The sequence below is a fragment of the Coenobita brevimanus genome, chromosome 60, assembly GCF_032717465.1.
Source record: "Coenobita brevimanus isolate Jiangsu-jjx chromosome 60, ASM3271746v2, whole genome shotgun sequence".
NCBI lineage: Eukaryota > Metazoa > Arthropoda > Malacostraca > Decapoda > Coenobitidae > Coenobita > Coenobita brevimanus.
This window is the reverse complement of record NC_137013.1, coordinates 2,891,963-2,960,317: the sequence shown is the minus strand read 5'-3', so window position 1 is coordinate 2,960,317 and position 68,355 is coordinate 2,891,963. Positions and strand designations below refer to the sequence as shown.

Genomic DNA, 68,355 nt, shown 5'->3' with positions numbered 1-68,355 from the left:
ACATTCTTTTCCATCGAGTTAAAACAGGATGCAGCTCTTCCCAACACTCTGACTGCATACTTCCCATTTTCAAATATATTTGCAACGGGAGACTTTTCACAGTCACTGCAAAACTCTTTTTAACACTGTAATACTAGAGTTAACCAATATATTCACTCCCTGAACAGAACATCTCAGCACTAGAACATTTTGGTCAGAACTATATGATTTCCTCTTCATTTGACCTCAAGCCAAATAAACGAAGTATGGATCATCACTTACCTTTTCGTGATGGGCTGTAATATCACTCATCATTTTACACACACACACACACACACACACACACACACACACACACACACACACGCACACACACACACACACACACACACACACACACACACACGCGCACACACACACACACACACACACACACACACACACACACACACACACGAGTGGTTGCACAAAAAACAGGAAAAAAAAAGTTGCACTTACATAAACAGGCGGTATATGTATCTAACAACACTGCAGGTAACACTGGCTATGCTGTTGTTGGTTGGGGTGGTGATGGTGACCGCAGACCGGAAGCCATCCTTCAGCTACCGCCTTCCAAGGGTGAGCTGTTAATTCATGTTGGTTTAGTTTGGCATCTACATGATGCAAACTTGTTGTTCGTGATTTTTTTAAAGAATCCATCTAGACAGTGTATCAACTTTTCAGGAGACAAATAATAAATTAACTGGCTTGATTTAAAAATAAAATTTTCAAAAGCAACACTTAAATTTGCAATAGACACTTTTCTGACCTAAAACTCACAATACTTCAGGGAACGTCAGGGGGCGAATAAGGAGAAAAAAATGAGGGAGATGAAAATGAAGGAGGTGATGAGGGTGGTGAGGGCTATGGCTCGTATGGATCAAGCGAGGTCAAGTACAGCTTCGAGTGGTCGGTGGAGGACGACTCTTCCGAGAACTACTTTGGCCACCAGGAGTCCAGCGACGGCGACCAAACTGAGGGGTTGTACTACGTGCAGCTGCCCGACGGTCGCCTCATGACCGTAACCTACCACGTGGACGGATATTCCGGCTTCGTTCCCGAGGTCACGTTCGAGGGCGAGGCCGAGTACCCGTCACAGGAATCCTACGAGCCTGAGGAAGAAGCAGACGAGTCTGGGGAGGGGTCGTAGGGGTATTACTCATGATAACTGGTTACGATATTTGACATTAGTCAGTTATTTTTCCCCAAACTGTGTTTCATGTGTTGATATGATCCATTCACATTAATTATTCATCTATTCATAAATTATCTGATTTTCATAGGTTCCACTGCCTTATTTATACGTCGGTTTATTCATCAACATTTTTATCACATGCCGCATCTGCTACATATCAATTTCACCTTAAATGAAGAAGAATGTGTTCTCATTCAGTCTTCTTATATCCTATTTCTATGTTCCTCACATATTTCGCCACATTCAGCAGATGTTGTACCAATGTGAGGCAAAATAACAAGTTGCTTCTCTCAGCAGCTACCTAAGCTCTCTGCAATTCCTAATCACAGCCAATTCATTGTCTAGAACTTGGTGATGTTCAAAATAACGATGGATGAAGAAACAATGTACACAATCACTTTGTTTACTAAACTGTGCAGTTAAATGTGTCATATAATGTTGGCCAGTTCGGAAAGTGTTGTGGGACTTGAACCCCACAAAAGAACTTGTAAAATATATCATCATATCATACTAAGTTTACCTGATATGCTTATAAAAGTTTTAGTTGGTTGTATCGCGATTTTCTTTCCCGAAGTTGAAGTTGATAGCCTTGGGCGGCTAAGTCCAAATGAGAATTTCGTCTGTGCGTTCGTTGATTTGCACTCAACAAGACACAGTTATAGACGGATTTGATCACTGAGGTGTCATTTTAATCCTCGCACGCTGATGGTGTGCCCTCGTATTAGTGACTAACACGCTCAGGTCCTCCTCAAGGACACACTGACCAAAGAGGCCAAGGCCGCAGAGCAAACCCTTTTATTTACAGGAGGTTTGTCATGAAACTGGTATCGTGGGAGAGGGCATTCAAATGTCGTAATTTAAATCCTTATAATTCTGATACGGTCATCCAGGTATTAGCAACTCATAAAGACCGTTAAATATGCGCCTATGTGGTTAGCTCAAAAAGTTGATGCAGGTAGGCAGGAAGTAGACAGGCAGGGAGGTAGATAGACAGGTAGGTTGATAGGTAGAAAGGAAAGGAGGTAGGGATGTAGGCTGGCAGGTAGATATGTAGGTAGGGAGTACGATAGGTAAGAAAATAAGTAGGTAGGAAGGTTGGTTGGAAGGGAAAAGTGGCAAGAAGAGATGCAAATTAATTTTTTATTGGCCAAAAGATTATCTAGCAAAACCAGAGATTAGCACATAATAAAGAATCCGCTGCACATGGCCATGGATCATAACAGACTTCGTTTTCGGAACCCCACCGTGGTAACACATCTAGTATATTTGTTTATTGTTGTTGTGACCGCAGGCTCTTCTGGATAAGAGGAGTTTAAGCAAAAAGAATCACTTTAAAGGTCGTTCAGTTCTTCCTCTTTTTCATTATGATTTTGCCTGGCTCAGAAGAGGTTTTTATGACCGAAACTACTACATAATCAATCATTTCCTGTGGCACCCTCGGGGATGCATAGGGCCTCGATGAACTCACACCACCACATCCTATCTTGTGCTAACTCCTCAAGATCTCCCCAACACTCATCTCCAGCTTCCCGTCTCATTGTCCTCACCCACGTCTCTTTTGGCCTTCCTCTACCTATCCTACCAGGTGCCACCCACCCTGGTGTACCTCGTACTATTCCCTGTCTCCTATACACATGTCCTAGCCACTTCCATCGTGAGAATCTAACATATTCATCGATCGGCTGCACTCCCGTTATTTCTCTAATTCTACTATTTGGTATCCTTTCCCACCACTTAACTCCTAATATTCTTCTAAGTGCTTTATTTTCAAACACCAAGAATTTATTTTCCATAGTCACTGTGCTGTACCAAGACTCGTGTCCATAAATTAAGATACTCCTAACCATTACCTTATAATGTTTGATTTTTGTATGCACAGAGAAATTGTTATTATTCCAAATATTTTTAAGCATTCCCATTGCCTGATTAGCCTTCTTTAACCTTTCCTCGAATTCAAAGTTCAAAGAACCATCCTTGGCTAAATAAGTACCTAAATATTTAAACCTATCAACTTGCTTTACAACCATACCTCCAATTACACATTCCTGCGCATTTTCCATATTCATATTGATTATTTCAGTTTTTCCACAATTAATAACCAAACCCACCTTGCGACCTTCACTCACCAAACAGTCCAACACTCTCTGCATCTCTTCTGGCCCATCACAAATCAAAACTATATCATCTGCATAATCTAAATCCAAAAGTTTCCTGTTCTCTCCCCAAAGTATACCTGCACCGGTTTCTGTTCCAACACGTTTCATAATGTAATCAATGACCAATATAAATAGTAAAGGCGATAGAACACCACCTTGAATTACTCCGGACTTGACTTCAAACGAATCACTCAGACAACCATCAACCATCACTTTACAAAATGTGTCCTCATGCATGTTCATAATGACCCTCACAAACTCCTCTGGTATTCCATAATGTCTCATGATCTTCCCCATAGACTCTCTCGAAACACTATCAAAAGCCTTTTCAAAATCAACAAAACAAAGACTTAACGGTACTCTCATTTCATTAACTTGCTGCATCAAATGCCTAACTATAAAGATCTGATCATTGCAACCACGTCCCTTTCTAAAACCAGCCTGTTCATCCCTCAGAATACCCTCAACCACCGGCTCCAACCTATTTAACAACACTCTACTGAAAACTTTCAAAGCTATCGGTGACAAAGAGATTCCCCTCCAATTACCACATTCACTCAGGTCTCCTTTCTTCGGAACTTTAACAATTACACCATTCTTCCAAACTGATGGTAGTAACCCCGTCACCCATATCTTATTGAATAGCTTGGTCAAGATCATTATTAATCTATCCCCCTCCACTTTAAACATTTCCGGAAATAAACATAAATAAAACTATAATTAAGCATAAATAAAACTATAATTTTGCTGTGCACTGTGCAGAGCTGTTCAGTTGCCTAAGTCTCGAGAGCCCCACCAGTAAGCATGCTCATTCAAGACAATAAATAAACGTGTTTATTAACTTCAGTCGGTTTGAGAATAAATGGCCAATTGCTCAAGGAGGCAATTGGCTTTTGATGTATGGGAGCTGCGTTGTCCAAGCGTGGTAAAATTGAAAGTAAGAAAAAATGGGAAATCAGTTAAAGGTAGAAAAGTAGTTTTGAATTTGGCAATACTTTGAAGAGGAAGATGGTTATTCAGGACAAAAGTTCTTTGCATGAGTATGTGATCATTCCGACACTTTCATGCAGATGTGAAACCTAAGCCATGTGAATTTTGAAGTGATTTTGCTGGTTCTAAAAACACTGGAGAAACATATAGATAGGTGTATTCATACAATAAATACAGGGGCATGGAGACAATAGATGTAAAGGAATATAGTTCTGTAAGTGGGAGTTTCTCTGAAGAAGAGTTCCCAGGGTATCAGATGATTAAGTAACTGGGTGAATATACCGTATATGTATGCAGTTATGATGTGGGTAGTATACCAGTGTGAGTGCTGCAAGTATTCAGTGTACTGGGGATTTTTGGAAGGCCTGAGAGTGATAGCAGGCCAAGGGGAGGGCTAGTACTGGTGTGCGTGTGAAAATCAAGTGTCCAGCGTGATGGCTTCTACATGGACATCTTCTTCGGACAGCACGAGACTCTCCAGAGGATTCTTCAGCAACATGCCTTAGAGACGACGGAGGCAGCTGGCGTCGATGAACGATCTCAGACGCCGTGCTCTTTCAGTATCTGGCTGGTGGTGTGGTGGTGTCTGGAGCAGGCGAGAAACTATGAGGTTTTGAATTCTGTGGTGAAACAAAAACAAGCTTTATGTCTTTACCAGTATGCTTAGATAGACTGACGCTATGATTTGCCAGCCTTTGAGATGTGACTGATCAGACAGTAGAATTGTTGCCCTGGAAGTGTGATGGTTCCCTGGTCAGTCCAAGTATAAGTTATACTGACTGATACCTTAAAGTGGGGATTCAGGTTAGATGACAGCTAGAATACCCGCGAGCGAGAATGGCTGCCCTTTACCCTTCAACTTTTTGTCATCATAATCTGTTCCGCTACTAGAACTGTCAGCTACATTGTTGTCCTGGAATTCAAAGGAATCCAAGTGAGGGCTGCAGTAACTGTAGAGAGACATAAGGCCACGTCGAATAACGTAGTCTGGTTTATTCCCGTTGAGCATAATGAAAACGGTTTCTGCCGTACTGCACTACGGAAAAAAAGTTTGTCAGCAGTGATGAGTCCAGTATGTTTCATATTCATCCGTTGATTCTTGAATAATTTGTGGACCACTTGGAGAGGTAGTAGGTTTCTGAATAATCACACTATGTACTGTACATAGAAAACATCTTGGATTCAGGTTGTTCATCATCAAGGTAGGTATCACTCCGCCTGGGACGTTATAACTACTACACTCCCGGATAAATTTTCAACAGTTGTCGACAAAAGCATGATTTAAACAGCATGTAAATTTACGAGAAATTCCTAACGGACGAAGGGGCTACGGGAATAAACGTGGTCATTGCTAGATGGAAAAAAATACACTGAAATAGTATGTAGTGTGTTCTAAAAATACAGAAAGGATTTCTTTGTAAATGAGACTGACGGTAATGCTGGAAGATAAAAAAAAAAAAAAAAAAAAAAAAAAAATATCGTTTGGAACAAGAGAGTGAGCAGTTAAATACAGATATGAAAAGGGGAATGCATAATTGTAAGAGTGAGTGAAGAATGCCAGGGTCATGTAGCCTAAAGACACTTCTGTCAATGCCATCCACTGTCAGGCTGGATACCAAAGAGGGAGCAAGTGGTTGGAGATGATGCTGATAATACTCGTATTGATAATAAATGGACATGAACTGGCATTAATGAACTCGATTGTACGTATTTTGACCTACTTTTTTTTATATGTAAATCTGGGTTACCTAAATTAAGGTAACTTGTCCACAGTGGATATGAAGTGCCATATTTAAAGGATCTACAGTGGCCGATTGGGATGTATTGGGACTGAACTGAGTTAAAATTCCCTGAATGGACTAAACTACAGTGAACAGGGTCGGTACAATGTTTAAACCTCCGGAAAAAAAAAAAAAAAAAAAACAGGTAACTACTCGTACACAAAGTGACAATCATGGACCTGAATATACCTGATCGGGTCAGAATGGGTGTGAAGGTCCTAAATGTACAGGACATTGTGAAGGAGGAAGAGGTTTGAATTAAAGGTACGGGAAGTGAGGGTCAAGGTTGGAGGGTTGGTACAACTCTGGAGAGGTTGAGAAGTTTCCATAGTGGTGGCAATATTGCAAGACCAGATTCTCAGTGAGAGGGAGAGAGTGATGATGGCTCTGCCCAAAATTTAGAAAGTTTTACTTCCAGAGACCCAATAAAAGGGGGTTCAGTGTAAGTGTAAGCGACTAGTTAAGGGAAGTGATACCGTCAGCTCTGACTGGACGGAAAACACACAACACCTGCGCCACTTTTCCCTACCAGGCCACAGCACTTGGCTAGTGACGACTTGAACATTTCCACAGGAAAATAAATACATCAGTTTTGCTGTGTGGGACACGATTGGGCTCCACTACTTGCTCGTGTAATTGTTAAGATTAAGGCTGCTGCACGACTATGCATAGTGCCAAACAGCAAGGTAACATTATACTTATTTAACACACTGATCCAGACCCCTATACCTTACATTCAAAGCAGTCTGTCATGAGCCAAATATAATTAGCTGTAAAGGGGCTATCACACGGCACCTCATACGAGGTTTGCCGAGGATACGATGGTAAATCGGAACGGTAACGTGGTAAAATTGCCGACGATACCACGGGCATTTGGAACCCGTCTGTATGGATTCCTGCCGACGATACGACGGGCAAAACAGTGTGACCAAAACCCAGGCTACTCGACAGAGAATATATCATACTACATTATTAAACATTTAGCCTAACACTGAATACTTATTAATATTTTATAATAAATATCAACCGTTTTGAAGGCCTTATAAAGAGTTAATATTTCCTACACCGAGGAAACTGTGATGTCGATAAAATATCACGTGTTTACAACTGAGGACTCCACTGCAGGTAGAGTAGACGAACCAGTCGCCACCTGAAAACACCACCACAACAACAACGTACTGATGGCTTTATCATCGATTTCCTGGACAAGGGCAGCTGAATTCGCCCTTATAGAGAAATTGAGGCAGTTCCGCGTGTGTACCAGTTTGTAAACAAAAGTTGCTTCTCCTTATTCTTTATCAAGTCAGCGACAGCGATCACTGTCCACAGTCGCGAGACGGGGCTCTGGCAAAAGTGTGAGAAGCATGTCCTTTGCCGAGGATACGAGGAACATGTGTGATAGCGTCCAAGTTTTGTTCCACTTAAATCTTCCTCGGCCGTTCCTGGTACGAGGTACCGTGTGATAGGGCCTTAAGAAGCCATAAAAATAAATACTCGTACCGAGGGTTTCAAAATTTGTTCTCTTTGCTTAAATTTTGTTCCTGTAGAGTAGCCTACGGTCATAGCAATAACATGCAAAATGAAAAAAAAAATAATGGTAAAACATGTCCTTTATTTATTAGCCTATCAAGTAAACACGTCCGTATGAGATACTATCTTTACAGGAGTCCCAAAACATTTGTACAATGGCCCAAACTATTATAATTTTACAATCAAGCAAACAGAGCATCCGATGTGAACATTCGTTTGTGTTTTATCATATACATCACCATGTACTAGACAATTAGTTAGGTAAGATTAAGTATATACTGAAAGCACTCAAGTGTTTGTGTAACTACCACATTCTTATAAGCTCCAACGTTATATATATATATATATATATATATATATATATATATATATATATATATATATATATATATATATATATATATAGGCTGCAGCATATGAGGACTCTTCAGAACAGGATATGTGCTCTCTGAATAAAACATCCTTATCCTTTTGCATTAAGATAAGTGAGAGATGCGGTTGTGATGAAGAATTTGATAAGTAACCTGATGTATGGATGAGTTAATAGAATCTAAGATAATTATGTACATAATGAAGAGATGAGGATGAATAGGGGTGGATTGTACATCATTAATGATGAAAACACTGGTGATCAGTGTCACACATTTACCAAGCTATCGTGACTCATCTGAGTCTTCCTCAGACTCATAAGATTCCTGTGACGGGTACTCGGCCTCGCCCTCGAACGTGACCTCGGGAACGAAGCCGGAGTATCCGTCCACATAGTAGGTTACGGTCATGAGGCGACCGTCGGGCAGCTGCACGTAGTACGACCCCTCAGTTTGGTCGCCGTCGCGGGACTCCTGGTGGCCAAAGTAGTTCTCGGAAGAGTCGTCCTCCACCGACCACTCGAAGCTGTACTTGGCCTCGCTTGATCCATACGAGCCATAGCCCTCACCACCCTCATCACCTCCTTCATCTTCATCTCGCTCATTTTCTTCGCCCTCCTCACCCTCATCAGCCCCGCCTTCTTCGTCCTCAGCATTGTTCCTAGAAGTACCCTGAAATTTTGCTTGGGTTAGAAAATGAACATGAAAACGTTCCTCCGATATCTATATTTACCTCACTTAGAAGCCCATTTTTATGTTGTTTGAAGATGCAGATCTGCTCGTGAAAACATATATTTGTCTTTCTCTACGACCTGCTTGTATTTTGAGTAAGTAATATAGGTGCATGAGACCTTCAAAGGAAAGTCTAAAGTTAGATTAAAATACCATCATTGTCTTATAAAATACTAATGGCTCACCCTTGGCAAGCGGTAACCGAAGGATGGCCTCCGGTCTGCCGACACCATCACCACCCCAGCCAACAACAGCAGAGCCAGTGTTACCTGCAATATTGATTCATGTTATTTCACTTATAGGAAAGCTGAAGATGCAGCAAATATGACATAAGAAAATGTAAGTTGATCAGACGTACCAATCTAATCTTTTAAAATGAGCGCCACTGTGCACTAATTCGTCTCAGAAGTCATCCAGACCCGGTAAGCAAATTAAACCTGTGCCAATGTGTGTGTGTGTGTGTGTGTGTGTGTGTGTGTGTGTGTGTGTGTGTGTGAAACTTGACTAAACAAATGTGGTGCTACAACACGAAACTATGATTAAGGAACTGTGTTGAGATGCTGCACATGAACTGTGTAAGGGAGAGTTGGTAACCTCATGATTAACATGGAATCACAATGAAAAAGAGTAAAATAAATACATCAGTAACTATCATGAAAGTTATTTACTCATTGTTTTTATCTTTCGTGCCCCAACAACAAAAGAGAAACTGGAGCCTAGTAGTGTGTTAAATGTGCACACTTTAGAGTCCGAGAAGGTATGGAAAAATAATGTTAGTTAAAACTGTGATATGCAGTCAAGGTGCTGCAATGTTCAGTGTGCTTTTGACAACGCATTTTAAGCAACTCATTTGGTTTGGTGAATGCGAGAATTCACTGGATGAATCATGAACATGTGACATTTGTTTTTTCCATTAGATTTTACAGTACTTCCTTTTGTTGTTAAGAAGCTGTTTCAAGGATAAATGTTACGTCATTAATAAAGTGTAATACTGCAGATCTAATATTACGAAAGGAAAAATTTTGCTTCTGTATACGATCTTCTTTATCAGTCTGGTTGATACCTTAATAAGCATGTCCGCTGTGGTGGCAGCTGCTATAATGTGTGACCCCCACAACCCGGCTATGCCTGCATTATATACCTTGACCAGGCCGGCACGCCCAACCTGCCCCGCAACCAGACAACCGGTTTTTGCTACTCCCTTCACGCAATCCTTCCCTAGTTACTTCAATGTCAGGGGCACAACTTTCTACCCAGCAATTTATGTTGACGTTCAAAGTACACAGTCATCACCTTTTTTTTATATTAATTTACGAGTTGTTTTTACTTTTTTAAGAATATAATATACTTACGTGCTTCATTTTGCAGAGATTTTTGATGAAGTTTATCTCTCGCACACTTACTGTATAGCCAATTTTGTAAAATTGTGACATTTATCAAAACTGATGTCTTCTTGTCCTCACAGAAAATATATAGAGAAAGGTGCTGTTTTGTATCAGTGAAAAAAAAAAAAAAAAAAAAAAAGAACACTAAGGGAGCAAAATACGTCAGTCTTTTGTTAAGACGTCAGTGATCAGTTACATTATTTTTTACTGATGATACAGAAAGATACCAAGGCATGAACACTATGGAGAAGGGAAGAGAAAAAGACCAGGAAATAATGCTGATCGACTGCCAGCCCATTTTGGTAGACAGACTCAGTACCTAAAAGTAGTGCAGTATCATTTGCAAATATCAGAAGTGAAGAACAAATACATCCTCTAAGTAACTTAGTTTCCATTATATTGCTTTCTTCCTCTCTCTTTTATCCCCATCCAAGTAGAAATTTATTAATACTGAGGACACCACATAGCATTCTGAGTTCGGTATTTCCTTCAACATTGCTTTACCAGTTTCCATCTTTTCCATACTTTAGGGTGGTCACAGTGTTTCTTTAAAGACGGGATCCAAAACTTTTTTTTTTCCTTGTTTTTTCTTTTTCTACATTAAAGACGGCCATGTATTCAATGTAAAAAAAAATGTGATAATACTTAAATTAACAGTTCATTATAAGATAGTAACAACTAAGCTTCATCGATAATGACGAATCCATACAATCAGAAACTGGATATAATGTATTGCTATTTTTGTATAATAATTACTCATTTATTTTGCATGAAAAAAAAAAAAAATCAGCATAGGTGAAAGGAAGGGTGGGGTTCAAACTGCCTGCCCTCACCCCACCCCAGTGGATCCGCCACTGCGTTATTGAGGAGATAAATACAGACTCTGGGTTGGCGTTATATGGGAGGGTGCGAGAGTGTGACCGCCATGCTGGCTGGACAGAAGGTGAAGGTTGCCATACAGGTCAGGTAAATTAACCAAATCCTGCTTTGTAACATGAAATAAAGTCAAGACAACACTGAGACGTCTTTTTCTTTTGAATAAGGAGAGCCTTTGTCGATTGTGCCTTTGTCGATTCTGCCAAACTTTTATAGGATCTTTTTGGTGAGACTAATGAAAACTGTACCTAAACCTTCCACTTCGAAGTTTCCCTCAAGGTGAATAAGTTGTCTTGATTTAGCAAGGACGAGATACAAGCGATGTCACCATATAGAATAGTTAGTATCCAATGCTTGACATGCTATTTGTTAGTTATTAAATTTTGAATGGGGTGAATGGACAAGAATTTGATCTGACTACATATATGTGCTGTATGTGTGGGCTACACTCTTTACTTGCATATGACATGCTTGTCATCACCTAACAGTAACTAGTTTATCAATTGCTGAAGAAAAAATTAAGATTTCTTCATTGAAAAATGAATACCGGTACAGAGAAGAATGTAACTCCACTGACCACGAAGTGGCCATGAAATGGTGACGTCTGGTAATACTAAATTTCAAAACAGTAAGATTGTCACGGGGTTTTTAAAATAAATGCAAATATTAAATGATAATGTTCAATAATACTGAACAGCAGAAACAAGAATTGTCTTGCTAAATCAAGCAATGATTACTTTACGCTGGCTTGCTTCGCACGATTCTCTAAGAACGAGAATTTTTAAACTTTCTCAACAGTACACAGCAGAGACTAATTACTCAATTGCTGTTTATTAGTACTGTTAGCCTCTGGAGAAAGTTACTTCACCCCTGACAATAAGTAACTAATACTATTAATAATATCAGGTTCTTGCTGATGAGTAACTCCTAGGAGGCACAGCGGATTTTAAGCTTAATACAACAAGACTGGCCTAAGTACCAGTTATGAATGGCAAAACGTTTATGCAAGCTAAGAGCTATAAGGGAAATAAGCTTAACTGTGGAGAAATGAAACACGAGTTTACATTACATTAAGCTCAAGAAAAAGAACTGTTAAATTTATTGATTACAGAGAAATAAATTTAACGTTACATTTCAAATGAATTCAAATAAAGAGATCGTACTCACTCACTCGAAAGCTAAATTCTTATGCCTAGGAAAAGCACCTTAACTAAACTCTTAAGTCTAGGAAAACGAAAAGAAAATACTGGTCAATGAATGTGGTGTATCACTCAAAGAAGGGTGGGAGCCTAGAGAACCGTAGTCTAGTGGAGTCTGGGTGCTAGCTGACCTCTCACTACTCTCTCACTGCTGGAGCACAGAACCTCACTCCGTCACAACAGACACTTGACTGACTATTCAAATATGATGCGTGTGGTAGAACGCACAGGCCAGCCCAGAAAGCGTGGCCAACGGTTTAGGCAAGCAGGGGCGAGCAATAAAGAAACAATAATATCGCTCAGTAGAGCACTTAATGACGTGCATTAGATCGGTCACTTTTGAAACAGTGACGAATGTTTTGAAAAGTATACCACCGAAATGGAGAGAGAAACGGTTAACTGAGCGATACACAGTGAGTTTTCCACTAATAGTTCGTGGTTTCTCACAAAAGGAAAATGTCGCGAATTGATTCGTGACATTACGCCCCTACAAAATGAATTTTTTCCTTATGGGAAAAAATTTGTGGATATATATATATATATATATATATATATATATATATATATATATATCCTAACTCAGTCACACAAGATTCACACTGTGGTTTGTGTGCTATCCTGCTACAGGAGAAAATCACTATCACCAATGAGCGTAAAAACCTCGTATTTACGTTAATAGGGGCAAGCTTGAGGGAAAAAACTCCGTGATGACAGTGAAAATCCTGTACTCAGGTCAAATTGAGCGAAAGTTCACTACATTTACACTGACAACTAATTGTTGTGTAGCGTGGTGTATGTAATACACGGTGTAGGTGTGACAGTTGTAGTGTAACTGTACCTATGTGTAAAATGACACAGTAATATTAATAATATGGCGACGACGAAGGCAGAGGAAAAGAGGCGGCAGCGTGCGGCAGACGATCAGCTGTCCCACACAGCAAAACTGCTACACCCATTGCTGTACCTGCAAAATTAATTAAGGTGGAGCATCAAAAGTGTCAATGAGACAAAAATTCTTATTACATTACAATTACTCTCTCTGCCTAGCAGTCAGTACATGCTACGAAAGGTACGCTTTAGTTGAAAAATACAAGTGACAGCCTAAGCTTCGTACATTCGAGGTCGCCATTAATTTATTAGGTAGATTATTAACCAGGATACGTAGTCCCTGGACGCCGTTGTCTCGAGGACTCGTGTAGTTTACTGGTTAAACTTAACTCTACACTTACAATTAGTGTCGGCAAGTTGAGAATCCTTATGCAAACTCGGGCTCACGTAGCCTCGAACTGTACACGGGTCCTCAACCTGTGCCTTAACCTAGTGCCTATATTAATATCGGGGAGCTGAGAATCCTCGTGCAAACTCGGGCTCACGTAGCCTCGAGTCGCCTCTGAGGAGTTCTCTCTCGAACTTCCCCCTTAACCTACAGTACTTATATTAATATCGGGGAGCTGAGAATCCTTGTGCAAACTCGGGCTCACGTAGCCTCGAGTCGCCTCTGCGGAGTTCTCAAACTTCCCCTCTTAAACTACGGAACACGTGTATGTACAGGCCCTGGACATACTGTGTCCTGTGGGGCCAACAAGTGAGACGTCAGGTCTACACTTTTGACTGGGAACCAGGCTGGTCCATGGATTACTCAAATCTCTGAGGCCGCCTATTTTACGGAACCCAGCATACAACAGTTGCTAGTTAGTAAGCAGTTAGTAGGTGAGACATCAGGTCTACACCCACATTACCACTGCCCTGTCTCTCAAATGACTCAGAGATTACAGGTGTGGTTAGAAACGACACAGGAAGGACATGTCCCTGATTAGTGGTACTTTGACACATGCTGCAGGAACGCACAAAACTATCTATGTCTCGTCTCATCCCTGGCCAGAAAAAGTCAGCTCGGATACGGCCCTGAGTCTTCCTTTTGCCCATGTGACCTCCTGAGACTGAACAATGACCCCATTGTAACACTGCTAGGCGGTACCTGGCGGGAACGACAAACTGCAGTTGAACCTCACCCTCGGGTGTTCGTGACTCACGGTAGAGCCGTCCTTGTTTACGAAGGAACTTGGCTCGACCTCCCCGTGAATACTTTATCACTCTACCCTTTTGCTTGTTCCGCACGGCAGCAAGTGTCGGGTCAGAATGTTGTTCTTGAACAACAAGTTGGCTACACATCAGATCTTGCGGCGATTCAATGGTCACTGGGGTGACACAGTCTGGAGCCTCAGCCATGGCTCGTGTTACCGCAGCAGCCGAAGTCTGAGTAGCGTCATCTTCGGTGCAACTATCCTTGACACCAGAAATATTGCCTACGATTAGGTCAAATAAAGGTTCTGGCATGACAACTGAGAGTGTCGTACCAGTATAAAATGGAGATGCCACCTGGATACATGCCTCAGGGAACAATCTCACTGATCCATCAATAAGGTTTGCATGGATCTGTCGACCTGTGTACTGCTCAGGCCGAACTAAACTCTGCTTGACAGAGCAACCTGAGGATCCATTATCTCTCAGGACCTTCACAGGGATGGCTCCCACAAACCCTGGCTGAACAAGGAAGGTACTGTCACCTGTGGGAGGGTCTGGAAGGAAGCAGCTAGCCACTCATGAGGCTGCTGAACTGATTCGGCAAACATGGTGCCCTGAGAATTAGGTACTTGAGGAGTCGTACTCACTGCCTGTGGAGATGGAACATTGGCCATCTGTGGAGGGGGGTTCACTGTCACTGTGGAACTAGTGAACTGTGGGGGAGTACCCATACTGGTAGGGACGTGACCACCGTGCTGCTGCTGAGGAATGAAGGCTGCGTTCGCTTCCTGCCTCTTTTGAGCTGGTGGTGAAAAAGTTTGTCCCGACGGTCGGTTGCGTGGCTGATTCTGCTGCTGGTTAGGGTACTTGTTGTACCTCTTCCACTCAGGTTTCATAGTGTTTTGCCCCTGGTCCTTCCACTGCGGTTTAGGACCTTGGCCATTATTCTGAGAATGGCCTTGTTGCTGGGATTCAGTCTGAGACAGCTTCCCAGACTTGGCAGTATTTTTTCTGCTGTTCCAGGTGTTTTGCTTACGAGTTTGATACCCGTATGCAGTGAAGTACGCGTCAGCCTTTTCTGCCATTTGGCTGGCATCTTTCACCTGGCAGATCTTAAGCTGTGCTATGAGCTCAGCAGGCCACGACCTATCTAGCTATGTACGCAGCATAAGGTCAATTATCCCCTCACGCGTGGAAGGAGTTTCATCTTTCTCCATCCACTCATTTAAGTAAGCAGTGAGACGGTCGAGGAACTGAACAGCTGTCTCCTTGTCTTGGAGACGAGCTCGCATGAACTGAACTTTGGCGTCGTCTACTGTGAGACCATACGTCTTAATGAGTGCAGCTTTCATCATCTCATACGTGAGATTGTCTCCACGAATTCTGTGGAGAATATCGAGGGCAGGGCCCTCAAATAAACTAAGAAATTGGAGCCGCTTCGCTGCCTCATCCAGTTGATACATGTCTGCCATGTCCTCAAAACGAGCTATGTACGGCTCGATTCGCTCGCCTTCCTTGTATGAAGGAAGCTTGATGCGTGGGGTCGCCAGGACATGTGTAGGAAGAGCGCTAGTGGAGCTTGGGTTGGCTGCACCAGATGTGCCTGAAGCCAAGGAATCTCGCTTGAGCTTCAAAACCTCAAGCTCATGTTTTTCTCGTGCCTCACGTTCAGCACGTTCATATTCATGTTGTTCCCGCTCGTGTTCATGTTGTTGTCGCTCTTGTTCCAACTCGAGCTCGCGCTGTTTCTGCTCGTGTTCGCGCTCCTTTTCGCGTTCCTCACGCTGTTCTCGCTCGTATTCGCGCTGAATCTTACGCTCTTCACGGGCATCGTTCTCGCGCTGCTGCTCCTGATTATGGCGTGAGAGTATGTACTCTTTAATTTTGGTTGGGTCAGTAAGACCCATTTCTTTGGCTTCCTGTAAAAATACAATGGTAGACATGTCGCTAATTTACTGAGCAAGCCGAAACTGAGTACTGACTGCTGCTTCGCAAACGATTGCTAATAAACACAAGTAAAGAATACAGACACAAGCTAGTGGTGACCAGTCTTATCTAGTTAACTGGAAAAGAATAAAGCAAAAATGCAAATGACTGGGAAGACTCAATAATTAACGCAATGGGTACGGCGGCTACCCAGGAGCGAATAAAATCGTCTGGCGTTACCAAGAATAAAGTACTAGAGTTAAGTACTCTATGGATTAATAAAGCAGAATTCACTTGCTAAACTAACGGTAAACACCAGTAAGCTTGTGCCTATAAACTTTAATGATAAATACCTAAATATGAGCGAGTGAGTATTATCTCGTGAATAGCTTTAGAGCTAGGAGTTAATATCCTGGAATGAGGTTGCCAATTGTCACGGGGTTTTTAAAATAAATGCAAATATTAAATGATAATGTTCAATAATACTGAACAGCAGGAACAAGAATTGTCTTGCAAAATCAAGCAATGATTACTTTACGCTGGCTTGTTTCGCACGATTCTCTAAGAACGAGAATTTATAAACTTTCTCAACAGTACACAGCAGAGACTAATTACTCAATTGCTGTTTATTAGTACTGTTAGCCTCTGGAGAAAGTTACTTCACCCCTGACAATAAATAACTAATACTATTAATAATATCAGGTTTTTGCTGATTCGTAACTCCACATATGTACTGAACAAACATACCTCACGCATTACTGATGCTGAACTATTAATTTTTATGCCGACCTACCCTTATGCCTGCCACACTAATCCTCTCACTTATTATCCATTTCATTCTTTTCAGCTGACCCTTGCACAAGTATTCCATAGTTATATTATCAGATAAACCTTCACATTGTCCTTTCAAACTCCTTGTATCAGTCCCACTCCCAAACACTGTTTGCTCTAGCAGCACGCAGTCAATCAGGCTCCTTTCACCACTGTCTCCATTCCCTCTGTACCATGCATATTCGTGTGCCTGTTTATGTTTACAATATAAATTACAAATACATAATTCCTTTCCCGATTTGTTCCCTTCAGTTCTCCCCAAGTACTCCATAATGACCCACTAATCACTTACAGGACCAGTGTCATTTCTCCCACTCATCCCATTCACGTCACCCATCATAAACGCTTTACATTTCTCTGGCATCTGTCCTCTTACTACATCCAGCTTATCCCACAACCTATCATTTTCCCCCTCACCCCTATCGTCTCAAGCAGCATGCGCAATAATCACTGCTGCTTTCATCTTCTTATACTGAAACTTGACATACTTACACCTCAAGTGGACACATTTGTAATTTTTATTCCTTTCTGCCACTCTTCACTCATCAACCAATGCATTTCCTTCTTCACATCTTTCACGCACATTCGTTCCCGTTCTTACACATTTCACACCCTCGCACTCCACGACCATTCACCCATTCATTTCGTTTCACACAGTACCATCAAGGTGTACCCAGCACTCTTCAATACATTTACCACACCAATTGATTTTTTTTTTTTGTCTGCTTTGTTTACTAGGTGGGAGGTGGGAACACTCACCAACCACTCAATCTATGAAGCGTTACGTTCAGGGGACATTGCACTGATTGCCTAATAAAATGGTTTCCAGTACTGTATACAAAGAAGAATTACCTTTAGTGCCAACCATATAATGAAAGCCGGGTGATCTATTGGATCGCTACTTCTACCAGAAATGGCCCGTATTTTTTAGAGTTTTTACACAAACACACACACACACACACAAACACACACACACACACACACACACACACACACACACACACACACACACACACACACACACACACACACAAACAAACAAACAGTGAAAAAAGGAAAAAGGTGAACAGGGTGCACCTTCACAAACATAAATTGCTCTGTAGAAAGCTGTGTTCGTGACATTGAAGCAACCGGGGAAGGACTGCGTGAAACTAGAAGTAAACACCGGCTGTCAGTTACAGGACAGGTTGGGTGAGCAGAACTGGCCAAGGTATATAAGCCAAGCAGAGCCGGGCAGCAGCAGTCACAAATTATAGCAGCTGCCACCACAGCCACACCTGACATGCTTCTTAAGGTACCAACCATGTGTGTTTTAGCCTGTATCTTAAACAGCTATTTAAATTACTGAACCGACATATCCTGTTAACATTCAGGGTCTTGTGATTCACTCTCAGGCGAAATCTCTGCCTTTAGTTTTAAGAGTTGTAGAGTTATAGACCTGCTCAGACCATAAGAGGGCTGAAAGTGGAAGTATTTACTCAGTAAGGTTTTTGTGACTCGCTCCCGGCTTAAAAAAAACACACAAAAAAAAAATCGTTCCATACTAGCTGGAATAGAACACAATCGTTTTTCCGATAATGAGAGGGTTAATAGTAACAGTACGAGCTCACCCAGACTGCTATGATTCACTTAGCTTAATGAAATCATGTGAGAACAGTTGCAAGAGAATACCAGAGTTGTCCCGACCATAAGACAGTAAGATTACCATAAAATTCCCTCAAATATCCCTAGGCGAAAAGAGAGGAGAAAAACTAAACCAGCCTTATATCCCTGGATGTCCAAGAAAGCGACTAAAATGACTAGGAGCTGTGGTTAGGAACCTGTCCTCCCTTGTATTTGCTTAAGGATGTATTAACCTCACCGACTAACAACTGTATAGCAAATAGCCTTGGACCTACTGGTAACCAAGGAGTATCACAACACAGGAGGGCGGGAAAGTATATTTGTCTTTCATCCACGGGTAGCCCATTTTGATCTAAAACTGCTGCTCTTGGATTGTGTGGGGAAGAGCACAGCGAACTCCTCTTCGTCTAAGGCTTATATTCTCGAGGCTCTTCATTAGTGTCCCCAAAGCTGTCAAAGAACTGTGCTGTGACTTCACCATCCCATATCAACGTAGAATGTTCGGATTTCAATGATGTAAAAAATTCTAGTAGGGAAGAACGTATCAGTACGTTTTATACCAATATTTACGATAAAAAAAACTAAACTTTTTATTTCCTCAGTGTGCTATATACCTGCACAACGTTTTCAGTTTAAAAATACAGTATATTATCTTCAAATCAGGTTATTACTACCAGGTTTTTTCTTAGGCTAAAAATAATCGTCCGGCCAGTATCAAAAATGTAAAACAGGTGCAATATTTTTAGGTGGCTTCAAACTCTCTTGCTGCAGTGCTACATCACTTCCTACATTCTTTTCCATCGAGTTAAAACAGGATGCAGCTCTTCCCAACACTCTGACTGCATGCTTCCCATTTTCAAATATATGTGCAACGGGAGACTTTTCACAGTCACTGCAAAACTCTTTTCAACACTGTAATACTAGAGTTAACCAATATATTCACTCCCTGAACAGAACATCTCAGCACCAGCACATTTTGGTCAGAACTACATGATTTCCTCTTCATTTGACCTCAGGCCAAATAAACGAAGTATGGATCATCACTTACCTTTTCGTGATGGGCTGTAATATCACTCATCATTTTACACACACACACACACACACACACACACACACACACACACACACACACACACGAGTGGTTGCACAAAAAACAGGAAAAAAGGAGTTGCTCTTACATAAACAGGAGGTATATGTATCTAACAACACTGCAGGTAACACTGGCTATGCTGTTGTTGGTTGGGGTGGTGATGGTGACCGCAGACCGGAAGCCATCCTTCAGCTACCGCCTTCCAAGGGTGAGCTGTTAATTCATGTTGGTTTAGTTTGGCATCTACATGATGCAAACTTGTTGTTCGTGATTTTTTTAAAGAATCCATCTAGACAGTGTATCATCTTTTCAGGAGACAAATAATAAATTAACTGGCTTGATTTAAAAAGAAAATTTTCAAAAGCAACAACTGAATTTGCAATAGACACTTTTCTGACCTAAAACTCACAATACTTCAGGGAACGTCAGGGGGCGAAGAAGGAGAAAAAAAATGAGGGATGAAGATGAAGGAGGTGATGAGGGTGGTGAGGGCTATGGCTTGTATGGATCAAGCGAGGCCAAGTACAGCTTCGAGTGGTCGGTGGAGGACGACTCTTCCGAGAACTACTTTGGCCACCAGGAGTCCCGTGACGGCGACCAAACTGAGGGGTCGTACTACGTGCAGCTGCCCGACGGTCGCCTCATGACCGTAACCTACCACGTGGACGGATACTCCGGCTTCATTCCCGAGGTCACGTTCGAGGGCGAGGCCGAGTACCCGTCACAGGAATCCTACGAGCCTGAGGAAGAAGCAGACGAGTCTGGGGAGGGGTCGTAGGGGTATTACTCATGATAACTGGTTACGATATTTGACATTAGTCAGTTATTTTTCCCCAAACTGTGCTTCATGTGTTGATATGATCCATTCACATTAATTATTCATCTATTCATAAATTATCTGATTTTCATAGGTTCCACTGCCTTATTTATACGTCGGTTTATTCATCAACATTTTTATCACATGCCGCATCTGCTACATATCAATTTCACCTTAAATGAAGAAGAATGTGTTCTCATTCAGTCTTCTTATATCCTATTTCTATGTTCCTCACATATTTCGCCACATTCAGCACATGTTGTACCAATGTGAGGCAAAATAACAAGTTGCTTCTCTCAGCAGCTACCTACGCTCTCTGCAATTCCTAATCACAGCCAATTCATTGTCTAGAACTTGGTGATATTCAAAATAACGATGGATGAAGAAACAATGTACACAATCACTTTGTTTGCTGGACTGTGCAGTTAACTGTGTCATATAATGTTGGCCAGTTCGGAAAGTGCTGTGGGACTTGAACCCCACAAAAGAACTTGTAAAATATATTATCATATCATACTAAGTTTACCTGATATGCTTATAAACGTTTCAGTTGGTTATATCGCGATTTTCTTTCCCGAAGTTGAAGTTGATAGCCTTGGGCGGCTAAGTCCAAATGAGAATTTCGTCTGTACGTTCGTTGATTTGCACTCGACAAGACACAGTTATAGACGGATTTGATCACTGAGGTGTCATTTTAATCCTCGCACGCTGATGGTGTGCCCTCGTATTAGTGACTAACACGCTCAGGTCATCCTCAAGGACACACTGACCAAAGAGGCCAAGGCCGCAGAGCAAACCCTTTTATTTACAGGAGGTTTGCCATGAAACTGGTATCGTGGGAGAGGGCATTCAAATGTCGTAATTTAAATCCTTAAAATTCTGATACGGTCATCCAGGTATTAGCAACTCATAAAGACCGTTAAATATGCGCCTATGTGGTTAGCTCAAAAAGTTGATGCAGGTAGGCAGGAAGTAGACAGGCAGGGAGGTAGATAGACAGGTAGGTTGATAGGTAGAAAGGAAAGTAGGTAGGGAAGTAGGCTGGCAGGTAGATATGTAGGTAGGGAGTACGATAGGTAAGAAAATAAGACGGTAGGAAGGTTGGTTGGAAGGGAAAAGTGGCAAGAAGAGATGCAAATTAAATTTTTATTGGCTCAAAGATTATCCGGTAAAACCAGAGATTAGCACATAATAAAGAATCCGCTACACATGCCTATGGACCATAACAGACTTCGTTTTCGGAACCCCACCGTGGTAACACACATCTAGTATATTTGTTTATTGTTGTTGTGACCGCAGGCTCTTCTGGATAAGAGGAGTTTAAGCAAAAAGAATCACTTTAAAGGTCGTTCAGTTCTTCCTCTTTTTCATTATGATTTTGCCTGGCTCAGAAGAGGTTTTTATGACCGAAACTACTACATAAGCATAAATAAAACTATAATTTTGCTGTGCACTGTGCAGAGCTGTTTAGTTACCTAAGTCTCGAGAGCCCCACCAGTAATCATGCTCATTCAAGACAATAAATAAACGTGTTTATTAACTTCAGTCGGTTTGAGAATATATGGCCAATTGCTCAAGGAGGCAATTGGCTTTTGATGTATGGGAGCTGCGTTGTCCAAGCGTGGTAAAATTGAAAGTAAGAAAAATTGGGAAATCAGTTAAAGGTAGAAAAGTAGTTTTGAATTTGGCAATACTTTGAAGAGGAAGATGGTTATTCAGGACAAAAGTTCTTTGCATGAGTATGTGATCATTCCGACACTTTCATGCAGATGTGAAACCTAAGCCATGTGAATTTTGAAATGATTTTGCTGGTTCTATAAACACTGGGGAAACATATAGATAGGTGTATTCATACAATAAATACAGGGGCATGGAGACAATAGATGTAAAGGTATATAGTTCTGTAAGTGGGAGTTTCTCTGAAGAAGAGTTCCCAGGGTATCAGATGATTAAGTAACTGGGTGAATATACCGTATATGTATACAGTTATGATGTGGGTAGTATACCAGTGTGAGTGCTGCAAGTATTCAGTGTACTGGGGATTTTTGGAAGGCCTGAGAGTGATAGCAGGCCAAGGGGAGGGCTAGTACTGGTGTGCGTGTGAAAATCAAATGTTCAGTGTGATGGCTTCTACACGGACTTCTTCATCGGACAGCATAAGACTCTCCAGAGGATTCTTCAGCAACATGCCTTGGAGACGACGGAGGCAGGTGGCGTCGATGAACGATCTCAGACGCCGTGCTCTTTCAGTATCTGGCTGGTGGTGTGGTGGTGTCTGGAGCAGGCGAGAAACTATGAGGTTTTGAATTCTGTGGTGAAACAAAAACAAGCTTTATGTCTTTACCAGTATGCTTAGACAGACTGACGCTATGATTTGCGAGCCTTTGAGATGTGACTGATCAGACAGTAGAATTGTTGCCTTGGAAGTGTGATGGTTCCCTGGTCAGTCCAAGTATAAGTTATACTGACTGATACCTTAAAGTGGGGATTCAGGTTAGAAGACAGCTAGAATACCCGCGAGCGAGATTGGCTGCCGTTTACCCTTCAACTTTTTGCCATCATAATCTGTTGCGCTACTAGAACTGTCAGCTACATTGTTGTCCTGGAATTCAAAGGAATCCAAGTGAGGGCTGCAGTAACTGTAGAGAGACATAAGGCCACGTCGAATAACGTAGTCTGGTTTATTCCCGTTGAGCATAATGAAAACGGTTTCTGCCGTACTGCACTACGGGAAAACAAAAGTTTGTCAGCAGTGATGAGTCCAGTATGTTTCATATTCATCCGTTGATTCTTGAATAATTTGTGGACCACTTGGAGAGGTAGTAGGTTTCTGAATAATCACACTATGTACTGTACATAGAAAACATCTTGGATTCAGGTTGTTCATCATCAAGGTAGGTATCACTCCGCCTGGGACGTTATAACTACTACACCCCCGGATAAATTTTCAACAGTTGTGGACAAAAGCATGATTTAAACAGCATGTAAATTTACGAGAAATTCCTAACGGACGAAGGGGCTACGGGAATAAACGTGGTCATTGCTAGATGGAAAAAAATACACTGAAATAGTATGTAGTGTGTTCTAAAAATACAGAAAGGATTTCTTTGTAAATGAGACTGACGGTAATGCTGGAAGATAAAAAAAAAAAAAAAAAAAAAAAAATCGTTTGGAACAAGAGAGTGAGCAGTTAATACAGATATGAAGAGGGGAATGCATAATTGTAAGAGTGAGTGAAGAATGCCAGGGTCATGTAGCCTAAAGACACTTCTGTCAATGCCATCCACTGTCAGGCTGGATACCAAAGAGGGAGCAAGTGGTTGGAGATGACGCTGATAATACTCGTATTGATAATAAATGGACATGAACTGGCATTAATGAACTCGACTGTACGTATTTTGACCTACTTTTTTTTTTTATAAATCTGGATTACCTAAATTAAGGTAACTTGTCCACAGTGGATGTCACGAATCAAATTCGCGACATTCCCCTTTTGTGAGAAGCCACGAACTATTAGTGGAAAACTCACTGTGTATCGCTCAGTTAACCATTTCTCTCTCCATTTCGGGGTATACTTTTCAAAACATTCGTCACCGTTTTCAAAAGTGACCGATTTAATGCACGTCACTAAATGCTGTACTGAGCGATACTATTGTTTCTTTATTGTTCGCCCCTGCTTGCCTCGACCGTTAGAAAATGCGACCTATTGCTCCCCCCCTTTTCCCACGACTTATTCAGTCTAGCTGTTGCTTTGACGGAGAGAGGTCCTGTGCTCCAGAAGTGTGAGAGGAGAGGTCAGCTAGCACCCAAGCTCCACAAGATCACAGTCTCCAGTACTCCCACCTTGGTGATACAAAGCATTCATCGACTATAGTATTTCCTTCTTGTATTTCCCTAGTCTTAAGAGTTTAATTAAGGTGTTTTTCCTAGGCGTAAGTATTTAGCTATTGCGTGAGTGAGTGAGTGCGGTCTCATTGATTTGATTTGAATTGTAACGTTAAATTTAATTTTTTGTAATCAATAAATTTAACAGTTCTTTTTCTTGAGCTTAATGTAAAGTAAAATCTTGTTTCATTTCTCCATAATTAAGCTTATTTCCCACATAGCTCCTAGCTTGCATAGACGTTTTGCTATTCATAACTGGTACTTAGACCAGTCTTGTATTAAACTTAAAATCCGTTGTGCCTTCTAGGAGTTAAGCATCGGCAAGAACCTGATATTAGTATTAGTTATTTATTGTCAGGGGTGAAGTAACTTTCTCCAGAGGCTAACAGTACTAATTCAGCATTTGTGAGTAATTAGTCTCTGCTGTGTACTGTTGAGAAAGTTTATAAATTCTCGTTCTTAGAGAATCGTTGCTCGATTTAGCAAGACAATCATTGTCCCTGCTCTTTAATATTATTGAATATTAATATCAATTAAAAAATATTTAAGCATTTATTTTAAAAACACCGTGATATTATAAAAACCCCGTGACAGTGGATATGAAGTGCCATATTTTAAGGATCTACAGTGGCCGATTGGGATGTATAGGGACTGAACTGACTTAAAATTGCCTGAATGGACTAAGTTACGGTGAACAGGGTCGGTACAATGTTTAAACCTCCGGAGAAAAAAAAAAAAAAAAAAAAAAACAGAGGTAACTATACAAAGTGACAATGACGGACCTGAATATACCTGATCGGGTCAGAATGGGTGTGAAGGTCCTAAATGTACAGGACATTGTGAAGGAGGAAGAGGTTTGAATTAAAGGTACGGGAGGTGCGGGTCAAGGTTGGAGGGTTGGTACAACGCTGGAGACGTTGAGAAGTTTCCATAGTGGTGGCAATATTGCAAGACCAGACTTCTCGGTGAGAGGGAGAGAGTGATGATGGCTCTGCCCAAAATTTAGAAAGCTGTACTTCCAGAGACCCAATAAAATGGGGTTCAGTGTATGTGTAAGTGACTAGTTATGGGAAGTGTTACCGTCAGCTCTGACTGGACGAAAAACACATAACACCTGCGCCACTTTTCCATACCAGGCCACAGCACTTGATTAGTGACGGCTTGAACATTTCCACAGGAACCCAGGTTTTGCTGTGTGGGACACGATTGGGCTCCACTACTTGCTCGTGCAATTGTTAAGATTAAGGCTACTGCACGACTATGCATAGTGCCAAACAGCAAGGTAACATTATGTTTATTTAACACCCTGATCCAGACCCCTATACCTTACATTCGAAGCAGTCTGTCATGAGCTAAATATAGTTATACGTAAGAAGCCATAAAAATAAGAAATACTCGTACTGAGGGTTTTAAAATATGTTCTCTTTGCTTAAATTTTGTTCCTGTAGAGTAGCCTACGGTCATAGCAATAACATGCAAAATGAAAAAAATAATAATGGTATAAACATCTGTGCTTTATTTATTAGCCTATCAAGTAAACACGTCCGTATGAGATACTATCTTTACAGGAGTCCCAAAACATTTGTACAATGGCCCAAACTATTATAATTTTACGGTCAAGCAAACAGAGCATGCGATGTGAACATTCGTTTTTGTTTTATTATATACATCACCATATACTAGACATTTAGTTAGGTAAGATTAAGTATATACTGAAAGCACTCAAGTGTTTATGCAACTACCACATTCTTATAAGCTCAGAGGTGATATATATATATATATATATATATATATATATATATATATCTATATATATATATAGACTGCAGCATATGAGGACTCTTCAGAACAGGATATGTGCTCTCTGAATAAAATATTCTTATCCTTTTGCATTAAGATAAGTGAGAGATGCGGTAGGTGAAGATGATTTGATAAGTAACCTGATGTATGGATGAGTTAATAGAATCTAAGATAATTATGTACATAAGGAAGAGATGAGGATGAATAGGGATGGATTGTACATCATTAATGATGAAAACACTGGTGATCAGTGTCAATCATTTACCAAGCTATCGTGACTCGTCTGAGTCTTCCTCAGACTCGTCCGAGTCTTCCTGTGACGGGTATTCGGCCTCGCCCTCGAACGTGACCTCGGGAACGAAGCCGGAGTATCCGTCCACGAAGTAGGTTACGGTCATGAAGCGACCGTCGGGCAGCTGCACGTAGTACGACCCCTCAGTTTGGTCGCCGTCGCGGGACTCCTGGTGGCCAAAGTGGTTCTCGGAAGAGTCGTCCTCCACCGACCACTCGAAGCTGTACTTGGCCTCGCTTGATCCATACGAGCCATAGCCCTCACCACCCTCATCACCTCCTTCATCTTCATCTCCCTCATTTTCTTCGCCCTCCTCACCCTCATCAGCCCCGCCTTCTTCGTCCTCAGCATTGTTCCTAGAAGTACCCTGAAATTTTGCTTGGGTTAGAAAATGAACATGAAAACGTTCCTCCGATATCTATATTTTCCTCATTTAGAAGCCCATTTTTATATTGTTTGAAGATGCAGATCTGCCCGTGAAACCATATATTTGTCTTTCGCTGCGACCTATTTGTTTTTTGAGTAAGAAATATATGTACATGAGACCTTCAAAGGAAATTCTAAAGTTAGATTAAAATACCGTCTTTGTCTTAAAAAATACTAATGGCTCACCCTTGGCAAGCGGTAACCGAAGGATGGCCTCCGGTCTGCCGACACCATCACCACCCCAGCCAACAACAGCAGAACCAGTGTTACCTGCAATATTGATTCATGTTATTTCACTTATAGGAAAGCTGAAGTTGCAGAAAATATAAATAAGAAAATGTAAGTTGATCCGACGTACCAATCTAATCTTTTAAAATGAGCGCCACTATGTACTCATTACTCTCAGACCAGACCCATTAAGCAAATTAAATCTGCGCCAATGTGTGTGTATGTGTGTGTGTGTGTGTGTGTGTGTGTGTGTGTGCTTACTAAACTTGTCTAAACAAATGTTGGTACTACAACACGAAACTACTGATTAAGGAACTGTGTTGAGATGCTGCACATGGACTGTGTGAGGAAGATTTAGTAACCTCATAATTAACATGGAATCACAATGAAAAAGAGTAAAATAAATACATCAGTAACTATCATGAAAGTTATTTACTCATTGTTTTATCTTTCGTGCCCCAACAACAAAAGAGAAACTGGAGCCTAATAGTGTGTTAAATGTGTACAGTTTAGAGTCCGAGAAGGTATGGAAATATAATGTTAGTTAAAACTGCGATATGCAATAAGGTGCTGCAATGTTCAGTGTGCTTTTGACAACGCATTTTAAGCAACTCATTTGGTTTGGTGAATGCGAAAATTCACTGGATAAATATGTGACATTTATTTTTTCCATTAGATTTTACAGTACTTCCTCTTGTTGTTAAGAAGCTGTTTCAAGGATAAATGCTACGTCATTAATAAAGTGTAATACAACAGATCTAATATTACAAAAGGAAACATTTTTCTTCTGTATACGATCTTCTTTATCAGTCTGGTTGATACCTTAATAAGCATGTCCGCTGTGGTGGCAGCTGCTATAATGTGTGACCCCCACAGCCCGGCTATGCCTGCATTATATACATTGACCAGGCCGGCACGCCCAACCTGCCCCGCAACCAGACAACCGGTTTTTGCTACTCCCTTCACGCAATCCTTCCCTAGTTACTTCAATGTCAGGGGCACAACTTTCTACTCAGCAATTTATGTTGACGTTCAAAGCACACAGTCTTCACTTTTTTTTTTATTAATTTACGAGTTGTTTTTATTTTAAGAATATAATATACTTACGTGCTTCATTTTGCAGAGATTTTTGATGAAGTTTATCTCTCGCACATTTACTGTATAGCCAATTTTGTAAAATTATGACATTTATCAAAACTGATGTCTTCTTGTCCTCACAGAAAATATATAGAGAAAGGTGCTATTTTGTATCAGTATAAAAAAAATAAAAAAAATAAAAAAAAAAAACACTAAGGGAGCAAAATACGTCAGTCTTTTGTTAAGACGTCAATGATCAGTTACATTATTTGTTACTGATGATACAGAAAGATACCGAGGCATGAACACTATACAGAAGGGAAGAGAAAAAGGCCAGGAAATAATGCTGATCGACTGCCAGCCCATTTTGGTAGACAGACTCAGTACCTAAAAGCAGTGCAGTATCATTTGCAAATATCAGAAGTGAAGAACAAATACATCCTCTAAGTAACTCAGTTTCCATTATTTTGCTTTCTTCCTCTCTCTTATATCCCCATCCAAGTAGAAATTTATTAATACTGAGGACACCACCTAGCATTCTGAGTTCGGTATTTCCTTCAACATTGCTTTATATGTTTCCATTTTTTCCATACTTTAGGGTGGTCACAGTGTTTCTTTAAAGACGGGATCCAAAACTTTTTTTTTCCTTTTTTTTTCTTTTTCTACATTAAAGACGGCCATGTATTCAATATAAAAAAAATGTGATAATACTTAAATTAACAGTTCATTATAACATAGTAACAACTAAGCTTCATCGATAATGACGAATCCATACAATCAGAAACTGGATATAATGTATTGCTATTTTTGTATAATAATTACTCATTTATTTTCCATGAAAAAAAATAAAAATCAGCATAGGTGAAAGGAAGGGTGGGGTTCAAACTGCCTGCCCTCAACCCACCCCAGTGGATCCGCCACTGCGTTATTGAGGAGGTAAATACAGACGCTGGGTTGGCGTTGTATGGGAGGGTGCGAGAGTGTGACCGCCATGCTGGCTGGACAGAAGGTGAAGGTTGCCATACAGGTCAGGTAAATTAACCAAATCCTGCTTTGTAACATGAAATAAAGTCAAGACAACACTGAGACGTCTTTTTCTTTTGAATAAGGATAGCCTTTGTCGATTCTGCCTTTGTCGATTCTGCCTTTGTCGATTCTGCCAAACTTTTGTAGGATCTTTTTGGTGAGACTAATGAACTCTGTACCTAAACCTTCCACTTCGAAGTTTCCCTCAAGGTGAATAAGTTGCCTTGATTTAGCAATGACGAGATACAAGCGATGTCACCATATAGAATAGTTAGTATCCATTGCTAGAAATGCTATTTGTTAGTTATTAACAAATTTTGAAAGGGGTGAATGGACAAGAATTTGATCTGACTGCATATATGTGCTGTATGTGTGGGCTACACTCTTTACTTGCATATGACGTGCTTGTCATCACCTAACAGTAACTAGTTTATCAATTGTTGAAGAAAAAAATTAGATTTCATCATTGAAAAATGAATACCGGTACAGAGAAGAATGTAACTGCACTGACCACGAAGTGGCCATGAAATGGTGACGTCTGGTAATGCTAAATTTCAAAACAGTGAGATGGGGAAGTTGATCTCTAGGAAACAGTCAAACATTGTAACTATGAGCAAAGGTTAATTTGTTTGTTCAGAATAAATTTTTTAAGTTCATGAATACAGCTCTTATTTACACAAACATTAATTAATCAAAACTTAACGAAAATAGGAGGCAAATCAGCTTGAGAATGAAGATGTAAGAAATTTGAAAAAAAAAAAAAAAATCACGAAACTCAGAAACAACTTATGAAAAGTGGGGACAAGGTACTGAGGCAACTGCAGTAGGTGAACGGAAGGAAAACCTCCAGCAACGACAAAAAGGAAAAAATCTCAAAGTTTATTATTGGAAAAAAATATTCTACAGGGAATGGAGTACGTCAAAAAAAAAAAAAAAAAAAGCTTCTTATAAAAAGAAACCAGATATAGAATTTAATGTAAAAACCTTAAAGCAGTAATCTCGTGATCAAAGAGATTGTTGGGGCAGAGAAATGATGGACAGATTGATTCCCAGCAATAGATCAGAAAGAGAAAACTCGCAGGAGGTGAAGATGGTCTCACTATCAGTCCTGTTAAGGGTGCAGGTGATTTTGGATTAAAGAAACTAGGGAAACTGTTTACTAAATGCTTCAAAGTGAAAGTATCTCAGAAATGAAAAAATATATATGTATTCTATTCTGCTTCACAAAAACAGCGACGTGAAAAAAAAAAAGAAAAATACAAACCACCGCCCAACAATTCTTCTGCCTGATCTGTACTAGTTATTCACAAAAATGTCAACAAATCATATTACTCCTGCACTACCTGAAGATGCATATCGACCAACAGACCAAGCCAGATTTCGTGGTTGTTACTTTACAAAAGACCATAATCAATTCATTAACCAAGTGGCCGAGAAAACGTCAGAATAAAAGAAATCTAGATGCTCGGTATTTCTCGATTATTAAAAAATATTTGATTCATTTGGAACAGCAGTTTTAGTGAGAGTAATTCGAGGGTATGGTGTAAAGGAAACTTATTTATGTACTATATGATACTGGTATTGACAACACTGCCACCATAAAACTTCACAAAGATAATAAGAAAACACCAATAAAGGGAAGTATTACACAGGGGGACACAATCACATTCAAGTTGTTGGCTGCGCACCGTTTTTTTTTTTTTTTTTGAAACAATAATGGTGTCTGAGATGAATATCAGAAACTACGAAAGGTTTCTGATGCCGAAAGCAAGTATACCTGAACAGTTTTCCTTCTGTTCGTGAATGTAGCAGTTTTGTAAGGAAATGAGGAAAGCAGACCGCAAAATGCGGCAGACGAATGATAAGTGAAAAACAGTTTTTGAAAGAAAAAGTTGGTAGAGTAAATGTATGTGTTAGTGACTTATAATATTACAAATCCTAACTGTAACAAACTAAAATGATGTAAATTTGATATTCTCTGTGTCGCAAGACGCCAGGCTAATGAAAGCAAAGCGAAACTTGTTCTTATTTCTGTTGTTCCAGAAAACTCTGAAATTACACTCAAATTATTACTTCCACAGCAACTGCATTCACAAAGTATGCTCTCATTACCTCTCTCAACCTCCATCACAAATCCAAACCATTCTATTTTTCCCTACACCCATGGATTATCTGTGATTAGAATATTCATTATCAGAAATACCGCATCAACATTATAACTCCTCACCCACACCCGATAAAAGCCTAGACTCTGACTGAGGTGAAGTACCATACAATATGAAGTGGTGGTTGGGGAGGTGTGAACCTAAATATCATTACTGCATGGAACAGAAAGGATTAGGAGCCTTTTTACTCCTTCCAGGACGATCCATGAGACAAAAGGTATACGTATACAAAAAAATATATATATATATTACTTTCTTATTTTATTTTACCTTATTTTAATAGTAGTGCACTGCATTTTCATTAATCACACAATATATACATAACCTTACACTGCATTAACAAAATAGACATAATTCACTTCTATTTTCGCTCATACATAATGACATAAATGAGTGTCATAATATACCTATGTCCACTGAGTTTACTGTACAGAACCACCAACACCCAGTAGGCCACGGATGGGATGAGTATACATTCATATTGCGGGTCACCAAAGCCTTGCACAATTACCTCACTAGTTGGTGGTGATATTTAAAAGACACAACCCTAAGAAGAGTTGAGGACCTGGGCAGCCTTGGTTAAACACACACACACACACACACACACACACACACACACACACACACACATATCAGGTATGAGGTGATACAGATGGGACTATGGATGAAAAGGTATATAAAGAAAGCGATGGAAAATAACGATGATGGAATGGAAGCAGTGTGACTGAAGATAAGTAAATCTGTACATCACGGAGAGATAAACAGAGATAGATAGATAGATACTAGCACATACAGCTAGACCTTTACAAATTATTGATTACAAAAATTATTGCATTAAATCCAGCTAGCGTGAGTCGTACCTATACCCTTCCCCGGACTCGTCCGAGTCTTCCTCAGCTTCGTAGGATTCCTGTGACGGGTACTCGGCCTCGCCCTCGAACGTGACCTCGGGAACGAAGCCGGAGTATCCGTCCACGTAGTAGGTTACGGTCATGAGGCGACCGTCGGGCAGCTGCACGTAGTACGACCCCTCAGTTTGGTCGCCGTCGCGGGACTCCTGGTGGCCAAAGTGGTTCTCGGAAGAGTCGTCCTCCACCGACCACTCGAAGCTGTACTTGGCCTCGCTTGATCCATACGAGCCATAGCCCTCACCACCCTCATCACCTCCTTCATCTTCATCTCCCTCATTTTCTTCGCCCTCCTCACCCTCATCAGCCCCGCCTTCTTCGTCCTCAGCATTGTTCCTAGAAGTACCCTGAAATTTTGCTTGGGTTAGAAAATGAAATTGAAAACGTTCCTCCGATATCTATATTTACCTCACTTAGAAGCCCATTTTTATATTGTTTGAAGATTGCAGATCTGCCCGTGAAACCATATATTTGTCTTTCGCTGCGACCTATTTGTTTTTTGAGTAAGAAATATATGTACATGAGACCTTCAAAGGAAATTCTAAAGTTAGATTAAAATACCGTCTTTGTCTTAAAAAATACTAATGGCTCACCCTTGGCAAGCGGTAACCGAAGGATGGCCTCCGGTCTGCCGACACCATCACCACCCCAGCCAACAACAGCAGAGCCAGTGTTACCTGCAATATTGATTCATGTTATTTCACTTATAGGAAAGCTGAAGTTGCAGAAAATATAAATAAGAAAATGTAATTTGATCCGACGTATCAATCTACTCTTTTAAAATGAGCGCCACTGTGTACTCATTACTCTCAGACCAGACCCATTAAGCAAATTAAATCTGCGCCAATGTGTGTGTGTGTGTGTGTGTGTGTGTGTGTGTGTGTGTGTGAAACTTGACTAAACAAATGTGGTGCTACAACACGAAACTATGATTAAGGAACTGTGTTGAGATGCTGCACATGAACTGTGTAAGGAAGAGTTAGTAACCTCATGATTAATAGGGAATCACAATGAAAAGGAATATAATAAATCGATCAATAACTATAATGAAAGGTACACACTGTTATATCCTTCGTGCCCCAACAACAAAAGAGAAACTGGAGCCTAATAGTGTGTTAAATGTGTACAGTTTAGAGTCCGAGAAGGTATGGAAATATAATGTTAATTAAAACTGCGATATGCAATAAGGTGCTGCAATGTTCAGTGTGCTTTTGACAACGCATTTCAAGCAACTCATTTGGTTTGGTGAACGCGAGAACTCACTGGATGAATATGTGACGATAAAGAGTATGACATTTGTTTTTTCCATTAGATTCTACAGTACTTGCTTCTGTTGTTAGGAAGCTGTTTCAAGGATAAATGCTACGTTATTAATAAAGTATGATATTGCAGATCTAATATTACAGACGTTTTTACTTCTGTATGCGGTATTCTATATCAGTCTGATTGATACCTTAATAAGCATGTCCGTTGTGGTGGCAGCTGCTATAATGAGTGACCCCCACAACCCGGCTATGCTTGCATTATATACCTTGACCAGGCCGGCAAGCCCAACCTGCCCTGCAACTTGACAACCGGTTTTTGCTACTCCCTTCACGCAATCCTTCCCTAGTTACTTCAATGTCAGGGGCACAACTTTCTAACCAACAGTTTTTGTTAACATTCAAAGTACACAGTCATCACCTTTTCCTGACATAAATTTAAGTGTGTGTGTGTGTGTGTGTGTGTGTGTGTGTGTGTGTGTTTTAGAATGTAATATACTTACGTGGTTCATTTTCCACAGATTTTTGATGAAGTTTATCCATCGAGCACTTTAAGCTCATTTTGTTTGTTATGACCTTCGTCAAAATTGTTGTCATCCTGTTCTCATGGAAAATATTTAGATGAAGGTGCTATTTTGTATCATAGTAAAAGGGATATAAGAACATTATGGGAGTAAATCGCGTCAGTCTCTTATCATGGCAACGATGATTAGTTACTTATTATTTACTGATGATACAGAAAGACGTCGAGGCATGAACACTGGGGAGAAGGGAAGAGAAAAAGACCTGGACTTAATGCCCATCGACTGCGAGCCTATTTTGGTAGACAGTTTCAGTACCTAAAAGCAGCACGGTATCATTTGCAAATATCAGGAGTGAAAAACAAATTTTTTGAATACATCGTCCAAGTAACTCAGTTTCTATCAATTTGTTTTCTTTCTCTCTCTCTTATCTCCATCCAATTAGAAATTCATTGATACTATGGACACCACATAACATTTGTGTTCTGTATTTCCTTCAACGTTGCTTTGCCAGTTTCCATTTTTTCCATACTTCATGGTGGTCACTGAACTTCTTACAAGAGGGGGGCCCTAAACTTTTTTTCATTTTTGTTTACACTAAGGACGGCAATGCATTCAGTGCAAAAAAAAACGATAATACTTAAATTAACTGTTCATTATAAAACCGTAACAACAAAGCTTCATCGATAATGAGGAATCCATACAGAGACAATGGGAAAAAAAATGTATCGTTATTTTTATATAATTATGCATTTGTTTTGCATGAAAAAATTCAGCATAGGTGAAGCAAAGGGTGGAATGCAAACTGCCTGCCCCCTCCCCCACCCCAATGGATCACCCACTGCGTTCTTGTGTAGGCAAAACCAGATGCAGGGTGAGCACTGGTTGTGGCGTAATATGGGAGGGTATAAAAGTGTGACTGCCACGCCGGCTGGACAGGTGAAGGTTGCCATACAGGTCAAGCTTATTAACCGAATCCAGCTTTAGAACAATGAAGTCAAGACTACACAGAGACGTCTTTTTCACCCTAATCAGGATAGTCTTGGTCGATTTTATCAAACTTTTATAGGATCTTTTTCCCGGGACTAATTAAAACTATATCTAAACTTTCCAGTTCGAGGTTTCCCTCGAGGTGAATAAAGCTATCCTGATACTGCAAAGACAATATACAAGAGACGTCGCCATACGGAATAGGCTAAGTATCCATCGCTAGAAATTATATTTGTTAGGTACTAACAAGTTTTGAGAGGGGTGAATGGAAAAGAATTTGACGACTGCATATACGTAAGTGAAGGCTACACTCTTTACTTGCATATGACATGCTTGTCATCATCTAACAGTAACCAGCCTATCAATATATAAAGAATTAATTCCATCATTGACAAATGATTACCGGTAGAGATGACTGTAACTGCACTGACCATAATGTGTCCATAAAATGGTGATGTCAGGTAATACTAAATTTCAGAAGAAAGCGATGAAGTAGCTGATCCCAGGGAAACAAACAAACACTGTAGGTGTGAGCAAAGTTTAATCTGTTTGTTCGGAATAATTTTTACAGTTAATGAATGAAACAGATATAGACACAGACATAAACAAAACTTAATGCATATAGTAAGCGATTCAGCTTTAGAATTAGGCGGTAAGAAACATTCTTAAAAAAAATAAATAAAGAAAAAGAAAAACAGAATTTACAAGGTAACATGAAAAAGGGGGACAAGTTACTGAGGCAACTGCAGTAGTTGAAGTGAAGAAAACCATTGGCAGCAAGAAGAAAGAAGAGATCTCAAAGTATAACATGGGGAAAAATAATCTTCAAGGAATGGAGTATGAAAAAAAAAAAAAAAAAAAAGGCTTCTTATAAAAAGAAAGCAGAAAAAGATTTTTGTGCAAAAACCATTCAACAGCAACAGCATGATCAAAAGGTCTGCTGGGGCAGAGAAATTTTGGGCAGAGTGATTCCCAGCAACAGATCAGAAAGAGAAAATTCGGAGAGGATTGGAGATGGGCAAGAAAGGTGATGATGGTCTTACCATCGATCCTATTAATGGTGCAGGTGATTTTGCATTAAAGTAGCTAGGGAAACTGTTTAATGAATGCTTTAAAGTGAAAGTACCCCAGTGATGAAAATAGTAATTCTTATCTGCTTCACAAAAACGGTGACGTGAAAAAAAATAAAATAAATAAATAAAAGCCACCGTCCAATAATTATTCTACCTGTTCTATATAAATTATTCACAAAAATTTCTACGAATCATCCTGAAGACGCATATTGGCCAACAGATCAAGCCAGATTTCGTGGTAGTTACTCTACAACAGACCATAAACAATTCATTAACGCAGTGGCTGAGAAAACGTTAGAACAAAAGAAATCTAGATGCATGGTACTTCTTGATTTTGAGAAAATATTTGATTCAGTTGGAATGTCGGTTTACATGAGAGAAATTCGAGAGCATGGTGTAAATGTAACTTAACATTTTCTAGATGATACTTGTACAGACAACACTGCCAACATAAAACTTCACGAACGTATTAAGAAAATACTAATAAAGAAAAATGTTAGAGAATGCGAGAAAATCACATTCAAGCTGTTGGCTGCACCCCAAGATTTCTTTGCTTAGACTGAAACAACAAAGGTGTCTGAGATGAATGGGAGAAAATACAAGTACCTGATGTATAGAGACAGTATTTCTAAACTGTTTTCCTTCTGTTCGTGAATGTAGCAGATTTGCAGGGAAATGAGGAAAGGAAACGGCAAAATGTGGCAGAAGAGTATGTTGATGTATTAAAAACAGATTTTTAAAGGAAAAGCAGGCGGAGTAAATGTGCTCGTCTATGCCTTTTTGTGATACAAATCCAAACGGTGACAGACTAAAACGATGTAAATTTAATATTGTCTGTGTCGCAGGACGCCAGGCTAATGAGAGCAATGCGAGTCTTGTTCTTATTTTTGTTGTTCCAGGAAATTATGGAATTAAATCCAAACTATTACTTCTACAGCACCTACATTCACAAAGTATGCTCTCATTATCTCTCTCCACCCCCATCACAACTCCAAATAATCCCATCTTTTCCCGACACCCATGGATTCATTGTGATTTGAATATTCATTATCAATTTGTGGTAGGTGGTGGCGACCATCATCCACTCACTTGATGTAGTGCTGCCTATTTCTTCCTTAGCCTTTATCATTCTTTTTCTGTGCCTGTCCTCCTCTCTTCCTATTTCTCCTATCTTTCCTGTCACTACTTATTGATTTTCTTTCCGTTACAGATGGCTTTACATTGAGTGACAAACCAAATGGTTTCCTGTAAGCCAAGAAACCATTTACAACGCTGGGTGGTAACCATATAACCAAACCACACGTGCTCCTTACGTGTCAAGTGGGTTGGTGCAGGGTTAGTGCCCCTCCCTGTGAAACAGATAACTCAGAGCCACCCCGTAAGGGATTATGGCGTCTGGCAATAGATAGATAGATAGATAGAAGTACCACCGCAACATTATAACTGTTCACCCACACCTAAAAAAGGCCTAGACTCTGAACCCGTTGAAGTAGCATACAATACAAATTTTTCTTAAAGATCATTACAGAATGGAACAGAAATGCTTAGGAGCCTTTTTACTCCTTGCAGGACGATGCATGAGGCAAAAGGTATACGTAAACCAAAACAAAGAATCTCTTTTTTATTATTGTACCTTATTTTGATAGTAGTGCACTGCATTTACATTACTCATAAGATACATACATAACCTCACATCGCATTAATAAAATAGATATAATTCACTTCTATTTACATCCATACATAATGACATAAAATGAGTGTCATAATATACTTATGTCCACTGAGTTTACTGTACAGAGCCACCAACACCCAGTAGGCCACGGATGGGATGAGTATACATTCATTCTGCTGGTCACCAAATCCTTGCACAATTACCTCACTAGTTGGTGGTGATATTTAAAAGACACAACCCTAAGAGTGGTTGAGGACATGGGCAGCCTTGGTTAAACACACACACACACACACACACACACACACACGTCAGGTATGAGATGATGCGAAAGATGGGACAAGGGATGGAAAGGTATGTTCAGAAAGCGATGGAAAAATAACGATGATGGAATGGAAGCAATGTGACTGAAGAAAAGTCGACCTGTAGATCACGGAGACGTAGATAAAAAGATAGTGAAAGAAAGATACTAGCACATAGATTATTGGCTACAAAAACTATTTCACCAAAACCAGCTAACGTGAGTAGTATCTATACCCCTCCCCGGACTCATCTGAGTCTTCCTCAGACTCGTCCGAGTCTTCCTGTGACGGGTACTCGGCCTCGCCCTCAAACGTGACCTCGGGAACGAAGCCGGAGTATCCGTCCACGTGGTAGGTTACGGTCATGAGGCGACCGTCGGGCAGCTGCACGTAGTACGACCCCTCAGTTTGGTCGCCGTCGCGGGACTCCTGGTGGCCAAAGTAGTTCTCGGAAGAGTCGTCCTCCACTGACCACTCGAAGCTGTACTTGGCCTCGCTTGATCCATACGAGCCATAACCCTCACCACCCTCATCACCTCCTTCATCTTCATCTCCCTCATTTTCTTCGCCCTCCTCGCCCTCATCACCCCCTCCTTCTTCGTCCTCAGAATGTTTCCTGGAAACTTCCTGAAAAATTGTTTGGGTCAGAAGAAAAAAAAAAAAAAAAAAAAAAGCGACTCGCACACCTGTTAGTTTCAAAATTATGAAATTTAAACAAGATTTATTAGAACTGTCTAGCATAAATAACTCTCTTTAGCACCAGTAAATGTCCTAAAGAAAAAAATATTGATTCACATTGGATATGTGAATGATCTAAACATTTTCGAACGGAATGTATTATAAAATGGCAATAGTACTAATGGCTCACCCTTGGTAGGCGGTAACTGAAGGATGGTCTCTGGTCTGCCGAAACCATCACCACCCCAGCCAACAACAACAGGGCCAGTGTTACCTGAAATTTTATCAGATGCAAACACCACCATTTTAAGTACCTGCACTATTTTTTTTTTTTACATTTGATCTCTCAGTGTGTGTGTGTGTGTGTGTGTGTGTGTGTGTGTGTGTGTGTGTGTGAATTAGTAACCACATGATTCTACTGATGCTCTACATTATTGCAGCACGAATATGAAGTTATGAGTGGACAAAGATCTTTTCAGAAATATATTTGCATCAATCCCTAATAACGAAAACTAAAAAATTTTAATTCACCTCCTTTACTACAAACAAAGTTAAATGAACCAAAACAGTTCTTAAAAAGTAAAATTAGGAGTGCTGTGTGAGGGATGGAGAGCATATCACTAAGCATTGCATGAAAGGAAAACAGTTTCTTGGATAGGGAACAGACGAAACAAGTAAATGCAATCAACATAGTTGAAAATGAAGAAACTGAAGACACTCCAATTCCTGCCTAATTTGCTATGCATACAACTGTTCCAAAAGTGTATATTATTCTTCCACTAACAGGCTGCCTTTCACAGAACAGAAATAGGTGGACTATCGTTGAAACGGAGTTGAAGCTAGAGACAAAATGAGCAGAAGATGCAGACAAAAGATGAAATGGGTGAGAAAGGAAATCTGCAAAAAGATAATAACTAAATGGTAACAAAATGATATGAGGACAGCACTGTTTGTTAGACAGATAAATAGACAACTAAATTTTATTAGCTGTTTAGTATATTCTAGGTTTCTCCTAATTCATTCAGATATTGGAGTGAAAAATATTAGCTCTGTCATCAAGTGAAGGCGTCCATGGGGTGGAACGCTGGTCACCAGAGCAAGGTGACCACCACCTGGTCTTGAAAAATATGTGTGTGTTCAGTTGTCAGGATGATGGCCACCTCGCTCAAATGACCAGAGTTCCATCCCTTGGACGCCTTCACTTGACTTGAAATATTAACAAATAAAATTCATTTCATAAAGATGAATGTCATGAACAAATTGCGACTGTGATCGTAATAATTGCTACTGTGGATAAATTCTAAGGCATCATTTCTTGAAAGGAAAGTAACCTTAAATTTATCAGTTTTCTACCTTTCAAAATGTCCCTTCTACGCCAAGCAAAGAGGAGTAATCTCCAGTGATACTCTGTGGAAGATTGATTCATTAATTTATTTAACTTTTTTAAATGATTGTCTTTAAAAGTTTTTGCCATCTCATATCCTCAAATCAACTTCTGCGCAACCAAGCGGTCAAAGTTTTCAATTTTTCCTAAAGTTTCCCTTTTTGACAATTTAAAAGTCAAATTCTAAAAAATACTGATTCATAAATAAGGATTTTTCCCACTCCTAAGAGTGATTTTGTAGGAATTTTTTGCCAGCTTTCAAAATACATAAACACATTGCCGCATTTGGTGGCCTGAATTTTTGACTAATATTTTTCCGTACGTGCCAAGCTCAGAGGAATCTCCAGTTAAGATCTGAGCAGATTTGGTCCACAATTAAGGATTTTATCTTACTTTTACCGGTGATTTTTATTTTTTTTTACTTTCAAGCTATATCAGCTTATGGCACCACCTGGTGGCCTGAACTTTTACTTTTGGCATTTTTCCATAAGTGCCACGCTTAGAGAAATCTCCAGGTAAAACGTGTGCAAAATTGCTATATATATATATATATATATATATATAAGGATTTTATCCCACTTCTACTGGTGATTTTTAAAGAATTTTACACCTGCTGTATTTAATTTTTACATGTTTATATAGAAAGATGGATTTTTTATTTGTTCGTAAAGTATTAGCTATGAATAAACCAATGAACCAATAAATTGGAAATTTGTTTTATGTACAATAAAACTGAACACAAATGCAAGGACATTTAGGTGGATGCATAATAAAGTAATTGAATACTTACTGGTGAATGAATAAAGCAATAAGAATAGGTAACCAAATCATTAATGAAGGTACTGAAAGGGTGGTAGTCAAAAATAAGCATGCAAAACACCACTGTAATAACAGATAAACAGTGGTCGCGCCTGGTGACAACTGAGCTGGAAGAGAATGTTTCATGTAAGTATATAATACATGAGGAAAACCAGTATTAACTGAAAGCAGAAAGACTTTTACAAGGTATAGGTTTCCTTCATTTTGATAATTTGAAATCGTGTTGTGGTCGCTAGAATAAAATATTCATATTAAACTCTGCTCTTTAAGGGCTTGAATATCTTCGCTTCCACTCCTGATTTATTAAGCAAGAATAAAGCAAAGATCTCAACAATTAAGTTACCATGAACACTACAATTAAACATGAAATGATATATACAATAATATTAGTAAAATGGTCTCCGAAGTCTGCAAATTATGTTCATCAAAATTAAAAAAATTTATAAATAATATACATTGTTATGGACTGAAACAAAGGCTTGAAAAATTCTGACTTCTTTAAACTGTGCTCCATATCAGACTGGTTAGTACCTTAACAAGCATATTTGGTGTGGTTGTTGTGGTGGCAGCTGCAACAGTGTGTTACCACCACAGTCCGGCTCTGCTTGCCTTATATACCTTGGTCAGACCGGCCCACCCAACCTATCCCGCAACCTGACAACTGGTTTTTACTTCCCTCTTCACGCAATCCTTCCCCTGTTGCCTCAATGTCAGGGACAGAACTTTCTAACCAGTAGTTTATGGTCACAGTCAAAGTGCACCCTATTTACCTTTCCTCTGTTGATTTACGACTGTTTTAGGTGAATGCAATGTTTCCTTCATTCTGCGGAGAGAGATTTGTTCCTAAACATGGAATACAGAAACTGCATTTTTACTATTTGGACGAGTATCAGAGTGCTATACAGATATAAATTTCATAACGGAATGTTCCAAGATTATTGACAAAAACATAATGATACAACTCTCTATTATGCAAAAAAGAATAAGAAGGATTAGTAACTCTGAGCGCACTGATACTATACTCAGTAATTAATATATCGAGTCCTTTAATTATCCCTAGTGATGGTGGAGCGTATTCCAGAGCTACTTGAAATTGTCTGAGGCTAGCGGAAATAAAATAAAAACAGCCGTACGCAACACAGATATTAAAAGAGCTGCTGAGAGAAATCAGTGAGTCTCATGAGGGGAGGGCAAGCCTAGACAAGACCTCTAAAGGAAGATACAAATTATGAGGTGGAGAGGGAAGCCGCCCAGACCTATTCAGCGTCAGTATTGCCTTGGTATTTTCAGCTTACTAAGGAATACCATTTCATTCAGAACCATTCCTTTCTCCTCTAAAATCTGCTAAGGGATTCAGCAGACAGCAGCAAAAACCTGGAAGAAATGAACATAACATAATTTAGTCACTGAGATACTCGATAACTCTGTATGATCGTCTTCAGCAAGACTAGCAGCAGCAGCAGCAAAAGTAGTTGCAGCAGAAGCAGCAGCAGCAGCAGTTGCAGCAGCAGCAGTAGCAGTAGCAACAGTAGCAGCGGCAACAGTAGCAGAAGAAGAAGAATGCAGATAGATGTTTTAGTTATTTATTTATATATAAGGTAGGTGGGGACGGCCTTCATCTACCCACTTGATGCAGTGTTACCTTCTGGGTTTTTACACAGAGTGACAAGCCAATTGGAGTCTTCTAGCCCAGCAGACCATTTTCTACACTAGGTGGTAACAATACACTGTAAAAGCAAATGCACGCCCGCTGGTCAAAGCCGCTCCAACCTAATGTTGCCTAAGTGAGATTACATAAAAGCAGGGACTGGGGTTTATTAATCACATAATACTGTCCTGATTAAGTAGCTTACCTAAAAATGACACAAAACACTACTTTCATGAGTAACTTTTGTCCTGCTTCCCCATAACACTTCCTACAGTTCCTGGGGCCATAAAATCTCTATTAGAACCACTTACATCTTCTATCATCCGCCTATTAGCGATTGGCATTATTTTTTTTAACACAGTCTGAAGGCAAACTGACATGATTTCAAGATTTTTTTCCTTAAAACACACTCGAAAGGTTCCTTAGTAACTTGGGCTCTTGTAGTGTCTTGATATTCCTTGCCATTTTTGTGTGGTGCTTGGCAACAAATTCGTATTACAGACATATATACGTATAGACGCTAACTTGAGAGTTGAGAATGATACGTATACATACATAGAGATAGATAGATATACAGAAATAGATAGATACAGCCAGTGATATATATATATATATATATATATATATATATATATATATATATATATATGTGTGTGTGTGTGTGTGTGTGTGTCTGTGTGTGTCTGTGTGTGTCTGTGTGTGTGTATTTAATTAATTATTTATTTATTGTGTCAATATATAGATAGAAAGATAGCTGTGTGTGTGTGTGTGTGTGTGTGTGTGTGTGTGTGTGTGTATAAAAGAAAGATAGATAGATAGATAAGTTGACAGATAAGTATCCGTAATATTATTCTAGGAGACGGTGTACCATGAATTTTCTCCTTAGCACTGGTGTTTCATAAATGAATCATTTTGTTGAGAAAATGCACATTATAGAAACCAAGTTATTAATAAATGTTTTATTTTATTCGTTTGTAAAACTGAATATATACATTTCATTCATTTCAGTGTACGCCAGACATAACAGCTGAGGGGTTGATAATTATACGTATACGTAGAAATTTGCAAACTAATACTTACTGTTAGATTTTTAGAAAGCGGTAAATAGAAGTCTTTGGCGAGCCAGGCGCCTGGTTTTCATATAAGGCATTCATGAAAAAATCATAAGCCATTTCGTACCACCTACTTGGCAGTGTCAGTAGGTAGTCTCTTGAACATTGCCACACCAATTACTTTTTTTTATTTCGTGATTACCATGTTAGCAGAGTAGCTGCGGCCAGAGCACTGGCTGTGTGTGGGGTATTATGTGATGGTGTGAGATGGCTGGGGTACGACCGACATGCTGGCTGGACAGGGTACGGGGGTCAAGTCAACCAGGCGGTTACTAATTTACATAGGAGATTTTAAGAGATAAATTGCTATGTAAGAGAGACATTAACTCCACTTCAGCACGAGACTGTACTTTGAATTTGATTCTGACTAATGCTAACTCCATTTTATCCACAAGGGAAATCCCCGAGGGTGAAGGAGTTAGGCATGTATCTCTACGTTATGTGATGCTAAATCAAGGGCCTCAACTGCAGATTTTATCAAGGAACGTACATATCATAATCCTTCAGTGAACGACGCTGATCTCTACAGTTTTCATCCTACACCAAGGGACTTCCAGAGCACATTTCAATCACTCCCGGTTTGCTCCTCCTTATTAATGTGCTTAAGTTCGTTGTATGAAACGCCCTGGATCAACAGTGTGACTGCATTTCAGTTCTGTCAGACCCCAAGTCCTTACGTGTGCAGTAACAACTCTGCTCAACAAGTTTTGGATGGTAGTGGTACAGCGATTGCACAGTACCTTAGGCATCAGGATAAAATATTGGTCTATGTAACTAAGCATACGGCAGTGGATAGCTCTTTCCCAGTTTGACAGATTGGCGTGCAATGCTTCAAGACCTTCTGCATCAAGGCACAAAACATCCTCACGCCGTCACTAAACAAACAACCTGCTTTGGCTCTCCAAGTCATCAATATTGTCAGCACTGGACATTTGCCATTTCGGTTACCATCATATTCACCAAGCTTACATTATTCGCCAAGATCTCGGACTGCGTTTAAATAATAGTTGCTTATGCACTTAACACAGTGATGAAAAGACAATTATGCTCAATAATCATTATACTGATTTGATGAAAATATCTTCTGCAACTTGTTCTCAAATAAGTCTCATTGCTGACCTCGTTTCAAGTGTCCTGTTGTTTTCTTAAAATAATATACTCAATAAATATCTTGCACATAGATCTATTATATTATGATTTTTCCAACTAGTTAACAACTTGGGTTTGATCTGTCTCAAGTAACAACGAAATCTGGTCCCTAAAGGAAATATTTTTGTCTGGTATAACCCTCCATTATGTAGGACTTTTGTGAATGACTTGTACATCACAGGGAGAGGACGAACTGGGAGGTAGTTTTTTGTGAGCTGGCTAGACGAATTTTGTATGGAGGAGTGTATGAAAAGAGTTCGACACATTCTTTTCAACTTGGCAGTCGTCGTATTAACTTTGACAGGCGATATGAAGGACATATACCTATATGTGGAAAGGTGTGTAGATGAGGGTCAGTTAAGATTCTGCGGTCTTGAACGATGAGTGAATGGTTGTGTGACCCATTTCATTGGACATGCTTTTGACTAGTCACCCACTGTCATACCAGTATTTTAACAAATTCACAGGGACGGCCAATTACAATGCTTGTCCCTAACTATGTCACTCACTCACTCGCTGAATTACTGTGCTTTTTTTGAAGGATTAACTCCAGGCCTCATGGGGGATGGGGGTGCTTCGAAGAAGAAATTTTACACAGATGATGACTTTGATCCGGGCTAGATTTCAGGCAGAGTAGAACCACTGAGACCTTCCCTATGGGGTGGGCAAGGTGGCCCCCTGGGATCTCAGCCTTTTTTTTTTTTTTTTTTCTGCGAACAAAAACTTTTGCACAGTGGTAGACCTTTACTCGGATCAGGTTTTTGGGAGGACAGCACCCCCAAGGGTCGTCCCCACAGAGGTGAAGTCTCTGAGGGTTGTGGCTAAATTGTTTTCCATGTCCATAATTTTTTTTTATTTTTTTTTAACTTGGGACACGAAATTTTGAACAGTGGTAGACATTCACTCGGTGCAAGTTATAGGCGACGTAGGATAATGGGGGTTTTGGCCCACACTGTAATGCATGGCGTTCGTTCGTTCAAAGATTTCCTGCACATATAGTGCAGGCCGGGCTTATATATTAGCCCGATCAGTGGGGTATGGGCTGGTTAAAAAATAGTAAGTGGGGAGGGCAGGACCTGGGGATTGCCCAGCACACACGTCCTGTCTCCTGGCTGGCTTTGTGGTGTGTGTGAAATGCATGGCCGTAGTTTCTTTTACTGCTTAATTTTTCATAATGGTAGACTCGCACCAGGACCAGGTTATAAACACGATGGGACACGCTCACTTCCATGGAGGACATTGCCCTGAAAGGTAGGAAGGGACAATGCCTTAGTGTTTACTTAGAAACACGATATTTTGCACAATAGAAGACCTCCACCCTGGACTAAATTATAGCAAAGGCGGGCCCATGGGCATCGCTTCTCCCCGCATATATTTTTTCTATCCGCTCACAATATTTCAGTGTTGATTGCGGCTGCCATAGGTGTCCTTTGTTATGTTTTCTCTTGCTTTTCTTTCTTGACTTTACCATACGTCAGTGAGTGAGTGACAATGAGGAGGATTGATGATGCTAATGATAATTTTTTTTTCCCACAGTAATATAAGAATACCTTTCTCACTATAAAGCGAGCTGTAGACGGGCTAAGGAAGACTCATTTCAAGGAGGAGATAATGGAGGAGGATGGTTTCAAAAAAAACCAATGCCTAACAACCGGACAGGAAACACAGTATTGCAATTTTCATTATATCTTGTCATTTTTGCATTCGCTTCTTCTACTCTTCTTTTAATTTTTCTTCCAAGACCATCTTTGATTTTTAACTGATATTTTGTTATGCAATTCTTTCCCCTTCTCTCGTGCACCAAGAAGCCCAATTGTACTTTGTCTCTTTATCACCACTATTTTACACATACCTTCCATAATCTTTTCGTTAACATCTTCAGACACAACATTCACTGTACAAGTGCATAATTTTTCCTCATCAGTGAAGCTCTACAGAGTACAACACTGTGTCAGTCCAGTAAACATACTAAGTAAGAAATGCATTGATATACTAAAAATAAAAAAAATAAATGAAATAAATGCAGAGTCTTCAAAACAGAGGTCTCCATTAAAAAACAGTGATTGGTAGTTCGAGTGGGCGAAAAGAGTGGAAGCTTTCTACTTCAGCCGAACTCTGGTCTATAAAATTCTTACCCCATTTGGCTTGCACAACAAAACAACAGCAAAACATTTTCCTCTTAACTCGTGGCACGCCTTACCATTTTCAGACTGTCATGAAAATTGGCTTCCCTGGGATCATTCTTTATTATTGCAGAATGAAGCAATTATGGCCGATAAACTCCAAAAAAATTTCTGCTAGCCAAGAACATAACAAAAACCTCTCTCTCTCTCTCTCTCTCTCTCTCTCTCTCTCTCTCTCTCTCTCTCTCACTGAGGTCAGTCCATTTTTTGTTATATATCGTACCTATTTCAAATTTTCAAGCAAATTGCTTTCTAGCGGTACCAAGAGAGAGAGAGAGAGAGAGAGAGAGAGAGAGAGAGAGAATGTAGCCGTAAAAAGACAAAAATACAACATTGCTCGCTCAGCCACGTGCCACTTATGTGACGTGGACGCATATTTCTTGATACTAGATGAAAAATATTGCAATCGTTTCTGGTGCTCCTATGTCCCCATTTCTTACTAGGCATTCATCAGAAATACCATTATCTATCCCTCAGTGTTTATTTCCTAATGCCAGTTGATACGCTTTTGAACTCAATAAAACCAGTTACATTTTTTTCTACCTTGTTTACTGCGGAGGCAAAAACAGATGCGGGGCGTGTGGAGTAATTTGTGATGGTGTGAGAAAGGTGAGGTATTGCACAATCGACACGCTGGCTGGACAGAGGGTGAAGGTTAAGTTAGCTAACCTGTTCCTATTTCACGTCACTAGCTGTAAGAAATAAATTATCTTGATTATGCATTAACCTGTTTAGGATGAGGGCGTTCTTTTTCATTTATTATGGCCAATTCCAAACTATTTTTTTTCCAGTTTAGGAGATATATACCCCTCGAAATGGACGTATGAATTAGGTTTCACACCTTTGATGTCCTGATGAAACTGTATATAGGACCATGGGATACAGATGAAGATTTTACGAAAGGACTTCAAAGGCGATGTCCTCAAAGACTATTAACTGCAGGTGTTCATCCTACACCAAGGAACTTCATGATGCACTCGTTCCCTCTCGCTCCTCCTCGTGATGTTCGATATATGACAGAGTCAGAAACAGCGTCTTCAGTGCACAAAAATTCATTCAGACACCAAGTCGTTAATGTCAACAGGAACAACTCTGCCCAACAGGTCTTAGATTAGACGGTAGTGGTAGAGCACTTGCACAGTACGAGAAAAATGAGTCTTATATAACTAAGCATATGGCAATGGGCTATGCTTTCCCAGTCTGACGTGCTGCTCTCCATAACTCTCTGCGTCGTGGCACCAAACACCCAAACACAGTCACTACACAAACAAACTGCTTTGTGTTTGCAAGTTTGGCCTCAATATTATCAACACTGAATATCTGCTGTTTCGAGCCAACAAATTAACCCCGCTGCTTTTTCTCTCATAGCTGCATTTGGTTTTTTACTGACTCTTTATTACATCACTTTTCTTAACTTCTCACTATTTTTTCATCACTTTCTGTATTTACTATGTTTACTCAGTTTATATTTTTTCCTTATTTTTAAAGTAAAATAAACTTTCTGCCTTGTTTTCCCATCCATTCAGGTCTTCTTCCTATTTTCTTTATTTTTACAAACATAGTTTTTTTTTTTATCAAACATCACATTTTTTCTTTGAAAACGATATAATTTTTTAATGAAGTCAGACATTTTTCTCCTTTACAATCATCAGATCAATCTCCTACTCTTGTTTCATTCATCATCACAGACGAACCTTCCGACTGTTATAGTCTGATACCTCTCTGTAATCTTACAATTTCACCTCACTAAACTACATCGGTGAGTCGAGTTGAGATATGGTGCTGACATCCTCTGTTGCTGAACTGATTTTATTTTTTCGTGTTATTTAAGTTCTATATTTTTACTTACATGATCCTTTGATATCAGCCCTTTAAGTAATTGTGTCTTTTGCATTAGGACATACACAGGCAAATACAGGAGTTTGTTCAGTTGTTTTATTTTCTTTACGCACATAACATATAGACATGTACTGCACTTGATTCTGTAACATGAAAAACACAATGTCGCTGAATTTTGTCACAGCTACGCTTACTACTCACAAACTTGCTTCACAGACAACCAGTACTATTTAATACTATTGGGATTATTTACACTGGCATTGTACATCAGCAGATCCTTAGACTAAAGGGAATCATTTGAGCAGAAGATGATCAGGAGTGGATGGAACACACTTCATCATCCTGAGGGCTTAGATGATTCGTGGGCGGTGAATTATGTGATAAACATGGATATTGGTAAAGTAATGTATAGTGTAACAGAGAATGAATGAGTACATCATTAACATTAATGAATAAATAAGCCTGTCGCTGAATTAGGGCCGTAACAATAGCAGAAGACATAATATAAATAGATGTAATGAATCAGATATTTAAACTATCACAAGCTATCGAGAGTAATACCCTCTTTGACTTCCGTAGTACCCCTCCCCAGACTCGTCTGAGTCTTCCTCAGACTCGTCCGAGTCTTCCTCGTAGGATTCCTGTGACGGGTACTCGGCTTCGCCCTCGAACGTGACCTCGGGAACGAAGCCAGAGTATCCGTCCACGTAGTAGGTTACGGTCATGAGGCGACCGTCGGGCAGCTGCACGTAGTACGACCCCTCAGTTTGGTCGCCGTCGCGGGACTCCTGGTGCCCAAAGTAGTTCTCGGAAGAATCGTCCTCCACCGACCACTCGAAGCTGTACTTGGCCTCGCTTGATCCATACGAGCCATAACCCTCACCCTCATCACCTCCTCCATCTTCATCTCGCTCATTTTCTTCGCCCTCCTCACCCTCATCACCCTCGCCTTCTTCGTCCTCAGAATGTTTCCTGGAAGATCCCTGAAGTACTGTGTGGGTTAGAAGTTAAACCGGAAAATGCTACTGTCAATAACAGATCACTCTAAGACTTGGAGTATTAGATAGTGAAAGCAATATTTTTTATGAAAAGTAGGAAGGGTACCGGTACCTCACTTATGCTTTTGGCTCACCCTTGGTAGGTGGTAGCTAAAGGATGGTCTCTGCTCTGCTGACACCATCACCACCCCAGCCAACAACAGCAGGGCCAGTGTTACCTGCAGAGTTACAAGGAACCTATACAACCATGCAAACTGACCACGTAATTCAAAGTTATGCTGATGTCCACAAGGAAAAGGAAACCAGATATCGCGAGGGCTTTCGATATTGCATGATTTCTTTTTCCCATTTCCTATCATCATCTATTACGTAACGCCATTTCAGGCAACTGAGCATTTTTTGGTGTGTGTGTGTGTGTGTGTGTGTGTGTGTGTGTGTGTGTGGAACAAAGTGTAGATCTCTACCGAATATCTATTTTTTTATATATTAGAAAATCTACACTTTCAATATCATATAACAAACAAGGCTTAGCAGCACTTCGTTTGAAACACCGAAGGCCGTAATACGATGAGAGAAAAACAGCTGTAGATTTTTCTCATGATGATCAGTTGTGTACAAGAAATTGAGAATGCTTGATATGTTATGTAGTGTATGATGGAATCTTGGTTAGACCTTGTGGCAAATGTCTTGTTCCACAATTATCTGCTTATTAACGAGAACAGTTAGGTTTATGGACTATCTATATCGATTAGTGAGAGAGAGAGAGAGAAAGAGAGAGAGAGATCCAACTGCAATGAAAGAGAAACTGCAGTCAGTAAAAGAGGGACGCAGAAATACTGAAATGAGTTGGCTTCAGTTATACCTTTAATAGGGCAGTTGTATGGAGATCTTCCCCCTCCTTCAGCACACACACACACACACACACACACACATGTGCGAGTTTCAGGGTGTTACTGATATATAACGAAATGAATCTTCTGCTTCTTTCTCAGTCAGTCTGCAAAAAAACTAAACATTCTTTTATTTACCTTGACTAGCCAGTCAGTTTGCAAAGGTACGGAAATCGGATACTGTGAAAGTCATCGATAAAATTTTAGGCAATTTATCAAAATACCCGCACAGATGGTAATTATAATCCATATTGGTAGTAGGAAGGATGGCACTGAGTCAAAATTAGGTGTGTATTTCAGAAGCTTCCTTTTATCCATCAAACTTTAGCCATACCAAATATAGGGGATCTGAGGAGCTGGCAGTATTTAGGGGATTGAGGGGTTACTATTTTGTGGATGTTTCCGCAGTTCAGTTTCTGTCGGAATGTAAATGTATTATGTTAATCGTTGTTCTGTCACTTTCATCTTAAATGTCAGGACCAACTTGCCTTGCCCCGGACTCTTACGCTTCTTAAGGGGCAACGTAGGATTGGATGATGGATGGATGGACGGATGAATCGTTGTTCTTGTATTCTTTCTGTCATCGAAGAACAGACGCTGGCATAACTTTGCACACGTGTGTACCTTAACTTCTTCAGTTGGTTCATGTCTGTTTACATTTAATTCTTGCTCCCGCCTAACATATTTATTCATCCTTAAAGGGAGGTGTTAAGAATGATGGTAGCAACAGTATCGTTATTCCCTCAGTGCAATGATATATATTCTGTGTAGATATTTGTTGCTAACAGATAGTTCTATTTACATTTGGTATTCTATTCTTACACAAAGGATTCGGCATTGTATCATTTATTTTTCTCAGTCATTTAGTGCCACATAATAGTGTTAAGAGTAAAAAGCAGTTATGATTATGATTATTATAGACAAAAGAAATGATAAAGCTAAATTACTATAGCTTGACTGCAATTATACTTACATCCTTAACAGTTATCTGACATACAAATATTACATATTTGAAAATTACAACCATTATTTTAAACAGAACCAACACTGTCTTGAGCACCAGTGCAGTTTCTCACACATGATAATTTATGCCGCTGTGTTGGTGATAAAAAATGTCATTATTAATCCATGTCCATTGTACCTTGGCCTATACTTTCCATTTCTCCTCCGTGAATACCGAACTGTAACACGAGATAACAGGTAAAAATGTGTTTTAAAATGGATGTAGAGCTATAGTATTGTCCTATTCTGCCACTAACCTACAGAAAATAACCCGGAAAGGGACGAATATCAGCTCTAAAATGAACGTACAACGGAATATAATTATAACAGTGATACATTAACGTAAAGTCAAGATTAATTCTCACACATGGCTGGTACCTTAGTAAGCATGTTTGATGTGGTGGTTGTGGTGGCAGCCGGTACAGTGTGTGACCACCACTGCCTGGATCTGCTAGCCTTATATACTTGGGTCAGATCGTCTCTCCCAACCTGTTCCGCAACCTGCTTGGTTTTTACTTCTCACTTCACGCAATGACCTCCCAGTTGCCTCAATGTCACGGACACAACTTTCTACACACCAGTTTATGTTGACAATCAAAGTGCACAATATTCACTTTTGCTTTTGTTTTGGGGAGAGTGTAATGTGCTTGAAAAAAAAAAAAAAAAAAGTCCAGTTGATATTTTATTAATTTTTGCAGAAGACTAACAATCCTTTAAGATGAAACATAAGTGAAATCGTACTCATCACCCAGCAGTCACGGCTGTTTGTTTAAAGATTCCCTGCACCTACTGTATAGTGCAGGCCGGGCCATACATTAGCCCGGTCAGTAGGGTATGGGCTGGTTAAAAAACAGTAAGGGGGGAGGACAGGACCTGGGGATTGCCCAGCACGCACGTCCTGTCTCCTGGCTGGCTTTGTGGTGTGTGTGAGTCACGGCTGTCCCCACGGGGCATATAAAACCTTCAACTGGGATGATAAAGGCGTCAATACGAATAGTGCAAAGTCAAAAAGATTATGGATTCACGGATTACATACGTGCTATTGTTAACTGGAGGGAGGAGGTTCTGCAAGTGATCAAATGAACCCTGATCTGAACACAGAGTCTGAAAAAAGGCTCAAGGATAAGTATGAAAGGAAAGACAGTTGTACGAACAAAATTTTTTCAGTCTCATTCTGTGAAACGTTACCTGAAGTTCATGAGACGCACTTCGCAGAGATCGTCCTCACAACAGAGCTCTGAAGTAAATAAAAGTACTGGATTGGAGAGCTTCTGATAAATAAGCATCAGAATTAACGAAATGCCTCTCAAAAAAAATAAATAAATAAATAAATAAATAAATCTCAGCATTCTTTTTTTTTTCTTTACTGACTGGTTCAAAAGCCTAGAACGTACCAATATCCTTTGAACCTAACGTTAGCAATGTTCAGAAGTGGAGGAAACCAGCGCCACACTACACCAAGCCATACCATCTTTGCCATACCACACCACTATTACATCACACTACTGCCACGCCACACTGCCACACAGCACCACACCACACCACACTACACCGATGCAACACCTTACCACTGCCACACCACCCCTCTGTCACACCACATCACCACAACGCCACACAACAATCACATCACTGCCACACCATCCCATACAACAATCACACCACCGCCACACCACACCACACAGCTATCACACCACCGCCACGCCACACCACACAACTATCACACCACTGCCACACCACATCATTGCCACACCACATAACTGCCACACCACCCCACTATCACACCACTGCCACACCTCACCACTATCACACCACTGCCACACCACATCACTCCCACACCACACCACTGCCACACCACACCACTATCACACCACTGCCACACTACACCACTGCCACACCACATCACTCCCACACCACACCACTGCCACACCACACCACTGCCACACCACATCACTCCCACACCACACCACTGCCTGCCACACCACACCACTATCACAACACTGCCACACCACACCACTACCACACCACGCCACTGCCACACCACGCCACTGCCAAACCTCACCACTGCCACCCACACCGCATCACATGACACCACACCACTCCAAACCACACCACACCACATCACACCAAGCTACACCACATCTTACCATACCACTAGCACACCACACCACATTACACCACGCCATTCATCACCATACCACATCGCACACCACACCACACAACTCCACACCACACAAAACCACACCACACAAAACCACACCACACCATACCTAGCCCTCACCACTCTCTCTCTCTCTCTCTCTCTCTCTCTCTCTCTCTCTCTCTCTCTCTCTCTTACCCCATGCTCCACCACCTAGAGACACCAGACAGCAAAACAAAACAAAACTCTGCTTGTGGCCTCCTTTGTGCTGGCCAGTGGAGTTAATATCCAGGGCGCCTTCAAAACCCAAATCTAGTGTTGTGGCCGCGTGAGGAGGAAAAAAAAACGGCTGTGTGGAGAGCCGGCTGAGTGACCTGACTGGGTGGGGGCGGGGTCGCGGGGTAGGACTGGGCAAGGTGAGAAGGCGGAGAGGAAGATCAGGTCATTTGATGTGTGTGTGTGTGTGTGTGTGTGTGTGTGTGTGTGTGTGTGTGTGTGCGTCACTTTCACTGCAGGTAAACTTTGGTATTCAGTTAGAAGAGAAATATTAATTCTTTTTAAAAATGTCATAGCATAATTACGTCATTCAAGGTAGCAATCTTCAAATACTTCAATGTCTGAGTGAACGAAATGCAACGGGGTATTAGGGATGGGGTTTGATAGAGGGGGTGGGGTCTATCCGGTGAATGTTAAACGTTCTAGTGTCATTTTAATGCAGAAAGAAACTAAAGATCTGTCAATTTTTCCCCTTCTTACGAAAATCGAAAATGTTTTGCGTTACCATAATTACCTCCACCACAAAAGTTGGAGGAGAGTATGTATTCACCCCTGTTTGTTCACAAGGTGCCTTGAAAAGTTACTGATGTATTGCAATGAAATTTTGTGGATATGTGGCCAACTGTGACTAACTTCTAATTATACCCAGCGTGTCGTCAGGTTACATGTTTGAGACAAAGTTACCAATAACATAACTGCATATTTATCATATGTATTTGACGATGCCATTGCTCCATGTCTCCACTGGCATATTCAGAACTTCACACTGGCCTCGTATTAATCCAGTGATTAAATCCAATCGTCCAATTTATAGCCTTTATACTTGTCATTTTTCATGAACCATTTCCTGCTATCAACATCATTATCATCATCATCATCATCCAAATCTTTTTGTCTGATGAGAACGCAACATCCTGGGAGATAAGGTGCTCAGTCCTTACTTTTAAGGCAAGGGTGACTAACTTCACTTGTCCCTGAGTATGTATAAGCCCTTACAGGCTCAGTCCAGTTGAAGCGCCTTAACCCACTAAGCCACCAAGTGTCACTTGGTATGGTAATTATTGAACATAGTAAATTATTTCCTGGCTTACAGGAAGCTCTTTGACTTGTCGCTCAGCGCAGAGTTTCCCGAAGATAGCATGGATCGAATGAGTGGATGGTGAGTGCCCCCACCTACCACAACGACAGGCATAGAAAACCCTGTGTAACACACCTTTCATAGGATGTCACATCATTTGTTCATTAAAGTAATTCATGCAAGTGTGTAAAAGGCTTTTATTTTTATTATCTGCATTCTGAATTGTTGACCTTTGATTTAAGACAGAAACGCACACATTTCCATATTATACGGTGGACCAGACAGGATGCAGCTGGCAGCGCCCATGGAATATACTTGTACAATAAGGTACTGTGAGCAAAATATGGACAGTAGTGGATGTTCTGCATAATCCAGTTACTGCCTGACGCTGCTTCCACTAAGGGATGGCCTACGTCGAAAGGAGCTCCAGGTATTTCAACCTTAAACAGCATTGTCCTCTCCTCCCACCACACTCCACTTTCCTTCATTACTTCACTACTTCATCCTTTCGCCTGGTTCTCGCCCTACGTTTATTCATTCAGTTACTCCACTTTCATAAGCCCACCCAGATAAACATCCTCTTGTTTCGGTTTCATGTGCACTTTTCCTGTCATATTAGGATCTGTGAACGTTCTCTGTTGATAAATTATGAATGTTTATTTAAAACAAAAAAAGTTATCAGGGAAGCAAAAACAAGGATGCCTGCACTAGATCTGTGCTAAGTTAATAGTTTCTTCCAAAGAGTTGTTCCCTCTTCCATGGGCATGATAGTATATATATATATATATATATATATATATATATATATATATATATATATATATATATATATATATATATATATATATATATATATATATGTATGTATATATATATATATATATAAGTTAATTCCTCACCGGAGAGGGGAAACCAACACCGCCTATACCAGGCAAGTCAGATCACCAACAAAATGTAATCAACTGTTCCTTGGCCCATGACCGGATTTCCACAAAATTTCATTTAAATCCATCAATAACTATTTCAGATATCATGTAGACGTGCAAACAAAACACAGTTCTGAACCGGGACTCGAAATCTGCTTACCACCGAAATTTGACCGCCTCTTTCTTAGCACATGGCCCACATATCCACAAAATTTCATTGAAGAACTTTTATAACGTTTTGAGGTATCTTGTGGACAAGCAAACAGACAAGACAAACATGGTTGAATGCATAACCTCCTTTAACTTCGTTGGCGGAAGTAATCATAACTACTGCTTACTATCACCATCATAACCCAGGAAGAGACAGATGGCAAGAAAACTACCGAGAGGATGCCTGGGGGAATATGCACAACATTCATTCATTCGTTTAGGATCTAGATCTTAGAAAATCTTATCTTCACTGATTGGGCAAGCTGTCGAAAAAACACTATGAGTAATTTATTCTGTGGAGCACAGACCATTATTCACACACACACACACACACACACACACACACACACACACACACACACACACTTGTTATTTTCGTTCCTTTAGGCTCAAGTTCTCATACTTGTCTACATCTTCATGTAACTTCTTCAGTCGTCAATATTAAACAAATTCCGCGGGTGTGTCATTCAGGACTGGTGAAATGAAAGCAGAGGAGGTGATAGGTAGGAGTGCATTCCCTCCATTCACTAGATGTAGTATTACCTTCAGATGACTATACCGGGTGTCAAACATAATGGTTTCCTGTATTTACTTTGTTCGGTTGCAACAAAACTAGAATGGCACTCAGTAGAGCGCATGCCTCCGCCAAGGCCCAACATGCAGTTCCTTTTAATTCAGTCAAGTCTAATCCAATATGGAAAAAGACTACCCCCCCTTTAAAAGCGTATTTAAGTACTCTAGATCTGGAATTTTACATGGATCCGCGCCAAACTGTACACATTTTCCTAAGTATGCCTGATTTTTTTCATCAAGATCCATACAATATTCGCTGAAAAATTTATGAAAATGTCGAAAAACGCCCTATCTCGCAATGTTAAAGAAAGTGAACAACAACAAAAAAATGGATCCACACCATTATCCGGATCCGCACCATTATCCGGATCCGCACCAAAATTTAGTGGAGTCTATTCTGGGCCAAGGCCCATTCTGCTACCAAGTTTCGTGGAAATCCGTCCAGTAGTTTTTGTGTAATCTTGCTCACAAACCAACCAACCAACAAACAAACAAACGGACAGGGGTGAAAACATAACCTCCTTGACGGAGGTAAAACCATCCAGTGGTTTCACAGGCTAAGACATTCCAACCTGATGTGGGTCGTGAGGGTTTAACTCCAACGAATGATTTGGGCTTTATTGCTCATATATTGCCACTCAGGGAAGAGCGGCTGCTTACACACCTAAAGTGTCTGGAATAAGCAAGCTAGACCTAAGCCCTTACGCTCCTGATGCGGCAATAAAGAACTTATTGATGATAACGATTTGTTTATTACATGTCGGTGGATCTTGTGGAAGATTAGCAAAATTTGTTTTGATGTACGGTATTTCGGTATTTCAGATTATCAGACTCCTCCTCCTCCAAGCTTGGGATGATTTTCTTCTTTCTTCCATATTCGTCTCTCTCTCTCTCTCTTTCTCTCTCTCTCTCTCTCTCTCTCTCTCTCTCTCAGACAGTAGCCAATTTCCCTAACCACTCGACTATCACCTCTCAGTACGAACTCAATCACCCATCAGTTACACTCATCGGCAGTTCTTTGACTCCACAACCTCAGTCATCGCTGTCTAATACAATCATTCTTGTATCCAGCCACCTTTTTCCTGGCATTCCAGTTCTCCTCCTGCCATCATACTAACTCACATGCATCAGTTTCTCTTAAACCTCACTATTCATATCGGTCTGTGGCCATTATATTAAGCTCACTCTTTTCTACCCTTCGTTACACCACATCCTGATTTTGGCTTCCTTTTTCTTTAACTCTCTTTGGAAGGAAGATATATGAGTGATGACAATAAAACCAAATGAACGCCTGGTGGTTCAATAGGTCAAGTTGCTCCAACTGGACTTAACCTATAAGGTTTTACATCCGAGAAAGAGTTGTGCTTTATTGTTCTCATCATACATCTTCGGAGTTAGCGCTGGTTTGTTCTCTCCTTAAATATCGAAAATTAGTGGCATAGCTCAACATCCTTTCGATCCTTATGGAGAAAGAGATGCTGTATGTTGCCAACAGTTCAAGATTTTCAGCAATTTCCTGTCCGAGAATCGAAAGCAGTCCTTGAAGATCTTCAGGGAATTTGTTTGGTATGGTAAGGCCTTTAAGAGAGTAGATAAACATGATGAGGTAATGAACGTCTTACCCTCATTCTTAAGAGTCTTCTAGAAGAGGGAATGTTTGTCCAGAAGCTGATAGGGATGTTTGGTATTCAGATCTGATGATGGCTGTAACCATCTCGCAGTCAGACAAATGTGTCATCACGATAGGTTTCAGATGTTTAAATAATGTCATCAACCATACCATCCAACCAAGAACGGGAACCTTTACAGGGTGTGTTACCCACTCCCTACCACACTACTCACAACTGCTCCATCTCATCCATCCAACCCCTTTCCATCCATACCAGCGTTTTTTCCTGCCCGCTCCTTCCTACATTAAACTCATCAGAGAAATCCGTGACTTAATCCAATTTGAGGTAAAAAGCTCATTGCATCGTTGTGTGTGTATATATATATATATATATATATATATATATATATATATATATATATATATATATATATATATATATATGACTGACTCCCTTATCTCTTCCCGTGGCTGAAGTAATGGTTGTGTTCTGCTTCTCCAATCTTATCTAGAATATAGAGAGTTTAATTTTTTTACGCCTTGATTAAAAAAAAGTCACAATCTCTGCAAAATGAATTTTGTGAGTGAACTACATTCACCTAATTCACATAAATGCAAAAGGAAAAAGGTGAACAGGGTTAACTTTGACTACAAGAATAAACTGTTCGGTAGAAAGTTGTGTCGCTGACACTGAGGTAACCGGGGGAGGTTTGCGTGAAGCGAGTCGTAAAAACAGGTTGTCAGGTTGCGGGACAGGTTGGACCTGGCCAAGGTATATAAGGCAAGCAAAGGAGGACTGTGATGGTCACACACTACAGCAGCTGCCACCACAACCACCACACCAAACATGCTGATTAAGGTATCAGTCAAGTGGGAAGTTTAACCTTCCATTCACCAAGGTGTAATGGCGTTTTTATACTTTTACGTTTAGACTGATTGCATTGCGCAGTTGACCCTTGTACGGTGTGGTGCAGTGAGGATCTGTCCGTTCTCCCCTTTGGGGCTAAGATGCGAATGAATGTGTTTGAATGGATGAGTAAATGGAGAGTGAGTCGTCCTGTCTCGGCTACCTCCCTTTCCTTGGGGGAAGCAGCCTAGGTATATAGATAGATAGATAGACGTTTAGTCTACATTAGTTTGGCAATATTTATGCTCTTTTTGCATCCTATTTGACTGTACTCAATAGCAGAATACAATACTGCAACTCTACACATGTTCAATGGCTCTTCTCTGTGACTATCGTCATATTCTAGCGTTAATCTTTTCCTCCATCTCGGCATTCAAGAATGAATAATGTCAATTATAGGCCAGGTTAGTGAGGAAAGGCTAAAGGAGTTCATTATCGACGCAGGTGCATATTTAATCAAGGGATAATGTGTAGTCTGTTTATGTCGGCAACATTGTTTATCGTCAGCAGAAATTCTCTATTTTACCATATCAAATGAATATTACGGATGGAGAAATAACCCCACACTAAAAGGATTTAGCCTGATTAGTCCCGTTTCCTGAAGTATTTGTCACCACTTGGCGTCGTTTCTTACACGGTTAGGTGGTACTGACTAGTGCAGAAATAATACAAACCGATACCAAATAGTCTGAAAAGTGAACCCAGTCGACTGCAGGTTTAATTAACCCTTCTCCTGTAGTCTACCATCCTCTTTGGGGAGAATAAGGAGGTGGTTGAGGGACTTTTGTATATCTGGGCAATAAATCAACCCGACTACAGCTGTGCCACCACGTGAAGGCGTCCTCCCCAGCACCACTGATACCAGACCAAGTAGAGCGCCTGTAAATCTCAGTATAATCATCTGGAGGTAACAAGAAACATACTGAACAGTGGCCATCATACTGAGAGGGTTAATGGAGACTATCAGTAAATTTTCATTACAGTGATTCTCTTCGATGAATAAATTATTGTCTGGCGACAAAAGAATTAAAAAGTTATTAGACATCAGCCTACTGAATGGATCATGTAAGACATAATTATGCAGGCAGACATCCCAGTGTTTGTTCTTCGCCGCAACGATAATCCAAGTTCATGCTCAACGTAATATATTTACACTCAAATAATATTTGAAATCCAGATCCATCTTTAAAATATTAACAGTTTACAACACTCTAATCATTGTCAAATTCTTTGGTCACCTGTATTTCTGATAAATGTATTAACAGGAAGCTACTCTCCCTCTCTCTCTCTCTCTCTCTCTCTCTCTCTCTCTCTCTCTCTCTCTCTCTCTCTCTCTCTCTCTCTCTCTCTCTCTCTCTCTTTCTCTCTCTGTATATAGATAGATAGGTAGATAGGTAGATAGATAGATTTATTTGTATATGCAAGGCACTTATACAACAGTAAGCTACACTCTCCACAGTCTAAACATATTTCTATCTAGCCATACAGAAAATGAATTATCTGTTCCCGTACCTTGGAGGACACTCTTTTTCATTTTCGGCTGTCTTATTCTCTACACATAATGGCAGCCAGTCTTTCACATGTAGTGCCTCTAATCACTGTACATGAACCCGGAAATTAACTTGTATTGAAATTATTTTGTATGTTTTGTGACTATTTTGCACACACACACACACACACACACACACACACACACACACACACACACACACACACACACACACACACACGCACGCACGCACGCGCGCAGAAAATGTTGCACTGTCTTGAAATGGTGGTGCCTGCATCTGATACCATTGCAGGTAACACTGGCTCTGCTCTTGCTTGCTGGGGTGGTGATGGTGTCGGCGGAGAGGAGACCATCTTACAGTTACCACCTGCCAAGGGTGAGACATTATTATTACTGCTGTTACCACTTTGTACCTCACCCATATTTTGCAGGGTGTCCTCGGAGGGAAGGGCATAGCTTTGGGAAATGATAGATGAGGGAAATCTAAGCAAAAAAATGCTATATCAACGAGGGTTCAAAGCTAAACCATTACGGAGCTACAATTACTGATAACTTTGAATGGGAATTATGGGAGAGAGACCAGTTTTGTCCACAGTCATCACCAATTGTACCTCCGATACGGTTTAAATTTGGTCCCACGTTGATGTAAAGTTTTTCCTCGTTTGAAATTTCCTCATTTCTTATTTCTCAAACTTACGACCTTTCTTCCTGGGACATCCTGTACATTTACTTCTGAACACTTAACCTTATAATATATACTTACTTTGGAATATTTAATATATGTATTTTCCTACTCCATTAAGGTTGTAGTTTGTGCTAGGTTGGGAGAAATGTTTACTTAAAAGTTCTCATCACTACCGTTAAAAGTGCACGTAGGCTATATGGGCTTCGAGAGAAGAAATGTGATATACTGTACATGCAAACACTTTTTCTCCTCAGTTTCTATTCCAAGTAATTTTTCAGGGATCTTCCAGGGAATATGCCGAGGATGACGAAGGCGGGGCTGATGAGGGAGAGGAAGAAGATGAAGATGGAGGAGGTGATGAGGGTGGTGAGGGCTATGGCTCGTATGGTTCAAGCGAGGTCAAGTACAGCTTCGAGTGGTCGGTGGAGGACGACTCTTCCGAGAACTACTTTGGCCACCAGGAGTCCCGCGACGGCGACCAAACTGAGGGGTCGTACTACGTGCAGCTGCCCGACGGTCGCCTCATGACCGTAACCTACTACGTGGACGGATACTCCGGCTTCGTTCCCGAGGTTACGTTCGAGGGCGAGGCCGAGTACCCGTCACAGGAAGACTCGGACGAGTCCGAGGAAGACTCAGACGAGTCAGGAGAGGGGTACTACGGACGTCCAAGAGGATACTACTCTAGCTAGTTCGTAACAGTCTAACTGTATGATGTTATTTTTGTTCATGTTTTATTAACTTTTTGTGTTATTGTTTAAGTATCATCCAAATATTGTCTGATCTCATTATCAAATTTAATGTTTTTCACTCATTTATCATTTCATTATGCGTTAATCAATCCACATCCATTTTTATCATGTATTTCATCTGCCACCTGAAGAACGAAAGATTGTATGCCAAACAAACCTACTCAAATTCTTCACAAAACATCACCATAGTGGTTCTTTGTTCAGAAGAGTAACTTTCAGACTAACATTTCTATGTAAGTATCTAATGGTATTCAGTGTATAGCAATCATTTTCATTTGTGTTTAATATTATGAAGACAGATTGTATGTGCAACACTTTGGTGAGTCATAGGCGTATTTGTAACAAATGTCAGCCTCAACTGCGTATGAAATAGAATTAATAACTTTTGTGTAACACATGGCAGTATATCCTATGCATTTCATAATAAATAAAATTGAACATCCTCCTCCATATACTTTTGTACTCTAAGTACGGTCAGGCATAGGAGGCACTTACGTAAAGTAATTAAATTAAAGCATCCCGTACGTGCAAACAAAAGACCTTAATAATCCATATAGAGTTAACGTAGATCAACAGTATAGGATGTAAAGTTTATATCTTAAACATGAGTCAAGTATGTTGTGGGATTAGGCGAATATGTAAAAATTCTGTGAAATACTGGAGCGTGGCACCTGGGAAGGTCGACTGAAATGAAGAAATAAAAAACAAACACAAAAAAAAGAGGTGAAGCCTTAATTAGTGATAAGATGGATTATATACAAAAAGACACAAGTATGGTTCACTGAATATTCTAAACCCTATTTACTAATAATATATGATTCAGCAAATACCATCACCGGCAAATATTATCCTAGAGCTCTTACTCACTGATACCTTGGATAAAAATGGCTCAGAAACTGGAACAGGAAAGTGGACAAGCTGGAAGACTTGCAAACAGCCTGCACCATAAAACTGTTCATATATTTCTTCATCCATTATTCGGGCCCTCGAAATTTATGGTTCCAACTTACAAGACAAAATTTCAACATAAAATTGTGCACCATAATGCCTGCGGGACGGTGCCTTTTCGTCAATTGCCAAATAAAATTACATGTTCAAACTTTATCATGTACATCTCCTTATACAGTAGGTATGCAGAGTAGGCAAGCTCACGGTACGTGAATTTCATTGTATGCAAGGACCTATTTTTTATCGAATTTTAGTGTATTTTTTAATAGTACGCAAACTGAACTCGTAATAGGCGAGACGGCAGCAAAGAGTGGCCCAAATCCAGGGTTGATAGCAGGAGGACTGAGAACAGGAGACCGCAGCAGAACAACCAGCACCACCAGTGATGGAGAGTGGAGACTTGTCGATGATGGAGCTGAGCTGGGTACTGTGTGCCCTAGATAAATTCAGGGAAGAATTAAAGGACATCGATCACTGTCAGTTGCAAGTGGAGGAAGTGATGACTTCAGTGGACAGAACCTTCCACTACTAAACAGACAGGCACAACCGAGGTTAACAGGAGGAGGCAAACCCTCATCACCTGTTACCTGTGGCCTCAAGAAAGTAAGGAATCACTCCCTTCAACTTCAGAAGAGCCATTTCCTGGGGAGGATCAATAGGATGATGCAATGTCTGAGGTGTCAGAAATGGAACTTAAAGGGTTTATGAGCGAAGTGAGTGCATTAGCTAGTGAAAGTGTCGAAAGTGCTGATGATGAGAGTGGTGAGGAAGATGGTGTGTCGGGTGGTGTGGCAGGTGGTGCAGGAGGTGCACGCTAGGTGCCTCACCCTGCCTTGGATCCCCTTCTTACGTCCATCAAGGCTGTTGTCCTCTTGGGTTAAGATGAGCAGCCATGTTCTTGTTGGTTTAGTCAAGCCATATCCTTGTTGATTTAGTAAAGCCATAATCTTGATGGTTTACTTTATCTTAGGTAATATGTCACATAGTTTTCCTGTACAGTACAATACTTACGTCTGAAAGGAATCTCAAGGGTTACCGATGAAGGGGGGTGCCGACCATAGGTAATTTTTCCTATTAGTTTATGTATTCATTGTACGTGAATTCCTAGTAAGCGACCTCCTCTGCCGCCCATAAACTCGCGTATTGTGCGTACCTACTTATTCCAGCATAAATACAGCATGGAAAAAAAAAATACTGATGTTACGTGAATACAGTTATAGCCCATGGAAACAGGGGTAAGGTTTGGTTGATACTGTAAACAATGCTGAAATTCTTACATTGTTTGTGTTTGATGTTACTGACGATGCAAGTTACGGTATTCATCAACATGTACGAGTATAAGTTCAGTAGAAGAAGTTGAATGTTATCCCAGGTCATCCATTACATTATTACTAGTGAATGTGCATTCTTTTTCACACACACACACACACACACACACACACACACACACACACCAAATCCACTACCAACATCACCAGTAATAAGAGTATCGGTAAAAAACTAATTGCATTTTTTTATTACTGAGTTGATGTTTACGTTTCCCACATACTTTATTTATGAAGAAAATTGTGACATCGCATTTGTAGCCCAGATATTATAAAAAAAAAAAAAAATCCATTATCCTCGTATCGGTAAAAAACAAATGCGTATAAATAAGTGACTTTAAATACAGTATTAAAAGTCTGGTTCTGTGATGCGCTGGTGGTTGTGTGGTGTTGTGATGCGGTGTGGTACGTTGCTGTGTGGTGTGATGTGATGTGATGTGGTGTGCTGTAATGCTGTGGTTTGGTGGATGTGATGTAGGGGTGGTGTGGTGTTGCTAGTGTGATGTGGTGTGGTGGGTTGGGATGTGATGTGGTGTGGTGGTGTGTGCTGTGATGCTGTGTATGTGGTTTGATGGATGTGATGTAGGGATGATGTGGTGTTGTGTGGTGTGATGTGGCGTGGTGTGTTGGGATGTGGTGTGTGTGTTTTGGTGGGTGTGGTGTATGTGGTTTGGTGGGTGTGGTGTGTGTGGTTTGGTGGGTGTGGTGTGTGTGTTTTGGTGGGTGTGGTGTATGTGGTTAGGTGGGTGTGGTGTATGTGGTTTTGTGGGTGTGGTGTAATGGTTTGGTGGGTGTGGTGTATGTGGTTTGGTGGATGTGGTTTGGTGGGTGTGGTGTATGTGGTTTTGATGGGTGTGGTGTATGTGATTTGGTGGGTGTGGTGTATGTGATTTGGTGGGTGTGGTGTAGGGGATGGTGTGGTGCTGTGTAGCGTGGGCCCTTTGCCAGCTAGAGCGTGAAGGCAGCCACGGAGGTCAAGCACGCCGTAAAATTATCGGTGTGTGCATTTTGACACTAACGATGAACGATATACCAAGGCCCTCGATAAACCGGTCGCCAACCCTCATTCTTTTCCTTCTCGTATCCAACTCTGAACATTCACTAGGCAGCCCGGTCCTTAAAGTTCAGTGGTCTCCCTGCTTGTCACATACCTTCACATGTCACCAGTTCGGCACGTATACCCACTGTTAGTAAGGAATACGTACTGGAACTGTCTCTTTCATGACTATTTTGATCGTATCAGGGGTTGGGGAGGGGCGGTTACGATATGTAGGTGGGTCTTGTGCAAGATTAGGAAAGACTGTTCAACGAAATTCAGAAAATTAACTTGTTTTCTCCCTCACCTTCGGCTCGAACCTGGGTCCATTCAGACAACAGATAAACTAACCACTCGAAGGTAAATTAGGCTGCTGAGACTTGTGAATACGGTGTCATATACTGTTTGAATTTCTATAAAAAAAAAAAAAAAAAAACTGACTCGTTAAAATAAATACCGTATCGATTTTTATTATTAACAGATCTGATTATTGCGAAGGATCATCAGGAAACATATTCTTTATCATGTCCTTAATCATGTTGTTACCCTCAGACGATTTTACTTAGCTTTGGAGTGACGTTTTGATGAGACCATTTAGATACAGGCTTCATTAATTTCTTCAGCACAAGAAATCATTGCCATACTGAACACAGACGTCTGGGTGTGGCAAAAACAACGTACAATTATTGACGCGGGTTGGCGAGGTTAATAATTCTTTACTGTCCACCTCAGAGTGTGGGTAGGGGCAAATATCTGTTTCTTAACGCACCACAATTCAGTATAAAGAGTAAAGGATAACGAAGCTTTAAGACGACCCGCAACTACTGCAGATTATGAAGTAGCAAGTAGGAGCTGTGAGCGCAACACGAGATATCTTCAAACTCACATCTGGGCTATTCTCTGTTCACTTTAACTTGGTCAATAATTGCCATTTCCCCATCTCCAATGCTACGCTGCAATAGATTAACACTAGAATATGATACTAATCACGAAGAAGTGCGATGTAAAGGATGTAGAGCCGCAGTATTGTCTTATTCTGCCTCCGATCTACGGGAAATAGTGAGAATCTTCAGTAGACTCCAATGACTCACTCTCAGCTGAATAAAATCGCCTTGCGTTAGCTGGAAAGGAATACTAGAGTTGTCCCGACGATGAGAGCGTTAATGGTGACAGTACTGACACTCTCGGGCTCCTATGACTCACTCTAGTCTGTCCTAACCATGAAAGAATTGAGGTGAACAGACTATAGAAAGGTAAACGATCTTATTTTGACGGCCTAACACACCGTCTTTGAGGAGTTTATCTTTTCCTATTGATTTTTTTTCACCTGATGGAACCGGGCCACTCACACAACTTGAATATTAAGTTGTGTATGTGAATGGGGTAGAGGGGGGGAGAGGGAGGGAAGGCCAAGGATGAGATGAAGGGATGGAATGGAGAGGTATATGAGAGAGGGGGGTGTGAGCTGGGAGCAGGACAGTAAAATGGTGGGGGACAGGCCGACATGGAGGCAATTTGTTTGTGGCTACCCCTTACGGGATTAAGGCGTCTGGCAATAGAAGATAGATAGATAGATAGTTTGCATGGACTCCAATGAGCTTTAATAGGTAGGACTGAGTTTCCATGGTTACTACTCAGAATAACCCGCTTCTCATTACCCTTAGCCAGTAGTTAGCTGGAAGTGGTTACAGATTTTGGGAAGGTGACAACAAACATATCGGTCATATCTTTATACTGTGTTATCTTTATTTTTCTAGTATTAAATTGCAGCTAAATGCAGACAGTTTTATTCACCTGAGAGTGCTTGTAGTCACTTTTAGCCCTCTCAGAGTCAAGGCAAATTTAGTGATCTCTTCCATCTTAAGTCAGACGATTTTACTCAGCCGACATAAGAGTCACAGAAGCCTGAGTGTTAACCAATGTTCTGTTTTCCGCCTCCCATAGCCACTGTTACATCGCTGGTGGTAATGATGACTCTATAACAGTGCTTGTTCTAAAGCCAGTATCCTCGTTGCCACTGGATGCTTTGAAGCAACTTCTTCTGACCAACTTGTCATGAATGTTACTCCTTCCTGTTCTCCCTGACATTATTCATACATTTTTTAGTATCGACATCGAAGGACTCCGTAGCGAACAAGGGGTTAAGAAGGTGTAACTTGCAAAATAAATTGTTTAAGAAGAGGCGTAACGAAGCCTCCTGATGTCATCTATGTTACGGCTCAAAAATGAAACGCTTTGACGACTGAAGAGTCACGCTATCGTGAACATGCAATAGGATAAAACACACACACACACACACACACACACACACACACACACACACACACACACACACACACACACACACACACACACACACACACACACACACACACACACTGGCAGACGAAGAATATGCATTTCCAAATAGTTTCGGCGACAGCTGTAGCCCTCTTCAGTGGAGCTACAGACCAAGAGTGGTACATACAATTATTGAGAAGCTGCGCTTATGTGCAGGGTAAACACACTTCCTTTA

The 68,355-nt window shown here is 40.5% G+C and overlaps 5 protein-coding genes across 5 annotated transcripts; 1 reads left to right on the top strand and 4 right to left on the bottom strand.

Annotated features, from left to right (window-relative positions):
- Positions 1–8,323: 8,323 nt before the first annotated feature.
- On the bottom strand, positions 8,324–19,713 carry LOC145403107 (uncharacterized). Its single transcript, XM_080274937.1, has 3 exons — positions 19,684–19,713; positions 8,956–9,039; positions 8,324–8,710 (listed from the first exon to the last, which is right to left on the bottom strand). Exons 1-3 carry the CDS (start codon positions 19,711–19,713, stop codon positions 8,324–8,326), a joined length of 501 nt encoding a protein of 166 aa, XP_080131063.1.
- Positions 19,714–20,176: 463 nt separating this feature from the next.
- Positions 20,177–20,503, top strand: LOC145403106 (pro-resilin-like). Its single transcript, XM_080274936.1, has one exon. The coding sequence runs from the start codon at positions 20,177–20,179 to the stop codon at positions 20,501–20,503; it is 327 nt and encodes a 108-aa protein (XP_080131062.1).
- Positions 20,504–26,496: 5,993 nt separating this feature from the next.
- Positions 26,497–28,289, bottom strand: LOC145403105 (uncharacterized). Its single transcript, XM_080274935.1, has 3 exons — positions 28,281–28,289; positions 27,132–27,215; positions 26,497–26,886 (listed from the first exon to the last, which is right to left on the bottom strand). The coding sequence occupies exons 1-3, from the start codon at positions 28,287–28,289 to the stop codon at positions 26,497–26,499; spliced, it is 483 nt and encodes a 160-aa protein (XP_080131061.1).
- A 3,996-nt stretch (positions 28,290–32,285) lies between these two features.
- LOC145403104 (uncharacterized) lies at positions 32,286–34,123 on the bottom strand. Its single transcript, XM_080274934.1, has 3 exons — positions 34,115–34,123; positions 32,943–33,026; positions 32,286–32,696 (listed from the first exon to the last, which is right to left on the bottom strand). Exons 1-3 carry the CDS (start codon positions 34,121–34,123, stop codon positions 32,286–32,288), a joined length of 504 nt encoding a protein of 167 aa, XP_080131060.1.
- A 4,256-nt stretch (positions 34,124–38,379) lies between these two features.
- On the bottom strand, positions 38,380–39,149 carry LOC145403103 (uncharacterized). Its single transcript, XM_080274933.1, has 2 exons — positions 39,024–39,149; positions 38,380–38,793 (listed from the first exon to the last, which is right to left on the bottom strand). The coding sequence occupies exons 1-2, from the start codon at positions 39,147–39,149 to the stop codon at positions 38,380–38,382; spliced, it is 540 nt and encodes a 179-aa protein (XP_080131059.1).
- Between the last annotated feature and the right edge of the window lie 29,206 nt (positions 39,150–68,355).

Coding starts and splice junctions, on each gene's coding strand:
- LOC145403107 (XM_080274937.1), bottom strand. CDS start 19,713: ATGAGTGATATTACAGCCCATCACGAAAAG. Junction 9,040..19,683: donor TTACAGCCCATCACGAAAAG/GTAAGTGATGAT, acceptor TCAATATTGCAG/GTAACACTGGCTCTGCTGTT. Junction 8,711..8,955: donor TCGGTTACCGCTTGCCAAGG/GTGAGCCATTAG, acceptor GCAAAATTTCAG/GGTACTTCTAGGAACAATGC.
- LOC145403106 (XM_080274936.1), top strand. CDS start 20,177: ATGAGGGATGAAGATGAAGGAGGTGATGAGGGTGGTGAGGGCTATGGC.
- LOC145403105 (XM_080274935.1), bottom strand. Junction 26,887..27,131: donor TCGGTTACCGCTTGCCAAGG/GTGAGCCATTAG, acceptor GCAAAATTTCAG/GGTACTTCTAGGAACAATGC.
- LOC145403104 (XM_080274934.1), bottom strand. Junction 32,697..32,942: donor TCGGTTACCGCTTGCCAAGG/GTGAGCCATTAG, acceptor GCAAAATTTCAG/GGTACTTCTAGGAACAATGC.
- LOC145403103 (XM_080274933.1), bottom strand. CDS start 39,149: ATGGTGGTGTTTGCATCTGATAAAATTTCAGGTAACACTGGCCCTGTT. Junction 38,794..39,023: donor CTACCAAGGGTGAGCCATTA/GTACTATTGCCA, acceptor ACAATTTTTCAG/GAAGTTTCCAGGAAACATTC.